Source organism: Caretta caretta, chromosome 8 (assembly GCF_965140235.1).
Source record: "Caretta caretta isolate rCarCar2 chromosome 8, rCarCar1.hap1, whole genome shotgun sequence".
NCBI lineage: Eukaryota > Metazoa > Chordata > Testudines > Cheloniidae > Caretta > Caretta caretta.
This window is the reverse complement of record NC_134213.1, coordinates 76169730-76232459: the sequence shown is the minus strand read 5'-3', so window position 1 is coordinate 76232459 and position 62730 is coordinate 76169730. Positions and strand designations below refer to the sequence as shown.

Below are 62730 nucleotides of genomic sequence, written 5' to 3'. Positions count from 1 at the left end.
TTGATCTCTGGTTCATGTCAGCCTACTTTTGAAACATTCTGTAACTAGAGAATATTTCTTTATGATATGGTACAGGAAAAAGATTTCTCCTGGTGGTATTTTAACAGAGATGAAGAAGTTCTTTCTCATCTTACTATAATAGAATATGAATATTTGGAGTTTACATTTTATAACTTATTTAAGAACTATAGTTTCTAAGAACACCAAGACCATTCTCTTAACCAACATATTTCTAAATATAATATTTTCTAATTAAATATTGACTCTTACTATTATAATAGTTTTAATTTTTAAAGTAGATTGTAATTGTAATTGTAGATTAGATTCAGGGTAGGTACAATGTCTTTCTGTGTACAGAACCTAGCACAACACAAACCAGTCCTGACTGGGACCTTTGGGAACGAACACAATGCAAATAATAAAGAAGAAGAAGAATTATGAAAGAAATATTACATATCCTTGTGGATAAGGGGAAGAGTGCGGAATATTGTAATATTCAACTCCCATGTTTCTACACCAGATATCAGAAGAATCAACTAATTACTTGTGTATAATAATATATTTTACTTACATTGCTGAATTACTACAATCTACCATGATGTGAGCCTCACCTCTAAAGGATCTAGGAAACTGGGACTCAACACTCTCTGGTTACTATGTGCATTTAAGCTGTTTTTCATCCAATTGGAGAGCGAGAAAGTTCTAACTGGGAAAGTGGACATGCTTTATCTGAATGGACATCTGAACATGAGATCTGATTTGCCCCTAGAACCACCTATGTCATAAATCCCATTCAAAAGAGGGGGATGAATCAAATCATTGTATCCTCCAGACATCCTCCACTGGCAGGGCTTCTATGGTGCCACAACTGTAAGCTAAAGCTATTCTGTAGCAAAGCCCAGAGGGAGGGTGGCAGTGTAAAAACTGTCTGCCCTTTCATACAGATGAAGCCTTTACTGGGTCTCCAATACACATGTGGGTGCAATTTGCCCCCTGCTCCCCTGTGGATTGACCTAGCTCATGATGTTATGGAAAACTCTGAATTTGTGAAGTGCTGAAGCCAGAGCCACTGTAACCTAGAGCAGTTCTGAATAAAGCAAAAGAAAATTGCAATATTTGACTCCATAATACAGTGTTCCAAGCTAGCCAACTACTATAGTGTGGCCAGCAAGTTGACTTTTCAGAAATCCTTTTTCAGTTGCAACAAGCTGTTTACATTATAACACAGATAAGAATGAGATTGACTAATAAATGTTACACTTTGAGTACTTTGTCAGCTTTGATGAGTTGCCCTTATCAGCATGCACAAAGTTAAGCAATTCTATTGTACAAATCATGAAAGCACTTGTGCAAAATATTTCCTTCTGCCTTAGCCAAGCCTGTATCAGTGTAATTCTAATGTGTGGTTGTATTTCAGGCCTGAAACCCCTTCTGAAACAAGTGTAACTGAAAACTGAAAATAGTCAGTTTTTGCATCTTACATTTGTTGACGCAGCAATTTGTACAAATGTTTGTTCGGATGTTAGATGGGACACCTGGGCACTGTACAGGTTCCTACCTGTAGACTTCTGCAAATGAATATAGAGAAATACACAAAGAGCTGTGGAATAAACAGCACTGGAACCCATACATTTAAGAAACTGTCTGTCACCAGATGGACAAGTTCCAAGTAAGCAGTGGACTTGTTCTGAACATGTTCTGGGAAAATTCCAGATTAAAAGACAAAGGCAATAACAGAAGCTTAGGGACTTCTCACTAAACAGAAACATTTGAGTTCAAATTCCAGCTATGCTTTTAGCAAAAATGCTGAAGATAGTTTACACACACACTGAACTTATCCTCAAAGTATCACATCTGTGTTTGTGACAGCAAAGAACCTGAAATTTCAACACGTTGCAAAGAAAGAGAGAAACTTCTGTCTTCCTACATTTTTGATAAAAATGGAAGAAGCAGCAAGGAACACAGCTAAAGAATGTGGTACGTTGACACACTACCAAAGAAACTGAGCTGGAAACGAAACACTTTTATAACAAGCTGACTGCTGACAACCCTACAGAAAGTAGGTGACAGCATTTCAAAGTCAAGACATTCTACATACTTGTTGATGTGTTTACAACACAGATGAAAGAGCAGTTTCAAGATTTCACAGAGATGTGCCCGCTGACACCTTTGACGTTGATAAAGTTATGAAAACATTTTCTACTACGAAACCATGAAGAAAAACTTTGTAATTTGCATAGTCCATCCAATACAGCAATTCACTAATCAACTCTTCAACTCCTTCACTCACTGAGCAAAGACTTACATCAGTCTGTATTGCTTAGTTAATAAGGATACTAAATAGAAGACTTTACATAATATTTTCCAAATATATTAAGAGAGATTGTGTGGTCCAGTGGACTGAGTAACCTCTGGAATTCTAATCATGCAGCTATGTAGTCTTGGCCAAATCACATAATTTCTCTGAATTAAATCCTGGCACCACTGAAGACAATGGCAAAACTCCTATTGACTTCAGTGCTGCCAGGATTTCACCATGCATGTCTGTTTCATCATATGTTAAATGGCATAATATTACATTCAATGTGTGCACACATTTCAGGGATATAATAAGACTTAATTAAGTAATGTTTGTACAGCACTTTGAAAACGTAAATGCTATACAAGTACTGATTATTATTATTAAATGCACTATGTAAATAGTACCTCATATTTGAAAACTGCACATCCCAGATGTGAAATGAATATACCATATATGTAAATATATATAATGTTTATATAAATTTGAACACAATGATCAATATGTAACTGATCAGTGCAACTTCTGAATACATGCCAAATTGAAAGACTTCTGGTCTGATATCAGAAAATGTATTCCATTGTTTTACAGGGATATACATTCCAATTGCCTATTGTGGTCATGTTAGCAAAATGTTGGCATTTTTAGAATCATTGTGACTACAGCTAATAAATGTACTCAGTCAATATGTGTCTCAATCCAGCTCCCAAGGAAATCAATAGAATTTGTGCTATTAACACCAATGGGAGCAGGAACTAGTTGTTTGGCAACAAAAATAAACACCCTTTATAGAAATGTGGTTCAAAATAATAAGAAAAATAAATAAGAAAAATTGAAACACCAATTGTCTTTGTTAGATTGAAAGTATTATTTGAAGAACGATCGTTGACATAACTTTTATAGTATGAGTAGTAGGCTTAAACTTCTACAGTTTAGTTGTTTAGTCTGTATATCAGATTTCTTCTTTGTTGCTGCTTAAGTAATAAAATATTCTCTTTATATTTAATGTAAAAGGGCCCAATCATCCATCCTTCACTTAGATAAGCAATCCCACTGAAATCAGTAGGCAGAATTCAGTCCTGCTGCGTGCAGGGATAACTAAATTGATTTGGCCTATGGGTCCAATCATACTCCCACTATGGTCAATAGAATTCTTTCTATTGACTTTGATGAGATTTGGATTAGACCCAGAATGAGAGCCAAAAAGGCCAAAGCAATGTTTTAAAGTGGAAAACATATTTTATTCATGTTCAAACAACTCAAATTTGGACTTTATTTAACTATTAAAAATATTCATCTTTGACATGGAACAAAGTATGAAAAGTTACTGCCCTAAATGAATGTTTCTGTGAATGGTATTAAAAATAGGAAGTTAAAAAAGAAATGTCAGCTCAACCTTAATTACAGCATCACTGCAAGCACTCCTACATAATACCAAAAAAAAAAAAAAGAATTTATTTATTCCATTGATTTGCCCCTGAATTTGTTTATTAGAATTCTTTACTAGTTATTCTCATTCATTTAAATGGTTTTCCACATGCTGATGTAAATCACTTTCTAATTCTATTTCAGTGTCTAGTACAGTGTCTCCATCTCTGCTCCTCTTGAAGTGATGACAAAATCTGTGGATATATAAATCTCCTTAATACATTTTTTCTCTTTATCTCCTGTCACCTTCCCCCCGCCCCCAGCCACCACCCTCTTGCTTTTTTATTGTTCTTTTCCTTCATAGAGTCACAGTTTAAGGCCAGAAGGGACCATTAGATCATATAATCTGACCACCTGTATATCACAGGCCATTACATTTCACCGCGATCCCTATATTGAGCCCAATAACTTGTCCTCTTCTCTCCACCCTCCAAAGAGTGACCTGTAGCCTATATTCTAAGTATGTGAAGAGGCTTCAATAGCAGAGGGATTTAAAACAGAAACATCTCCTTCGACATCAGAAATGGCAACAGCAGGAGAATCAGGGAAAACACAGTGGTTGGATAAATCTCTTCAGAGAAATCATGATGCCAAATTGCTCCTCCTACCCTCTACATGCCTATGGAGTATATTTATTCATTCATGAATGAGGTACAGCCAGAGGCAGATTTACAGTAAAACACAAGGTGCCCTGGCTTGGGGTCCCCCAACGACAGGGGCCCCAGGGCGGGGCAGCTGCGGGGGCAAAAGTTTGGTCCTGTTGGCTCCTGGGGTTCCTGCTGCATGCTCCGCACCCGCCGGCAGCCAAACTCCCTCCTCCCCTACCTCTTCCCCGAAGCACGCCATGTTCCGCCAAACATCCTGCGCTGCCAAACAGCTGTTGGCCGGCACTTAGGTCGCTCCGGGAGGGAGGGGAAGGAGCAGGGCTGCAGCGCACTTGGGGAGGAGGCGGAGAACAGGTGGGGGCGGGGCCTTGAGGAAGGGGGTGGAATCGGGAAGGGCGGAGCAAAGGCAGGGCCCCCCCACTCCCGCTACATGTGAGCTGCTCAGGACAGTGGACTGGGAGCACCTCCACAACCCCAGCCCACACCCCCTGCCTTGACTTCTGCACCTCCCCACATCCCCACCCTGAGCACCAAACTGGAGCTCCTTCACCCCCCCTCCACATTCCCACCTGCACCTCTCACACCAAATGGGAGCTGCCCCAGGTAAGCACTCCACACCCCAACCTCCTGCCCCAACCCTGAACCCCCTCCTGCATCCTAACTCCTGGCCAGACCCAGGACCCCACCCTGCTCCTGCACCACCACCCCCCACACACATCCCCACCTGCGCCACTCAACCAAACGGGAGCTGCCCCAGATAAGTGCTCCATGCCCCAATTTCCTGCCCCAGCCCTGAGCCCCCTCCCACATCCTAACTCCTGGCCAAACCCTGCACCCCAGCCCGCAGCCTGCTCCTGTACACTAACTTCCTCCCAGACCCTGCACCCCCAGCCCTGAGCCCCCTCCCACACACTAAGTCCTGGCCAAACCCTGGACCCCAACTTTTTTTACATTTTTTTTATAAAGCACTCTTATCCAAAGCGCTTTACAATAGTTAGTGAACGGTACAAACAATATTTAGAAAGATCATTAAGTGGTCCGCTGAGACCCTCAGCGATTTTCCAGTGGTCTGTGGAAAAATAAGTTAGACTACAAAAACAATCAAGGTACCTCACTTTATTTTCATTTACTTGCTATTACTTATAGGAGGAGGATGAAGAAAAAAAGAATGAAAAAACGGGGGGTGGGGGGGATGTTCTTTTTCTTGGCTGCGTCTCAAGGAGGGGCCCCAAAAATGAAGCTGAGCACAGGGCCCCACTAACTCTAAATCCACCACTGGGTACAGCATAAAGTTCACAGTACAAGTTGGCTATCAGTGTTGTAGATGGGGTTTTCTGCATTCATTTGTAATAAAAAAGTAAGGCAATGAGCTAGAGAAACTCAGGAAATAAATGTCAAGCCATAAATGCAGTGTTCATGTACTTTTATAGCACTTATTTATGCTTCTCCCAATCTGTGCACCTCCTCTGGAAGCTTTGCTCCTCAGTTTGAGCCTTACGATACCATTTTAAAACAAAGAAGAAAAAGAGGCATGACAATAACTGAAATAAAGTTGTGTGACCTGTCATCACAACTGTGGCCATGATATGCAACAGTGGTCATCAGTTCAGGGAGGTGGAGATTGCCCAGAAAAAGAACAGAAACATCACAAGGAAGATAGGAACTATCAGCATAGCTGCATAGGCTGTCAGGAAGCACAATCCAGAAATGATCATGCCAGACAACTCTGCCCTTCCTGAAACTGTGACAGCACATAGGCCAATACCCATGGAGGATCCTGATTCCAAGACTCATATTGGGTCAGAGGTGTTACATACGTCAAAAGTAGAAAAATATACCATTCCCCATACTGGCTCACTACTGTGAAGTTGGGAAGTGATTAGTACATTTGGTTACATGTTCCAAAAAGGTTTATGGGGAAGCCACAATCATCTTTGATAGAGCATTATATTAGCAGTAATTTACAAAGCAGGGGTTTTTTTGTTTACTTCCTTGGAGGTTGAAGGATTAGCAAACATTGTGGCATCTGACTCTTCCTGACTTACAAAGAGATCATGAGACATGCCCCTGGCAACAAATACAGACACAAAAGCATAGCAGACTATATAGGGGAGACATAGAAATGTAAATATTTTTTCTGCATGTACAGATTTAGAAAGTTGTTCAAAATGAATTTGCAGTGGTTGTTTCTAGGAACAAGGAAATGGCAACACAGCTACAGAAACCAGATGGAAGCATGACATTAATTTAATGCAAATATGTAGCCACCTCCTTTTCCATTAAATAAATAGTCACTGAGATAAACAGCTTGTACAGAATGTCATTGAAATGCAAAGAACTTCAAAGACCCTAGCTAATTTCTTGATGATTGGTTCCTCACTTCTCTGATAATGTAGTGTTGTTTTATAGTTAACTTTCTATGTATGTATGCAGTTTGAAAAGGCATTATAGCTAATAGTTGTATTGCTGTTTTGCCAACAGGCCCAGAGACATCAGGATCCATGGTAGAAGAACTACCAAAGGACCAAGATTAAAAATAAAAGGAGCCTAACAGTGGTAGAGGAACAGAAACATGCCCCCCACAGTGCAGGTTTTTATTGTGGGCCTCTACCCACAGCAGCACCACTTGTAACAGCACCCTCCCGCATAGCACTGCAACCCTAATCCTGGCATGGTGCACAGAGGAAGCTGGTGTAGGAGTTGGGCCTGCAGCTGGGATGGCCCTAGTGTCCCATGGAGCTGAGGTCCGGACAGCCCAACCCTTCATCATGATGAAGATCAGGCAGGCCAAATCTGAGCAGTGCTGTGACGCAGTGCTCCAGGTTGCAAAACCACGTGCTGAAGTTTGTTTGCATCATGATGAAGGGTCAGGTGAGCCAAACCTGAGGGTGCTGTGACCATGTGTGCCAGGTTGGCATGTCCAGTGCAGGGCAACCAGGCTCAGCCCCACAGGCCATAGCAGCTGCTAGAGCCCCTGCTGCAGGGTGAGTCACAAACACAGAAAAAAAGTTATAAGAACATAAGAACGGCCATACTGGGTCAGACCAAAGGCCCATCTTGCCCAGTGTCCTGTCTTCTGACAGTGACCAATGCCACGTGCCCCAGAGGGAATGAACAAAACAGGTAATCATCAAGTGGTCCATCCCTTGTTACCAATTCCCAGCTTCTGGCAAACAATGGCTAATAGTCACAGACAAATGGGGAAATCATACAACCTGTAACTATTTTTCATGATGTGACAAATCTGTAGCCTTAATAATGATACATGCTTTCAAGCCACCCAGAGCCCTCTAAGTTGTGTGGGCCCCTGTGCATTTGCACCAGCTTCACTGGCTATTCTTCCACAAATGGAATCTAAAGTTAAGTTCCAAAGTCCATATTTAGGCACCTCTCAGATTTTCAGAAGTGCTGAGAACCCAACACAGTCCTCATGTACCTAATTGTGAACAGTTGAGCATTTAGCATTTTTGAAAATCAGACAGAGGACTAACTATTGCCATAGGAATCCATCTTAGGATCCTATTTTTGCACATCTTGGGCCAGCTGCCAATGAGGATAGAAATTTGAGTTTCACTTTTGATGACATCTTGCATTAATTTAATGATACTGTCATCTTCCCTCACTCTGAAAAAGACATTATAAATGATGGAGAGGGAAAATGAAAGACAGAACATGGTCCATCCTCCATCCCAATATAAAAAGACTTTTATTGTTTGGGGATTGGGGCAAAGCAGAAGCTGGTGACACACCAGAACTACCATCAGCATACTACATTGAATCATTAGTACTTCTGAAACTGGAGAAAACTGGGTATTGCATAAAACTAAAATTGACTGTTAGAGAGAGAAAGTTTAAATTTACTTCCAATTATAGCTTGTCAGAAAACAGAATTTCCATCCCATGGGAAAGTAAGACATTTCAAAATTAGTTTTTTGAAATAGGAAAGTTGAAATTTCTAAATTACTTGCAGAACAGAAGTTTAAAAAATTGTACTGGAAATATCGAAACATAAAATAATATAAGATACATGCAAATGTTAAATATAACATTTAATATTATATCATTAAGTCAAAATAAAATTAAACAAAACAAGAAAGTCTAAATGAAACATTTTTATCTTATCGAAAGGAAACATTTTGACATCAAAACAAAATGAGGATGTCAAAACAATTCATTTCAAGACTTTTTTTGTCAAAGATGTCACTGAAATCAACACTTTCCCATGAAATGTTTCGAGTATGAAAAACTCCATTTTCCGACAGAAAACTCTTCATCAAAATTTTTTCAACTAGCTTTCCTTCCAGCTGAACAGACTCTTGGAGAGAACAGGGCAGTGAAACAAGACATCTCAAGGGCTGCAATTCCTTTTGTAATTTCAGTTGTGTCTTTGCATTACCTACATTTTTTTAAAGTTTTATTTTTATTAATTGATTTTTTGTCAATATTATTTGTTGCTGCTATAAAAATGAGCAATCCTTTCCATGATGATTTAGGTATATAGATAGTATGTGGCATATATTCGTACAGCCATATATAGCTAAAATTTGCATTAGGTTGTATTTGCACACTATACTGTTAAAATTGTGTCAGGACTCATTATCCATATTTTTGGAAGGCATCACAAGAGCACTGTCCAAGAACCTTTATTGAAATTGGAGGGTATTTTTGTTCAAATCAGATCTGTATCAGGTATTCATCACATCCCTAGTTATAGCTATTTTAAACAACAAAAACCAAAACCATACAAAAAAGAACAAATATCAACATAACAAATGAGAACTAGGCTAGCAGAAAATAGGTACTACATAGGAAGAGAGAAAAAATAAAGTAATATATAATATTACATTCAGCCAGATATTTAATTTAATAATCTACCATCTTTTAACAAAAAGGATGAAACCGTCCGTCCGTCTGTGTGTGTGTGTGTAAAACACAGAATCCAGGAGCTTTCTGTGATTCTGCAGCCACAATCATTAGAACTTCTGAAACTGGAAAAAACTGGGTATTGTATAAAATAGCTTCAGGGAGCGGCTTCTGAACACTAAAATATAGTCTACAGGCAATTTTCTAAAAGAAATCCCCTTTCTATGGTGCTGTCCTCTTTTTTAATATTTTAAGCCAGGTGCCTTAAGTGATATATGTATTACTTTCCTTTCAGTACAAAGTTCTCTCTTTGATGGACTGCTTTTGTTTCAGGGCCCCAACACTGCTGTCTGCTGGGGGCACCATAACCGCTTCACTCTTCCTGCTGGGACTTCAGCAGACCTCAGTCGGGCCTGTTGGAGTTGGGGGTAAGACACAGTTTTCTTTGTATATATTTCTTTGTTCTTTTGTATAGGGGTATGAAACAGTTTTCTTATGAACTGTAATTCTTTGTTCTTTTGTTAGTAGCTCTTTCGAAGTAAAAGTGTGGCACACAAATGGAAAACAGACATTATGTCTTTGTTGCTCTTTGCTGTATCTGTTTAATAATCAGTGAACAGAGGGCCTGATTCTGCTTTCAGTTACACTGGTATAAATCAGGAGTAACTCCACTGAAGTCAATGCAGTTAAACCAATGTAAAATTCATGTAAATGAGAGGTGACTCAAACCCCGTGTTTCTACAGAAGATTTAAGTGGATCATAGTTTCTCCTGTGTGATAGTGGGGAAGAACAGATTGTAACCACCCCGGCCATTATAATGAGTTTTAATGTTTTACAGAATATACTGTAGGTTAAGGAATATTTATTATTATAGTAGTCTATTTATAAAATGGTCTGTGGGTTATTTTTCATCTTGGTCCTGTGTGCCAAATGCAAGGGAAAAACAGCTAGATGTTTAAATCATATATGCTAACTTCCTCTGGACTTAAAGGTAAAAAGCTTTTCACTTATAATATGCTAGGACAGTAACGGGTGTACAGCTTTGCTTATGTGTAGAACCTCCTATACAAGAATGCAGATTTTTAAAAATTATTTAATCACTGTAATGACCAATTTTAAAGAAAATAATGTAGAACCAAAAGTTTAGGAAATACTATAAGAGACAGCTTTCAAGCAAAGTCAAGTTTGCTGCTTACTGATATTACAGGCCTGATTCTCCACCCCATTACACTTTTTTATATCACTGAAGTCAAAATATGGAAAAATAGAAACATTATTTTGAAAACAAACACATGCATTTTAAAATGAGCAGTTAAGGGAAGGTAGTAAATATGGAAATACAGTCATAGTTCACACAATCTCTTGCACAAATAGATTTGTAAAATATCACACTGTCCAAATAACATTGTGCAAAATATCACATTCAATAACAACTTTAACTTGGAGAATAACTTTAACTTGGAGCATGGAATGTATTTAACTGAGCAATGTTGTAGAAGTGGAAATAGGTAAATATGCAGACACAGAAGATTATATATAGAGAGAGAAAAAGAGAGAGAAGATTCAAGGTCAAGGTGGATATAACAGTAACAAATAGTGGAATTACAATTGCCTAGAAATGGTACAACAGAATCTGTATGTATGTGTCAGGTCACGTTGACAGTGATGTTATGTCAAATTGACAAGGTCAGTGAGGTTGCATGGATGTAAATTAAGGCAGAATTTGGTCCATACTATATAATGTATTATATATGTCCTTCCGATTATCAACATAGTTCCATGTCTCTGCTTAGCTTAGATCTATCATATATGCCTCCATTGTCCATAGCCTTGACTTCATCCTTGACCCTGAACTTTCCTTCTCTCCGATATTTCCTGTGATTAGAAATCTACCTACTGGTACCTCAGCTTTGCCCACGTATGCCACAGCCTTGATTCCATGCAGCATAAGTAATGTGATATTTTACACATGGACATTTGTTTAAGAGATGTCTGAACTGTGATTGTATTTGTACTTATTTATTTACCTTCCTTCAACTCCACACTTTCATATTTTAAAATGCCTAGAGATTTTCTGACAATGTTCCTTGATATAAATATGCAACAGCAAACTTTAAGTTAACTAATACTTTTGTTTAATCTGCAGTATACATATAAAAAGTGGCCATATCAACGTCATCTTTAAATAGCCCTACTAGCTCTCTATTTATTTCAGGACCCAGTTCTAAAAGGTCTTCCTTGCTTTTAAAAACCTCCATGGATTTTCTCAATCAATCATTCCTTATAGTCCCGGAGTCTGATTTTCCATTGCCCTGCACCTTTTGTAGTCATCTACAACAGTGAAGAATGGGTTTAAAATGCCACCTTATGAGAGTGTGTTTTACACTCTGCACTGGTGTAAATGACTGCACAAGGTTCAAGATAGTGGAGAAGTAGGCCCCTTGGTTGCTCTGGGGAAAAGCAGCCGTCAGGAAGGCATAAGCCCCACACCCCACGAAATATCCTTGAGCCAGTGGCCCAATGAGCATTTTGGAGTGGGCCAATGGGAAGCAGGGGGCATGTCAGGGTTGACAGGGAACGGCTGAACATTCTTCTGTCCTGGCGCTCCTGCAGTACTCCATAGAGACCCTTGCATTAGGGTCATAATTTAAGGTAGCCCAGGCAGCTTCCCTGACTTGTTTCAGCAACTCCAGCATTAGGGAGGTGCAAGCTGTCTCCCTTATGTCTTTATCCTGGCGCTGAATCTGGCCCTTTGTCTCTCTCTGCTCCTTTGTCTAGCACCCCCCCACCCACCCACCCAACACAGTTTCACCACTGTCGGCGGGGGGGGGGGGGTCCCAGAGTACATTCACCACTAGGATGCCTCTTTGTGGCCACATCTGGGGATTAGCTCCACTCTAGTCTGACATCCCTTTCCCTGCCCAGTGGTCTCTCTTTCTCTGGGACTTGGGGTGTGTTAGGGGCTTTCCCTTCACCCTCTCCCCTGGTTCTTGTCACCTAGACAGAAAGCAGAAGACCGGAAGTCTGAACTGCAGGCAATGCAATGTTTATTGGGGTTAGTTTCAAGCAAGCATATCCACAGCTCTGACGCCACAGAGCCTGTTTCACAGTGTTCCTATTTCCAGCTCTGATGCCGCAGAGCATTTACCCGTGTCCCCCTTCCCTATTCCCACCTCCTCCTTCTTAGCAGGCCCAAATATACCTGTAGTGCACATCTCTAGTCCCACTCCTTACAACTTATTGTCATGTTTCGTTTTGGAGAGGTTGTGAGTCTGAGGTCTTGGTACCACCTCTTTTGTATCCCATGGGAGGGATAAGGAGTAAGGTTGTGTACTGATCAGGTGCAGGCATTTCTTTGGCTTTTAGTGTTTCTTATGCCTCCCCCCATCCCCATTGCCCCTACCCTCTGGCCAGGTCACTATTGTCCTCTCCTTCCAGGGTACCAAAGGCTCACTGGACAACTGTCTACATGCTACCGCCTGCTCTGTGCCACTTCCCCAGTGCCTGGTAAAGGAACCCAGGTCTGCCCACTACTCTGGGTTCCAGTCCATGGACCTATATCTGGCAACTGTGATCTGCTTTCCCTGAGACCCTGTTTCTCTTTCCCTGGACTCCTTCCTACAGCTTCTGGTTCCCCTCTCTCTCAGCTCAAACTCCCTCTTCCCAGGGAATAACTGCAGACTACTTCCTCTGTAGTTCCTTTTCTATTGCCAACTTCCTGGCTTTATACCAGCCCCTTCTGTCCCTTCTCAGCTGTGCCCCATCATCCATCAACATTTCAATCTGCTCTTTGTGTGGGTGAACACTCCATCACAGGGTAAGAACCTTCTCATATGCTGCTCCTGTCATCTGAAATTCCCTTCCTATACAGTAACTCCTCACTTAAAGTCGTCCCGGTTAAAGTTTTTTCATTGTTACATTGCTGATCAATTAGGGAACATGCTCGTTTAAAGTTGTGCAATGCTCCCTTATAACGTTGTTTGGCAGCCGCCTGCTTTGTCCACTGCTTGCAGGAAGTGCAGCCCGTTGCAGCTAGCTGGTGGGGGCTTGGAACCAGGGTGGACCAGCAGCCCCCCTATCAGCTCCTCACTCCCCTAAGTTCCCTGTGCAGCAGCTGCCCAGCAGGCTACCAATTGCCAGCAGTTCAGCCGTCCTTCCCCTCCACCCCCCACCAAGTGCTGCTCCTGCCTTCTGCCTTGGAGCTGCTCCCCGGAGCCTCCTGCTTGCTGTGCAGGGGAGGGGGAAGAGGGGGACTAATGTCAGGATGTCCCCCTCCCCCCTAATCCTGCCCCCCCCCCCGCTTACCCCTTTTCCATATACAGCAGGGAGGAGACACAACAGGGCTCAGGGGAGAGAGCTGGCCGCAGCTGCTGTCTCAACTTCCTGATCTTTTTAAAGGCAATGTACTTAGAATCTGGTGTCAGCATACTTAAAGGGGCAATGCACATCTCTCTCTCTCTCTCCCACACACAGGGTGTGTGTCTCTGTCTGCCATGCTGTCTCCCCTCCCTCCATTGGTGCTGCCTTGTAGAGTGTGAGGCTACATTAACAACAATGTGTTAACCCTTGAGGGCTCAGCCGAATGCTAGTTCATCATTTAGCAGTAAAGCATTCCCTGGGAAATATCCCACCCTCTAACTTCACCACCTCATCCAAGCTTCACAATCATCATTTCTGTGTACAGCATTAAATTGTTTAAAACTTATACTGTGTATACATATATATATATATATATAGTTTTTTGTCTGGTGAAAAAAATTTCCCTGGAACCTAACCCTCCCTTTACATTAATTCTTATGGGGAAACTGGATTCGCTTAACATCATTTCGCTTAAAGTTGCATTGTTCAGGAACATAACTACAACGTTAAGCGAGAAGTTACTGTATCTCCTCATCCCATCTGTTCTCTATCAGCTTTCAAATCTCATGAGAAAATATCTTTTTCTCCCATGCCCTATCCCTCTTACTGTCTCTTACAAAATACAGTAAACACAGAGGGAGAGGGAGGGATGGTTGTAATAGGTCACCATGTAATAAAGGCAGGGGTGAAAGTAAGTCTAGGGACTTACCGGCACGAGGCTGGGCTGGGGCTGGCTCTGGCCCCCGGAAGGGGCGGGTCCTCGGGCGGGGTTGGGGGGGTCACAGCAAGTGCCTCCTTCCCCCTCCCCAGGGTAACAGCAGCAGCTGGGGGCTCTGGCAGTGGTTTAAAGGGCCCTGGGCGGTAGCAGCGGCCAGAGCCCTGGGCCCTTTAAATCGTCCCCGGAGACCCGCCGCCGCTTTCCCAGGACTCCGGCAGCAGGGCTCCAGGGACGGGGCTCCAGCCACCACTAGCGCCCCAGGCCCTTTAAATCATCCCCGGAGCCTGCTGGAGCCCTGGGGAAGCGGCGGCGGGGCTCTGGGGACGATTTATAGGGCCCAGGGCTGGACCGCTGCTACCGCCCAGGGCCCTTTAAACCGCCGCCCCAGCCCCGCCGCCGCTAACCCAGGGCTCCGGCAGCGGGGCTCTGGCAGCAATTTAAAGGGCTGGGGGCTCCAGCCGCTGCTGGGAGCCGCAAGCCCTTTAAATTGCGCCTGGGGACGCCGATCCACCCCGGTACGGTGCACCGGCTCTTGCCGGTACGCTGTACTGGCGCATACTGGCTTACTTTCACCTCTGAATAAAGGTGCCATGGACTAATACTGCCCCTATATGTGTATCAGTTTCACAGCCATAATAACTAGTAAACATATCAGCATCTCTGGTTAAGAAAATATATCTACTTGCCACTAGATGGCATGCTACCCTCATGAACTAAATACAAATAAAGCCCCAGAGCCAGATTTATTCAGCTCTCAGTTACATTGGTTTAATCCATTTCCAATCAGGCAGAACAATAACAGTCCCATCCCCATATAATGTATGCAGTATATTAATTTTCTTTATAATTGTCTTTTTAAAATGAGATGTCTTGGAAATATATTGGACAGAAACATTTAAATTTTCACAGATAATTGCCTGACATTTGTTGCTTTCTTGAACACCTACGGTATTCCTGACCCCAACCTCTATCCTGTCAGTTTACTTACCATGTTTATATTTTATCTATATAATTATAAACAGTTGCAGAACAGTTCACACATTTATATCGTTTGGGCCATATGTTCCTGTGGTTTGCATACCACGGAGTGAAGAAAGCATCCGAATTTATACAAATCCTGCCTGTACAAGCCAAAACTTTCTACTTGGAATGCTGCCATACCAAATCAGAGCACTAAAATGGTTTCCCACAGAGAATATGAAAGAGATCCACAAACTCCAAAAATGGGGTTGTGGTCTGAGTAAATGTGGGAGGAATCAGGCAAAAGCCAATGTACTACATGCTATCCTGGAAAAAAAACAACAATATAAATTACTACAGAAAATAGATAGCAAGTTCCTGTGGCTCAGAGCAGAAATTGGCATCTCAGTGTGGCATATATAATCTTCTAAGTAGATTTCTATTCATAGAGGGACATTAAGAAATTATGGGGATTGAGGGCTCAATATTCACTTCACATTTATAAATGCCCTTCCCATCTACTCTAGATGCTCCTCATGCACCTGAGTAAGCGGGCAGATGTTCCTGTTTGCCAGTGCAGGTAGCAAGGAGCTAAAGCTAGCAGCATTGGGAAGGCAGCATGGAACCAAGAGATGCAGTGTCTCTACTCATGCTCTCCCCTCCTTGCAAAATCATGGCAGCCCCTTTGCAGGCATACTTTGTGGTTGACCTCTGTGGGTTGGCAAGGCAGGTAATGAGAGAAAAAGGATGGTCTGGGGAGGAGCCAACTGTCCACACTAGATACTTGGGGTCAGCGTTTGCAGCCTGATTTCTGGTCTCTCTGCAACAGACTGAGGTTGGAAACCTAACCCCCTTCAGGGCAGATTGGGAAGGAACAAAACTATGCCAGGCAAACATGGAGCTTCTTGCAATCTTTATCCCATCCTGTGGGTTTCCCATGGGAGCAGTGATTGAGCTCAGGGAATCTGAAGTTTGGGGCTCTTTTAATGTTTGTTTTAAGCCATAGACACTGCCTATTACTGCAGTTTTTTACTCCTGACGGGATGGTATGCCATGTATAATTAATGATTTATATAGTGCCTTAAATATAACTTGTGCATCCAATTTTTGTAGTAGATTTCTTCAGATTGTGGCCCTTACTCACATTTTGACTATAAAGGGAAGCATGGCCCTAATTTTATTTATAATGTCACACAGGTCTAAAGACAGAACGTGCCTTATCACAGAAGGAAAGAAGTTACAAAGAAATGCCTTTCGCCTAGCATTGCATTCCTTGTGAATGGTCCACCACACCCTCCAAAGCACAGAGACTGCTTCTCCTAGTACCACTGTGGGCAGGACATAACAGGAAAGAGCCAGGAGCATGCCCCTGCATTAGGGTTGCCAACTTTCTAATTGCACAAAACAGAACACCCTTACCCCACCCCCTACCCTGCCCCTTGTCTGTGACCATGCCCCTGCTCACTCCATCCCCCTCCCTCTCTAGCTCACTCTCCCCTACTCTTACTCACTTTCACCGGTCTGGGGCAGGGAATTGGGGTGCGGGAGGGGGTAAGGGTTCTGGTTAGGGATGTGGGCTCTGGGGTGGGACTGGGAATGAGGGGTTTGGGGTGCAGGAGTGGGCTCTGGGCTGGGGCAGGGGGTTGAGGTGTGAGAGGGGGTGTGGGGTGCGGGCTCCAGGAGTGTGTTTGGGTGCAGGAGGGGGTTCCAGCCTGGGGCAGGGGGTTAGGGTGCAGGAGGGGTTCGAAGTGTGGGCTCCTTGTCGGCTGTGCAACAGGGCTAAGGCAGGCTCCCTGCCTGCCCTGGCTCTGCATGGCTCCCGGACATGGCTGGCATGTCCAACTCCTAGGCGCATGGGTCAGGGGACTATATGCGCTGCCTGCGCTCACAGGCTCCACCCACACAGCTCCCACTGGCTGTGGTTTCCAGCCAATGGGAGCTGGGGAGCTGGTACTCGGGATGGGGCCAGCGCACCTAGGAGTTGGAAATGCCAGCCACTTCCGGGAGCTGCGCAGAGCAAGAGCAGGCAGGGAGCCTGCCTCAGCCCCATTGCACCGCTGACCAGACTTTTAACGGAGTCGCCAGGGTCCCTTTTCAACCAGGCGTTCCGGTCGAAAACCAGACGCCTGGCAAACCTACCCTGCATCCCTCTGCACCAGCACAAGCCCTGCAGAGCTCCAGGAAGGATTGTGTCTCCTGAGATACAATCATTCCCAGAACTCCCTCAAAGGTGATATGGTTCTATAGTCATAACTAGGACAATCTGGTATGGTCTGGCATATAAAAGCTTAAAGTATTGTCCTATACCAATTCAAAATGAGATGCTATCTTTTCTAACCTTAGGTAATAAGGAAATTCCTTTCACTATCGTTTCATATTATCACCAACATATCACAGCAGTGAATCCATTTTTCATTTTAATACCTGCAAAAAAGATGAGGGTAGAGAAATAGAATCAAACAATTCTCCCTCCCAAACACCTCCTAAATGAAAATGCACCACAACTACAAACGGGGGAAAGTTGTCCTCTGAGTGTAATATCAAATGTGCACTCCATTAATAAATACTTTAGATAGCACTTTTCGAGTGTACATTATCCACTGATTTTCATAAATGCAAAAATGTAAATAAACATGTCCAAGTTTAAGAATTATTTCTATAACATCACAATCAAGCAGAACTATTGGCTTAACTGAGATACCATAAAAAAGACATGATTTCAAAAGTGCCTTTATAATTCCTACTCTCTGGAAAAGACGACAAAGTGCTTCAGCGCATATCTCCATTTTTAGGGCCAATGGATAGCTAGTGCTTCCCTGAGAAAAAGCCCTACTGGTGATAGAAGAGTGAACAACATTTTCAACTTTGGCTGCCTAATTAGGCATGAAAACCCATGCTTAGGTACCCAAATTAGCAGCCTGATTTTCTGTTGTGCTCAGTACCTCTGAATATGAAGCAACTTATTTAGGTCCTACATTTTTATATAGGTCCCTAATTTAGACATCAGAGTTTGCAAATTTTGGCCAGAGTGTTTTAGAGAATGAGCAGGGGTACCCATGAGATTAAATATGAAGAAAATGTGCTCACTCATGATTCTGAGGAACAGAAGTACTTCTTTACCTATAAACCATATCACCAGTGTCTCTTTTACCCAAACAAGGCACCATAATTGTCCTAAGAGTTAAAATTTTAATGCATTTGCCAATAGAAATGTCATACCATAATAAATATTCTATAGAATTTAAGATTGCCAATCTGTAGTATGATGCTGTCAGAAGGCATCCTAAAGGTTACTAAGGTTATGGTTGCTCCATTTTGTGTTTTGATCACAGTTTACAAATAGGCCATATAATAGTTACTTACTCTCAGAGTAATGGTAGCAGCATTCTACTTTCGTCAAAGGATTTCAGCTAATAGTCCTCAGATATAAGTTTTGAGAGTCTTTCCAGAAACAAGTTTGCATCACCAAACTTTATTTGTTTTAAAGTTTATTTAATTAAATTTTAGAAGTGAAAATTAGACCAGTAAAATAAGGCTGGTTCTCCAGAAAAGAGTGTGGTGAGTAGACCTATTTTAAAATTAGCATTTAAATTCAAAACAAGAAGTTATACAAGAAAACACAAGAGTCATTGTTTTTGAAGGACTTCATAATTCTAAACATCTGATAATGAACTCTGCATCACCGTACACATATGCAGGACTAAATTCTACTCTGACCAGCATTACTGGTTTGTGTTATTTATAGCACATTTGTGTAGCTAACACTTCCCAGAACATACTCTGCAACAGCAATTCTACCAGCCAGTACAGTATTCCTCAAAATGGGTTCAGGGATATCGCTATAGAGTGCCTTTTGCTGCTCCTCTAAGCAAATGTAGCATGTTCCCCAGCTAGTACTTGCTGCTAACACCAGCACACAATGTCTACTTCAATGTCTTCAGCAAGGCTACTCATTTATTTAAAAAGAAAAGGAGTACTTGTGGCACCTTAGAGACTAACCAATTTATTTGAGCGTAATGCATGCGATGAAGTGAGCTGTAGCTCATGAAAGCTTATGCTCAAATAAATTGGTTAGTCTCTAAAGTGCCACAAGTACTCCTTTTCTTTTTGCGAATACAGACTAACACGGCTGCTACTCTGAAACCTGTCATTTATTTAAAGTTAAGCATGTGCTTCCGTGCTTTGCTGGGTTAGGGCCAGAGTGTTGAGCACCTTGTAGGATCAAGCCTGTATTCATTTAAAAAATCAGAATTTGGTATAAAAACAATCATTTATACAAATCATAATATTTGTATCCTAGACCTGCATTTCTTATTCTATACAGACTGTGAAGTGTGGAGAGGTTAAATACAATTATTTCATCACATACTGTTGTGAATGACGTTTAAATGGTATCTTATTTTTCACGAGCAGTTTGTATAACTTTGTTAATTTTTATAGTCTATTTTCCAAAAGTACCTCTACCAAGGAGAAAGGCATAAAGAAAAGAGTATTTCATCTAGATGATTCACTATTTCCATTACAATCACAGGACATCTAATTATGTACTCCATAAATCTTCATATTTGTTATGAAGCTCAAAACAACAAAAGTCTGATTTATAGTTTCTCTCCCTGGCTACTACCAATTGAGTGGAAAAATACGTATTTATGAAGCTTTATTAATAAATTGTGAATATTTCAAACAATTTCTGCAGTGGAGAAACAGCAGTAGAATATAGTCTTATTTGCATATAAATGAAATGATGCTTTAGTGTCAGAGTGGAGAGTTAAATAATATGAATTTTTACAGTGCAATCTTGACAGTATCATAAATGTTAAGGTAATAAGTTGCAGTTTCCTAAAATCTCATTTTAGCTTTTATTACAAAAGTACGACTGAGGAGCCAAATCCTGCTCCCTGCACATGTGCGAGTATTCCCATTGACAATGAAATTACTCAAGTGAATAAGGTTACCAGATTCAGCCCTATGTCAGATATTGAAGCAAGAGCTAGGTGCTATCCACAAATCTACTAGGGGAACAAAAACAGAAAGTTTGGCAATGAGAAACGTGATAGACGTGTTGGGAAAATCTGTAAAACAAATAACAAAGGAAATTGCAATTCTGTGGTTCAAACAGATGTCTCGAGAAGAGATAAAATACAGTTAGGGAAAAACGGAGAAACACTTAGAGAATGTGCACAAGTGGCCAATTTTTGCCTTTAATTACATGAATATAACCCTATTTGGCTCAAGCACAGTACACTCAGTAAACTTTCTAAGAGCGCTGGAAAATGTTGCAGCAATATTTAAAAGAAGTGTTCAAATTACTGAAGATAGCTTGGTGCCTGCTGGGAAAGCTTTAATTGTGCCTCCTCCAGAGTCTCTCAACAGTTTCCTCCCTCCCCCACACCAGCTGTGTGACTTCACATCAAGTCTTGTCACAGCTTTAGTCTCGTAGCATTGACATCCATAATCATATCACAAAAGATTGCAAGAGTGGAGTCAGAAATAAACCCTGGTTGGTTTTAGCTGGGGGGAGGGGAGAGTTCTGGTCAGTGGCAGCTGACAAGGGGAATGGTTGATACTGGGTGGGGCATGCTGGCTATAGCCTGGGTGATGGCTGGGAAGGTTGTTGCAGTACTGTCTAGGGATGGTGAGGTGGTGGCAGACGCTAGTTCCGTTACATCTCTCCCCTCACCATTTTGCAATAGTCTCTCTTCCAGGGAAGCTCTATGAGGTGTTGAGCAGTTGGCTGAGCAATGTGAACAGTTCAGCTATGGAGTCAGGACAGCTGATTTCTCACCAAGTGGCACTTCCCTGTAACAGAGTGCAGTGCAAGTGAAGTGGAGAGGTGTGAAATGGAAAGTACAGGCAAGGCATGAGAAACTGAACCTGGGTCAGCTGCAGGAGAATTAATAGAATTTAAGGCTGGAATGGGCCATCTGATCACCTAGTCTGTCCTCCTGTATATCACAAGCCATTAAATTTCAACCAGTTACCCCTGCATTAAGCCCAATAACTTGTGTGGGACTAAAGTTTTACTTATGCCTGGTTAAAGTATATCTTCCAGAAAGGCATTCACTCTTGATTTGAAGACATCAAGAAAGGGAAACTCCACCAGTTCCTTTGGTACCTTTGTCCAATGATTAATTGCTCTCACGTTTAAAAATTTGTAACTAATTTATCATTTGAATTTGTCTTGTTTCAGCTTTCAGCCATTGTTATGCCTTTCTTTCCTAGATTAAAGAGCTCTTTAGTACCCAGTATCTTCTTCTCATGAAGGTACTTACACACTATAACCCAGTTATCTCTCAATCTTCTTTTTTGATAAACTGAACAGATTGAGTGCTAAAAGTCTCTCACTGTAGGGCATTTTCTCCAGTCCTTTAACCATTTGCCGCTCCCTCTCCAATTTTTCAACATCTTTTTTTAAAATGTGGACACCCGAACTGTACACAGCATTCCAATATTGACCTGACCATTGCTGTATACAGAGGCAAAATCGGTTACTCTGCTGTTTATACATGCAAGGATTGCATTAGCCCTTTTTGCCACAGCATTGCACTGGGCGCTCATTATGCATTATGACCCATAAATCTTTTTTCGAGTCACTGCTGTCCAGCATACGGTCCCCCATTCTATAGGTACAGCATGCATCCTTGTTCCCAGCTGTATAACTTTGCATTTGGCTATATTAAAACACATTTTATTTGAATGGGCCCAGCGTACCAAGTGATCCAAACTATTCCACATGACTGCCTTACAGCTTCTCCTTGTCTACCTTCAACTCACTCTGCCTGGGTCCTAGTTACTGCTAGGTTTTGGAAATTTTGCTGAGCTAGGATGACTAACCTTCACCATCCACCTGGGGATAGCAACCCCTAGACCGGAAAATGCTGGCCTGCATAGTCATCACCACATCTGGCTATGTGTTATACGAGGGCTGATATAGTATTGCCAGATTTGGTGATTTTATCATGAGTCTTGTGACATTTGGTGTTTTTCTTAAAGATCCCACTCTTACATCTAAGTGATTACTTAAAATCTCAGTTTTCATTTAAATAAAAAAGTAATTTTCTAGCCTTCATGGTTACAGGGAAAAGCATGAAAATGTAATCTAAGTGTAACTTAACGGTGCAAAATCTGAATGCAAATAAAAAGCTCAAAACTTTAATTATTTTGTAAAAGTCTCATGCTTTTTAAGGAAATCTCATGATTTTGGGGGTGGGTCTGACTCATGAGTTTTGAATGCTTTGGGTTGACAATACTGTTGATGAGTGAGGAAACTTGAAGAGATCTCAACATAATCTTAAAGAGGGGCAACACTTACCACAGAACAATATTTCAAAACCAAAAAGGGGAATTAAGACCAAGTGGTATCTTACTTGTTACATTTGAGTTTCAGGCTGATAAAGACTGAACAATGTTTCTTACTGGACTGGAAGTGCTGTGCATTTTCATAGACATGAAACTTTAATTTTGCACAGACTGCCAGGGCAAGGACAACCTACACAAGAACAATTTTAACTTATGGGCAGGAGTTCTTGGCAATACAGAGGGATGACAGACTCTTGTACCTGTAAGTGTCAGATAAATGTGTCAATTATCTTTCAAGGAAAATCTATTCAGAAGATTTTAGGTTTGAGTAGAGTAAGGAGGCTTCACCAGTTAAACTAGCAGATTATTAGTCCCCAGGCATGGTCCATTGTCAGTGCTGATTCTTTTAGACCTGTCAGCAGCCACAAGACATTGTTAACCCACCTGCAGACTCTGCAGTGGTGTGGAAATGGCCCAACCTGATGATCACTTTAGATAAGCTATTACCAGCAGGACAGTGGGGTGGGAGGAGGTATTGTTTCATATTCTCTGTGTGTATATAAAGTCTGCTGCAGTTTCCACGGTATGCATCCGATGAAGTGAGCTGTAGCTCACGAAAGCTCATGCTCAAATAAATTGGTTAGTCTCTAAGGTGCCACAAGTACTCCTTTTCTTTTTGCGAATACAGACTAACACGGCTGTTACTCTGAAACCAATCACTTTTCAGTAGCTTCATTCTTTCCTCTTGGAGAGATCCCAGAGGTTGTTTTCAGGAATTGCTCACCTGCCTCAAGGGTTCTTTTAAGCAAGGTTCCATATGGTTCCGGCTTGTCACCTTTCATGTTCATCATGTACATGAAGCCACCCTGAATGGTTGCAATTTATTTTTTTCCTAGTCCCCAGCTAAGATAGACAGATAGAATTGAGGGAGCTGGCTGAAGCTCAGTGGTTAAAGTGGATTGAAACAGAAGATGGAGCTCTTACTGTACCAGATAAAGAGAAGGGGAGCTCTGGGGGCCTGTTAGGATATTTCTACACAGCAACTAGACACCCGGGGCTGGCCCATGCCAGCTGACTTGGACTCACGGGGCTTGGGCTAGCAGGGCTGTTTCATTGCTGTGTGTAGCTGTCTGGGCTCGGGCTGGAGCCCAGGATCTGTGACCATGCGAGATGTGACGGTCCCAGAGCTCAGGCTGCAGCCTGAGCCCAGAAGTCTACACAGCAATTAAATAGCCCTGCAGTCTGAGCCCCGTGAGCCTGAGACAGCTGGCACAGGCCAGCCATGAGTTTTTCTTTGCTGTGTGGACATACCCTTTCCTATCCCACCCTGCACGGGGACGGAGCTTCCCTCTAGTTTTAGCATAGGAGAGAGAGCTGCGCTTCTCTCTGCTTCCCCTCTCTAACTCCTGGGTTCCATCCAGATAAGTCAGAGGTAAAGCTGGAGTTTGGGCAGGCATTGAGAAGATGGGGTGCGAGTGGTCTAGAGTATCTATATCTATCTAACTATATGGAAGATAAAGAAATAAATGAATACAACTGAGTCACTTATTATAAGTATTGCAAAAGAGGTGAGTTTTCAGGAAGTATTCAAAATGACTAGAGGTGCTGGTTAAGTAGAGGGAGTTCCACACATAGGAGACAGCAAGCAAAAAGGTACCAAAATATTTGCTAGAGAAAGAGATGAAGGGGACATCAAGTCTCACAGTGTTGGCAGAGCAAAAGAAGTTGGTGGTAACACCATAAGAGACAATGTCAGATACATAGAGAGATGGGTCTTGGAGGTGGGTACAAGAAGTTTATATTTGATGTAATGGAGAGATTTTAAGAGGGAGAGTGACAAGGGTGAGATCAGTGAGCAAGGGAGATAGTTTCAGCAGCTGAATTCAGGAGGCACCCAGAGGAGATGATGTGAGTGTCAGGGATGATAGAGTGGAATGTGTTAGAGTAATCAAAATGGAAGATGATCAGTGCATGAAGTAGAGTTTTAGGTGTTTGGACAGAGTGGAATGGTAAGATCTTTAAGATAGGGTGGAAAAAGAAACAGTAACATGTGGATGCAGCCTTAGAGGGGAAGGTAGAGTGAGGGAGGAATTCAAGATGACTCTCAGGTTATGAGACTGAGTGGCAAGGAAAAAGATAACCTTAATGTCAATGACAGAAAAAAATGGAGAGTAGAGAGGATTTATGAGAGAAAATAAGGATCTTAATTTTGGCCATGGTAATTTAAATTGTTGGCAAGCCATCCAGGAAGGGATATCAGAGATAAAGGCTGAGAGTCTGGATTGGACAGAAGGAGACAGGTCTGGAGTAGAGTGGTAGATTTGCAAATTATCAGATAGTGACAATAAGGAAGTATTTTTTGACAAATATTACTTTTAAAAAATAAACTATTGTGTGACACTAGACCCCTCAGAAACAAATGTAGGTGGATTCTTTTAATAAGCAACATGATCCTAAATTAAAGCACATAAACATTGGGACAAAACCTAGTTTCACTCACACCTGTTCAACACCACTAACTTCTATGGGTTACATGGGTTAACAAGAACAGAATCTGGCCTGTGAATTTTCCTCATGTCATTCCTCATTTTATTAATTTGTCCTATAATCTGCTCTTGAATACTTTCATCCTTAGTTCAGACTGCGATTTAATGCTTCTTACTCTACTTTTTACATTGATCTCTGGCTGCTGTAATGGCCCTTTGGGGCTGCTGGCAGCTTGTGCAGGTTAAAGCAGCGGGTCCAAAACTAGGGAGTTCAAAAGTGGTTTAAAGCCACCTTTACATCCTCTCACCCCTCAACCTGCATAGGGACTATCTATGGAGAAAAATACTATTCAACCATAATAAAGATGGTAAAATTTGGCCCTGAGTTAGCATCTTCCTTCTTAATTTCAGTGTAAACTTAATATAATAGCCATGCTACAGGGTTCCCTTCAGAACGCTGAAAGCTTTAATCTTTGCATAAATTTAACAATGGATAAAGTTAACATTCTCAATATGGAATGTTTAATAAACAGAATCTTATATTTCACTTTTGGGGAATAGGAGATTTAGGTACACAACTTCTGGAGAGCTAGTTCTCAGCAAGACCAATGTTTTTGATTCCAAGTATGGGGGAAAAAAGACTATGGTGGAAACATGTATGAATAAAAAACATCTAAGGGACATGTTCTTCTCATTTAAGGCTTGTCTACATGGGGAATTCACAGGGAAGTTAGTTTGAAATAGCTAGGATGTGAATTTAAAGCACAATAGCTATGCCCCATGTGGACACTCTTATTCTGTACAGAGAGGTAGCTGTGTTAGTCTGTATCCAGAAAAACAATGAGGTGTCTGGTGGCACCTTAAAGACTAACAGATTTATTTGGGCATAAGCTTTCATGGGTAAAAAAACCACTTCTTCGATGCATGGAGTGAAAATTACAGATACAGGCATAAATATATATTGGCACATGAAGAGAAGGGAGTTACCTTAAAAATGGAGAACCAATGTCGAAGGTCATTTCAGTCAGGGTGGATGTGGTCCACTCCCAATAATTGATGAGGAAGTGTCAATACCAAGAGAGGAAAAATTGCTTTTGTAGTGAACCAGCCACTCCCAGTCCCTATTCAAGCCCAAACTGATGGTGTTAAGTTTGCAAATGAATTATAGTTCTGCAGTTTCTCTTTGAAGTCTGTTTTTGAAGTTTTTTTTGTTGAAGAATGGCTACTTTAAAATCTGTTATTGAATGTCCAGGGAGATTGAAGTGTTCTCCTACTGGCTTTTGTATGTTACCATTCCTGATGTCTGATTTGTGTTCATTTATCCTTTTACGCAGAGACTGTCCGGTTTGGCCAATGGACATGGCAGAGGGGCATTGCTGGCACATGATGGCATATATCACATTAGTAGATGTGCAGGTGAATGAGCCTGTGTGGTGTGCCTGTTGTGGCTGGTTCCTATGATGGTGTTGCTAGAGTAGATATGGTGACAGAAAAGGCAACAGGATTTGTTACAGGGATTGGTTCCTGGGTTAGTGTTTCTGTGGTGTGGTGTGTAGTTGCTCATGAGTATTTGCTTCAGGTTGGGGGTCTGCCTATAAGCAAGGATTGGCCTGTGAGAATGGGGGGATCATTTTTCAGAATAGGTTGTAGATCTTATTCTGCACCAAGAGCCCTTTTATGGTTTAAATTAATCCACTTCCAAAGGGTGCGGAATAAAAGTATCCACACAGGGAGTTAGTGCGGAATAGCTATTCAGTAACACTAATCAGCTATTCCACACTGAGCTTCTTCCTTGAGCCCTTACAAGAATGCAATCAGTTGACTTCAGGGGATTACAGAAAGTGTAAATGAATGCAGAAGTTGACCCAAAGAGAACAGTTAAAAAAGTTGAGGAACATTTTCACTTCAGCATGTAGTATTTAGGTAATCAATAATGTCCAGTTTATTTAGTAACCCAATCAGTGCAGAAACAGTTTAACACCATATCGTACGTTGTAACTCCACAATAAAAACTGTGCTCAGTATTATTGTATCATGCGCTGCTGATAGTAGTTTCTACCAAGAAAGCTGAGGGTACCTCATCTCCTTTCTAAGGTACAACAGCATTCCTATAGGGGCTCTGCTTCTGAAATGATAACCTAAGCCAGGACATACAGTCCCAAGCGAGTCGAGTCACACACAAGCTGTGGTTTCCAGAGCCACTCACAACACCTCCCTCCCCGGCACAACGTGGGACGCATCTGCCACCCGGTTAATAGCTAGAAGAGAACTCCCCGTCCCCAAAGGTCTCGAGCTCAGAGCTGGCCACACCCCTCCTCCCCTCACCCTGCTCGTTGGCCAATAGAAGCACTGTTTTCTTGGAAGGGTTGCTATTGGTGAATTCTCCTACCGCTTCTAACAAACGCTAGGATTGGCCGCCGTGGGGGTTGTCCGCAAAAGGCGGCATCAGGCAAAAACCCCACTCTTGGCGCCCTGGGACCCGCTGCCGCCGCTGCTCTGCCTGTGAGTGGAAGAGATTCCACCCCCCCCCCGACACACATCCACTCCGGGGCGGCCCCCACGTACCCCGGCCGGCTTCCCGCGACGGGCTGTCGCTGAATGGCCTGCCCCATCGCCGGGGCTGAGCGCGGTTTGGGGCCGGGGGACGCCTCCTCCCTCAGGGCAGCTTTCCCGCCCAGCGCCCGGCGCGGCCTGCCCCGACTGGCCCGGGCTGGCTCGCCGGCCCGTGGCGGGAGGGGAAGCGTCTGTTCGGGGCTGCCCGTGCGTTTCTAGCCCCTGTCGGCCGGTGTCGGGAGGCGGGCCGGCCTGCTGTGTGGCTCCTGGGCTTTGGCCCTAAGGGGCCCACCCAGGCGCTGGAGACGGGCGCTCTCAGTCCGTTCTTGGCCCGTGGGGCTGGCCCTGAGCTCGGTTTTAAAGTACTGACCTGCTTGGCTCCCGCCTCCCCGTGCCAAGGGCCCGGCCCTGCTCGTTGAGGAGCTGGAGCTCCGACCTTTGGGCAGTTCCCGTGCCCACCTCTGCACGGGAGTTTGGGGGGGACCGCCGGAAGGAGAGAGGGCAGCGTGCGGACTGTCACCTGCTTTGCGCAGGGTGTCGGGGATGGAGGCTGAATTTCGGGGGAGCCATCGCTGCTGTAATTTGCAATCCGCGCCTCCTGCATACACACAGCACAGACTCTCTGCCCTGCCTTGTTCTCTCAAGAGTCTCTTCGCTCTTTCTTGGGCCCAAACTCACTAATTTCAGAGTGGTGGTAGCTGTGTTAGTCTGTATCAGCAAACAGAGCTAGGAGTACGTGTGGCACCTTAGAGACTAACAGATTTATTTGGGCATAAATAAATTTGTTAGTCTCTAAGGTGCCACAAAAACTCACAAATGTGTAACTTGTACCCTTCTTCCACATAACCATGAACTTGGGTTCTCCTCTGCTTTGGCCCCATGACCTACAGAAAGAAGCATTTTGATGGTCATTTTCTTTGGGCAATATCTGTTTAGTAGCAGAAGCCTTTTGAATACCAGTTTTGGCAAACTAACCTTACTTGATTATGTTTAGAACAACAAAGAAATATTAAGAAATGTCAGTCTAAACAGCCTCTTCCCCTTTTATTAATATATTCAACAAATCTTAGAAAACATGACTATGTTTTATTTCTTCAGAAAAAAGTAGAATACTAAATTATCTGTATATCCGTTGGACAGCATTTCTGCTCACTCGTCTGAGAAATAGTTTGCACATCATGTACAAACTAAATGACAAAGTTTAAAGTAGCTTATGCTCAGTTTTTAATATTTATGCATTCAGGCTGCAGTTTAAATGCAGTGGAAAGCATGTATTTGACCAGGAGTCTTGCTACAAGAGAGCTATCTTGTAACGTTAACCTTCTTTGACAACTCTCAGATGTTTTTCTTCTGTCTAGAAGTACAGACACACTGTTCCTCAAATGCTGAGTATGAAGATATGATTTCTATGCTTTGAACTGTAAGAGAAGGCTTATTTGCTTAGCAGTAGAAAATGTGGAATTATATCAACTTAAAGCATTAGCAGAATTGTGCAAAAACTCCCAGAATTGTACCTGCAGATCTTGTTTGTGATATGCCAAGCACTAAAAAGATGATATCCTATTTATTGTAGTTTGGTGTAGGGCAAAGCAGTATCAAGGGAATTTTGTGACATGTCAGTGCTGGTGTTTGCAGTGATTATTCCTCAGTTCTGTGTCAGAGATGAGTTGACCCTTCCAAAGTGGTTACTGATTCTCTAAGGATTCTCTCTGTTCCCACATATTTTCTTAGAATGTGATCATGTAATTAAAGAACTATATCATAATACATATGCACAACAGCACCCAATCAAGGTAGCACCCACGATCTTAATTTAGGTATTTCCTAACTTTTGAGTGCTTGATTTTGCAATCTCTGTAATGTTATTTAAATGTAAATATGTGTAATTTCCTAGGGTGTTAAATAAGGAAATTACCTCTTGAGCTAATGGAGTAACTGATAGGCGTGGTAGTAGGTTGTCCTCTATATGGAGCAGTGCTAGACGAGGATGGAAAAAACTTTGCCATTTCATTTCACAGATATTTGTTGACGGCAAAGGAATGATGGCACTCAGGAATCCTGCATTCCATTCCAGGCTCTGGAGGGCAGTGTACTCTAGTGAGCACTGGGCCCAGACTCTTCTGCACATTTCCTCCAAACATGATCCCTTCTGCCCCATCTCCTTCAGCCTCTGCCTGTCCCAGACTTGTCTGTGCCCCATCCATAACTCCTCATATCAGTCCCATTCTCCTTACTTAGTCATAGTCTCCAATCCTCAGACTTCTCATTCCAGTCTCCTTACCCAAAAAAGTTGCAGTCTCATCCCCCACCCCACCAACTCTTTCTCCTTGTGTGTCTCTTTCCAGTCCCATCCCCCCCAACAGCTCCTTGTCCCCAGTTTTCTTGCCCCACCAGTTTCAGTTCCTCCTACTCCTGACACCTCATCTGATCTGCCCCCTCCCCTCTAATGTTCCCTATCCCTACTGGCTCTCAGTCCCAAGACTCATCTAATCTCAGCTTCTCCCCCGACTTTGTTGCATCCCCCCACACCTTGTCCCAGTTCTTCTGTCTCCTCATCATATCTGTCACCCCTCCTCCTGTCCTACATGTTCCCAGTCCCCTTAAACCTGCCCCAACTTCCCCTCCTCCCCTGCTTTGTCCCAATCTACTCCCCACACCCCGGTCTAGCTGTTATTTCATTTGCATTCAAATCATGTATCTTCCTCATCCAGTGGGGAGGGATGTCATCCAGAGCTGAGGGTGGGGATCCTCTTCCTTCTCTCAGTTCAAGTGCTCCAAGGCATGGCCTGCAGCAGCCAAGAGCTGCAATTGCAGAGAAAGTCATGCTCAGCACTGGGCTGGAACTTGTCTGGTGTAGATGAATGCTTCAGGGAAGTTAGGTGCTAAAATCTAAGATGTCTTTACTGACCATGTGCAACTGTAATTTTTTAAAAATGCTTATACCATGGCCAAATTTGGGCAGACTTTCACTGAGACCGCAAAAGGCACATCCCTGATACAAAGGCCACTCCCTGCCAGATTTCAAGTCCTGCTCTAAAGCATGGGGACACTAGAAATTTTTAAAGAAAAAAAAATCACCAAAAATTTTTAACATTGAGAAAATAATGTATTTTTTCCCCTAGCGTTGCTCTTAGAGATGGCTGAACTGCATTGGCTGGTATTTTCCAGAAAACTTCAGTCTTAGGCAAACGCCTGGCATGGAAAATTTCAGCCTAAACAGCTAAAATTTGGCAAAGATATAAACAACTGAAAACAGGGTCTTGTAACAGGAAGCATCTGACAACTTTAATAATAAGTGGGTCTGGTAGCACTGTTTGGAATATTAGTAACAATGTTTGTTTTCCTGTATCCAAGAGTCTGTGTTCGTCTTGTTTTGCTTCAGCAAGTAGGCCTACCAATTTCTCAGGGTCTGTCTATGATGCCCACAATGCAGCACTGTGATGTGGGCAGTGTAGTCACTCTATCTCCCGGGGAGAGCTCTCCCAACAATAAAAAATAACTACCCCAAATGGGGGGCAACAGCTTTATCGGCTCCCGGCAATAAAGCTCTATACTGGTGCTTTTCAGTGCTAAAACTTTTGTCACTCAAGGGTGTGTTTTTTCCACACCCCTGAACGACTAAAGTTTTAGTGCTGAAAGTGGCAGTGTAGACACCGCCTCAGTTGTGTATCCTAATATGCCACAGAGTTTCACAGTCTCCCCAAAATCTAGAAGGAGCTATATTAAAACAGTTTGTTTCATTTTTGGGGATGGAGAATTTTGATTTTTATATCACTCATTTTCTTTTGTATTTTTGCTGTTACATTCTGTAACAGGATTTTTGTTGATGAACGTGTTACTTGCTCCCCCTCTGTTTGCCAGAAGCTGGGAACGAGCAACAGGGAATGGATAACTTGTTGATTACCTGTTCTGTTCATTCCCTCTGGGGCACCTGACATTGGTCACTGTCAGAAGATAGGATACTGGGCTAGATGGACCTTTGGTCTGACCCATTATGGCTGTTCTTACTGTAGATCCTGGAGTACATATGGATTATGGTGTGTTAGTGTTTTTCTTCCCTCTAAGGAAGGATTTGGGAGAAGGGTAATGGTATCTGTTAGTGAAGAAACAGTCTGGGGATGGAAGGGAATGATTTGCGTATTAATGTTCAGCTTCCCCTGTGGCTACTGATGAGGATTTGATTTGTTAGTCTCCCGCTCTGAGGATGTGCAAGGGATTTCACTATCAGTGGGTTGTAAGGGACTTCCTAAACTTAATGTCCTCTCCCTAAATCTTGTTAGGTGGGGAGGGAGAATGGGAGCAAGCAGGCCTAAGGCATTCTCTCTGATCATATTAGTAATTGTCCTCATAGACCTTGTATTTTACTTTGATAGTTTTGTGATGGAAGCATCCTTGAACACTTATCAAGATGAACAACCTCCTCTGCAGGCTGAAAATTTCTATAGGAAACATGAAAAGAACAGCAAGTTGTCAGGTATGTATTTTAGGCTGTTGATTGAAATTTTTTTGCTGCCATGTTTCTCTTCCCCTTCACTTTAGAGACTACTACTGTATATATGTATTGTTGGATAAGATCCTGTTACACAAAGAATACATGTAACAAGATTCGAGAGGAAAAGCTTTAACAAAAAAGTTCAATGTTCAGGGGCTTTGAATTGACATTTCCAGGCTTGTTTCTGCCCATTATGTAGCTGCAGTATTCCAATAGGATTGGTGAATTGTAAAAGAATAGTACTATGAAATTTATTACTCTTATGATATAATCTAAAATTATGTCCTGAGCTAGCTACTTTACTTGGTGAATATAAAGTATGTCAAGTATCAGACGTGTAGCAGTGTTTGTTTTGTGGATATAGACTGAGTCTGGTGGCATGTTCAGGCATTTATTTGAGCATCCCACAAAAGCTTATGCTCAAATAAATATTTATGAAGACTTCCATATTGATAGCCCTTGAGATCAAAGTAATCTTGCCAAAGACCAGAGCCACAGTGCTACTTCTCTATTGTGCCTCAGGATGGGTCTCAGCGTTGTCCTTCAGAGGTGAGAAAATAGCTTTAACCCTCCAAGTTATTTCCTATAAATTGGCTGCCCACCTCTAATGATGATGACCTCGGGTCACTATTGTCTTGGGCAGGATTTGAACACATGAACTAGAAGTAATAGACATTGTCAATCCCCTGCACAGTCATGTAGTTTGCATCCCTTTGCAATGATGGGGAAGTTCCATCCCACCCCCAGGAGAGGACAGGGGGTGTTTGCACCCATTGGGGCAGCCATAATTTATTGCCAAGGCTCTGCAGGATCCCCAACAGCAGAGACTGTTGAATTAGTGCATTCTCTGAGCATTCTGCCCACATTGCCTCCTTGACTAATGCCACCCACTTTGGGATCTGTGCCATCTAGCTGCAGGTCCTCTGGTGAAGTGAACTGTGTCTGGACAGACTTCTGCCAGTGGAAGCTGGTGCAGACTCTGGATGAAATCAAGCCAGTTGAGTGGATTCTCTGTCTAGCATTTGTTTAGAAGGACATTGGCACCAAATGAAGGGCTGCATTGGGACCATTAGGCGGGTAGCACAAAGTAAACCAAAGCTGGAGACTGCAGTGAGGGTACAGGGCTACTGATTTTAGAGACTTTAAAGATATGTTGTCACCTGAGACAAACTTATTTTATTTAAGGCATGGCCCTCCAGTCTGTGCTGTCTAAGAATGCTTTGACAGAGTTGAGGCTTTTTCTCTAAGCTATGGACTTTTCTGAAGCAATCCTGTGACCAAAGAGGCTTCCTATAAGAAATTACCCCCAATACTTCTTTTAGTAAAGATCTGAAAGATAGAAGATTCTTTACCAGCCCAGCAAGATGCAGGACTCAATTTTTTTTAGACTTTTTTCAGCTGGAGCAAGATGAGCAACCTTGTACTAAAAGCTGTTTTATTTCAATAGAACTTACCCTATCAGTTACAGAGACAACTGAGGGGGCATATGATAGGTCTATAAAATCATGAATGGTGTGGAGGAAGTGAATGAGTGTTATTTAGCCCTTCATATAAACAGAAGAACCAGGTGTTACCCAATGTAATTAATAGGCAGCAGGTTTAAAACAAACTTTAGGAAGTACTTCCTCATACAATGCACAGTCACCTTTGGATCTCGTGGCCAGGGCTGTTGTGAAAGCCAAAGATATAACAGAGTTCAAAGAAGACTTAAGTGCATGGAAGATAGGTTCATCAATGGCTATTAGCTAGAGATGGTCAGGTATGCAACCCTGTGCTCTGGGTTTCTCTAAACCTCCGACTGCCGGAAGCTGGGACTGGATGATGGATCACTCGCTACTTGTCCTGCTGAGTCCATTCCCTCTGAAGCATCTGGCACTAGCCACTGTCGGAAGACAGGCTACTGGGCTAGAAGGACCATTGGTCTGACCCAGGATGGCCATTCATACGTTATGTTTTCAGAAGTCAGAAATATCTGAGTCCTCCTCCTGTGCTCACTTGCGAAGCTCAACCTTATTGTTACTGGCCTTCTGATAAATAAAATCTGTATAGGACCTTCTTCAGAACACAGTAATGTAACTGTCATTGGGTGATGTAAGAATGTTCTTTATGTACTCTGCAGTCTTTACCGTTCTGTCTTGAATGGCATTTATAGGGTCTCATCTCTTATCTTTGGCAGATTAGATACAAAAAAAACCACAATAGTGTTTAAAAACCCTGATTTTTGTATTTAAATACAGGTTTATTTTAAATTAGAGTTGAAATAGACAACCTATGCTAGCCCTTAAGTTGCTTATTTATCAATCATTTAAATTAAGTACAAAAAATATTAAAGCAGTGCATATTTGCTGCCAAGTTTTAAAGAAGGTCAAAGCACTGAACTGCTGGAAGTCACTGGCTAAGCACCTGGAACTAGAGGTTGTGGAAGTGCTAAACCCGCTTTTGACAGCAGTAGCCTCCTCTGCAGGTGCAGAAAGAATATTTTCTTCATTTCAATTTATTCAAATAGTTCAGGTCAATGACTAATTTATTCAATAGTTCCTTTGTTTAATAAAGCAATTAGTTTTAAATGCAAAAACATATGTTGATACTTTGTCTCTAGCACATTTAGTTTTTATAATAACAAAGTGCTGTTCTGTGCATTTAATCAAATTTGACAATTTTCTTTCAAATATGGCATGACACAAATCAAGTAAAATAAAACAAATGCATCACACACTGTTTTCCTATGTAATAACAATTTAAAAATTAAGAATCTGAATAGATGTATGTTAAGCTATATAATTGCTTAAATAAATGTGGTTTAACTTCCTGGTAGCAAAAATGAGCAGCAAAGTTAGGAGATGGGTATGTTTAGTTGCAAATCAACATGTTTTAATAGTTACCAACCAATGAGAATCAACTTTTTTTAGGAAAATAACTGAAAAGTACAAATGCAGAATGATTAAAATAATCATTTTAAATCCAGGTTCTGTGATTGCTGATTAGAATCAGTGATTTAAAGCAAACATCCTTTAAAATGGACAGTATCACATGAAAGTCTCTTCTATATTTCTCATTGTATTCACCTGGGAAACTGTACAAATATGGACATTATTTTGAAGACTGTTCCACTCATATGGTATTGAGAATTGTTCATTTGTCATTGCTGGCCAAAGTGATCTGATTGGCATTTGATATTTTTTCTTAATCCTCCAAACACCATCTTAAACATTTGTTTTGTGTTAAAGTGAGGTGGTGGGGTGAGGTGGGAGGGAAGTATTGAGGTAAATGGTTATAGCTTTTCATCATTTGTAACCAAAAACAGTCATTGGGCAAATGGTGGATTTCCATTTTAACTAAAAGCTAGGAAAGCCCACATACATTGAGAAAACATCCACATGTATTTGCTTTCTATTAAGCATCTGAAAATATTTGTGTGTTGTCAGCACTTTTTAAAATCAAACTTCTAAAGACTTCCCAAGATTAACACAATTAAGCTTTCATTTTGTGAAAATGACAAAAATATGATTTTATTACTGTACAAATAAAGCAAAAAATACTTAGTGAGAAAACAAATGTGTTGTAATTCTTACATTTAATATACTGTATAACCACTTAATAAAAGGTTTTGCTTGTTACTGTCACTTTCCACCACAGGTGCAGATATGTGCTATTAATATTTGAAGCGTTGACTTATGTCGTTGATGTAGCAGAGTGTAAATTTCTGAATTCTTCATTTTGTTAGTCAAAGCAAAAACTTTGACATGAACATTAAGATCTTGCCGGGGGTTATTCCTCATCAGTTCTAAAATAATATACCTAGCTTACAGAGTCCCCAGTTTGCCATGCCTCATAGGATTCAGGAGTGGCCAGGATGCTGAGCTACTTTGCTTAACTCAGCATCTTGTGCTATTAGGTGCTCTCTACTCTGAGTACTCCTGGGGGAATTCTGCACCAAAAAACTTAAAATTCTGTGCACAATATTTTAAAATTCTGCATATTTTATTTGTCAAAAGAGCACAATATAATCACTCTGGTTTCAATTATTTCGATAGTTTATTTAAACTACAATACAATGGATGGAGAATGGGAGTGGAGAGCACTGGAGGAAATCCCTAAAGCCCCATGCCTAATAGTAATGTTGCTAGGTTTGACCCTTTATTTCTAGTTATTAGTCAACAAATACATGCAGCCATATGTTCAGCTACATCATAGGCAACTGAAGAGCAAGCGAGGGCTGGGGAATCAAGTTCACAATTTATATTGACTACTGACCATCTCCAGAAAAGTTAGTAGCAAACAGTTTATGGAGCACACTTGTATAGGAAATTTTTTCAGTCCAAAAATTTAGACCAGTTTTAACCACAAAAGCACCATAAGCATTTATAAGGCCATACTGTCCTTTACACCCCTCTGGCAATGTGAAGGAGCCTTAAAACTTTTACACCTGCCTGAGGAGACAGAGCCTGCCTCATGCCTACCTCCTCAGAAACACCCTGAAACTCTGCCCCTCCACACCAAGTGTGCTGCAATAGTGAGTGAGGGATAGAGGGTGTCTTTTGCTTGCATGACTGCCCAGCTCCCCCCTACTGCTGGTGATTTACGTCTCTGTCGGCTGCTCTGGGCACCTGAGCCAACTTTCCTGTGCTGCCAGGAAGGGGCGCATAACCGCTCTTGCAGCTTCCCTTTGCTTTCCCGTCAGAAGTAATTTTTCTGTGGGGAAGCAAAGAAATCAGTGGTAGACATGAATTCTGTGCATGCGCAGTGACAGAATTTCCCCAGGAGTATACTCTACACTTAGTCACTGAAACACTTCAAAACAAGTATTATAGGGTGAAAATGATAGTCTTTTTCTTCTAAAAAAGATCTGCTGCACTTTTGCCTGCCCAGTACCAACCAATGGCAGTGACTTAAATGTTAGGAGTTCGGGGTTTTTTTTTTAAAGTTTTTTTAAAAAAAAAACTATCATGAATTTTATTTTTGCAGTGTGGATACAAGCTTGGAAAGGCTGGATGGGTAACCACTGTTAATGAGGATATTTTAAAAGAGGGGAAAGACTTGGCAGTGGGAGAAAGATGAGGAAGAATGATGAGGTGAAATACATAGTGTGGGCGCAGTAGCCTTCAGCAGTTTAATATGTATAGTTTTTTGTAATTAACTTTCAACTAAAAATTTTAAAACTCTAATGGGGACTTCTGACATCTGTTTTCAGGTTCTTGAAAGCAGGGAAAGGATTCAAGAGTCACATTTCAGTCTTCTGTTGATGTTGCAGCAGTGAAATTTGTTCACTTGGGCTAATGTGTGGGTTTGGGAATACATATACATACAGAGTACATGCCTATTGTAATCTTTCTGGTATTATGACTTTATAAATTGATTTTCATTGTTCATGATATTTGTTACATCAGTGCTTACTATGCTTCTTTGTATAATATATAATCCTAGTTTAAACGTTTTGCTATTATATGTGTTAATTTGGGAATGATTTTCCCTCTCCCTTTTTAGAATGTATAATACATATGAGTTTAGCTCCTATGAAATACTACATTATTTATTATTATGTGAAAACAATACAAACCATTCTTGAAAACATCTATTGCAGGAACATTTTACCCTTGCTGCAGTAATTAGCCACAAACTCCATAAAAGTATAGGCCAATGACTTTGGTTCTCATGACTTTGAAATATCAGGCTAGGTGTCTAAATATGGACTTAAGAGTCAAACACTAGTGTTACATAAGTTGATAAAGGGTGACACTATTTGAGCCCCACCATTGTAAAATATTTCAACTTTAAATGCAACTTGCCTTGTGTATATTTTCATATGCTCTGTGTTCTAAGGCTTTATAGTATTTTGGCAGTAGCATAATGGTTTATTGTTGCATGACAGTAGTTAGAACATCTAATAAAACAGCATAAATTAGAATTTCTCTAAATTTCAAAAGAAGTGTGTTTTAGAAGCCATTCATGAGTCCTCTAATAAATACTTTTCTAAAGTAACACAGGCCCATCCTTTGAGTGAAATTCCTTAGTTTTCCAATAAGAATGCAGTATCCTTTCTATGCCATCTAGTGATTGTAGTATAAAATGCAACAATTTAAATATAATCAGCGAGGGTTTTTTGAATATTTTTAACAGACCTCCAATGATAACACAAGTTTGTCTTCCTAATACTTTCCTTTTTAAACCCTTTTGTCTTTTATTCTTTGAAGTTTACCTCTTACATATCCATTTCTCAGCAGCCAGTGTAGATATGTCTTCTATGAAATGGTGACATTACTAACTCCATGTGTATGTTAGTCTCTGAACAATAATCAGAGATCCGATTCATTTTTAGGGTTTGCCACGCCATGCTGAGTGGCAACAACTTATGAGTTTTAAAACAAAACATTGTAGCAGCATATAAATTATAGAGCATGATAGATGGGGCAATACTGTTTGCATTCAGTTAGCAGTTATGTCAGGAGTGGCAGAGTTTAATGCCCCTCTCAATTGGGTTTTCCCATGAAGGTGGATCAGAGACACCAAATTTAATCAATAGAGGTATGGACCAAAAAAAATAAATAAAGCAAAAGGTGGATATTCATGTATCATGAGTCTCAAGCCAAAAAAGTTAAACTCTTTGCAGATTACCTCTTAAACCAAGAGTGGGCAAACTTTTTGGCCAGAGGGCCACATCAGGGTGCGAAACTGTATGGAGGGCTGGGTAGGGAAGGCTGTGCCCCCCAAACAGCCTGGCCCCTGCCCCCTATTTGCCCCCTTCCACTTTCCACCCCCCTGACTGACCCCCTCAGAACCTCTGACCCATCCAACCCCACCCCTTGTCCCCTGACTGCCCCGGGACTCACCCCCTATCCAACCCCCCCTGCTCCCTGTCCCGACCCCTATCCACACCCTTACAGGTTCCCTGGGACTCCCACCCCCTATCCAACCCCCCCTGCTCCCTGTCCCCAGACTGCCCTCCCCCAATCCACACCCCTGCCCCCTGACAGGCCCCCTGGGACTCCCACACCCTATCCAACCCACAGTTTTCCCTGACCCCTGACTGCCCCAGAACCTCCACCCCATCCAACTGCCCCCGTCCCCTGACTGCCCCCCGGAACTCCCGCTGCCGCCCCCTTACCATGCTGCTCAGAGCGGCAGGAGCTCGCAGCCCCGCTGCCCGGACGGAGCCAGCTGCACTGCCTGCAGGGCGGTGTAGCTGTGGGGAAGGGGGACAGCGCGGGAGGGGCTGGGGGCTAGCCTCCCCGGCCAGGAGCTCGAGAGGTGGGCAGGACGGTCCCATGGGCCGGATGTGGCCCACGGGCCATAGTTTGCCCACCTCTGTCTTAAACTGTACATTCTTTGACCATTTACAGTACAATATTTTTATGTGAGTGCCTCAGGTGCCTTGCACCATGCTAATTGGAATAGTCTTTACTACTCTTTTGCAGTCTTGGGCACTAAACCTGCAAGCGTGCTCACATTTAACTTTACGCACATGAGTATTATCCAAATCTACCTGCGTATGTCTTTGTAGGACGAGAGCCTTGGTTTGTTTTATACTACTTTTTATGTAATTTCGCCCTCATTTATATGAATTAAAGTCTAATATATATCCTGAAATTTAACTAGTAAACTAAGACCAAGCAAAATATTTTCTGTTTTCCTTTATTTCCTCAACAGGAGTAAAAAAAGATATTGAAAAACTTTATGAAGCAGTGCCACAGCTTGTAAAGGTGTTCAAAATTAAGGAAAAAATTGGAGAAGGTAAATGTATATTTATTTGCTTGAATTTTCATGTACCTGAGAAATACACATTTTAAGAGTATAAAACTATATAATGAAGTCCAATATTGGCAAATTCTAGTATGAGAGCCATTTTATGGATTGCTTTTTAATATTGTTAGAAATAAATGGGCGTTCTAATATTTAGTTGCAAGTACAAATGCTGGTAGATAAGTTTTTCCAAAGAGATTTTCCTGCCAGATTCTTGAAACCTGTTACCCAGTGGTTCTCAAACTTTTGTATTGGTGACCCCTTTCACATTTTTATGTATTTAAACACCATGATAAATGCTGGAGGCAAAGCACAGGGTTTGGGGTGGAGGCTGACAGCTTGTGACCAGCCATGTAATAACCTACTAACCCCCTGAGTGGTCCCAACCCCCAGTTTGAGAACCCCTGCTCTTACCAAAGTAGACTGGTCTAAATCAAAACAAGATGTTTAAATCACATACACTTTAAACTGCCATAGGTTGCTGCAGCTCTTGGAGTAGATCTAGCCAAGCATGTCTACGCAAGATTTAATCCACCTATATTTGTCTGTAAAGTGTACATTCTAAATGTACAATTATACTCTGGTGAGACATTTCACTACCAGCAAAGTAGTCTCTGCTTTTCCAATATTAAACCCTATGGGTGGGGCTAAGAGAGGAGAATGGATGATTATTGCCAAGATATTTTTAATATATGGGCTCAAACTAGGCACACAGTAAAATTTTCAAAATTTGACAATGGGACATAGGCTGCAATTCTGTGATCATGCATATGCTTTACTATGAGTAATCCCATTGAAATCAATGGGATTGCTCAGGGCAATAAAATTAAGCATATGTATAAATATTTGCAGAATGGGAGCCTACACATTTTTGAAAATTTTACCCACACGATCTTTGAAAGTTTTTCACTATTGATGTTTTGACTTCTCTTCAAAAGTCTAGAAAGTAGAGGTTTAATTTTTTTAAACAGCTATTTGATTGTAATACTTGTGATAGCTTGCTAAATGTTTAAAAACTTAGTAGCTTTACCGACTAAATTTAAAAGAAAGCTACATATTTAGTTCGGAACAGCAATCTGAAAATTCAAGAGCATGGAATGCTTCTTGTCATGAACAAACAATAAAGTGTCATTAAATAAGGTTCTCATTTACAACTAGTGTTTCTAACCCTGTTGATCGAAATGAATATGTTGCTAAAAAGTGACATTTGTGACACTGGCAATACCGAAAGCTTATGTGTAAAGATGTGTTTCTACTTGCACTAACTTAGGGTGTGGGGTCATATCCTCCCTTCAGTTTCTCTCCCCAACAAGGCAAAGGTCTTGCTACTTATTAATAGTTATTGATATTATTCCTTTATCTCAAGTGGAGGGTTCTGTGTTTTTGTTGCTGATAGTATTGAGGTTGATTCTTGCTGGCAACTGTGATCTGTATATGCAACCATAGACTTGTTATGCTTGCATACTGGTCAAACATTTGTGGTTGTAATTACTTTAAATTATATTTTATGGTCTATTAATAAGAAATGTTACTTATTTTGTACTTCCCAATTTCTGGACACTAATGGCTAATTTTCTTAAAAATTTGTTTATTGATAACCCTGAAGTACTTAAGTGGCTTTCTGTACTAAAACCACTTTTTAAAGGTTTTCCTCATGCTTTAGCCTTGACTTGAAAAACTATTGTTTTGTGTCACAAACTTAACTTGACTCAAATAGATTCTCTTTCACCACAAGTGCAGCAGTCAGACCAGTAACATGAAATACTTTAACGCAGCTAATCCAAAGAAGTTAAACATAGGCTTCATACTTTCTTACAGGTACTTTTAGTTCAGTTTATTTGGCCACAGCCCAGCAACAAGCAGGATGTGAGGAAAAAATGGCTTTGAAACACCTAATTCCAACTAGTCATCCTCTACGAATTGCTGCTGAACTTCAGTGCCTTACAATAGCAGGGTAGGTTAAACAAGACACTTTTTTAAGCAAAAGGAATTAAAGATGTCATAACTGAATTTAAATGTCATTTAAAACTAAGTTGTATGTCTAGTTACTTTTTAGTTTTGGTACTACTTGCATTTTGCTGGAGTTTTGACCACAAGAAAAATAAAAAAAAAAAAAATAATCAGTAACTCTTTATAGCAAGGGCATACCATAAATGGATCATGTTCGCTATAATGCTCATGTTGCTTTATTTGCAGCTAACTTTGTATTTGCTAGTAAAAAGTTCTAGGAGTTACACAGTATACGTATGCTATCAAACATGGTTTAGGTAGGAAATAGCTGTGATCTCTAGTACATCTGAAAGTACTGGCCAATGGCACTGAATTCTCTTCACTGGTTTAGGAATGGAGGTGCTTTGATGATATTTGCTGCTTCCAAGGCGGATGGTTGGAATAGCTCTTTCCTGAGATTAAGCCAGTTGCTCTCAAAGGGCTCAATCCTGGATCATGCAAATCCATGGGAGCAGACTCAAGCCCTAAAAGTGGGCCATGACACACCAATGGTCTGGAGAGCCCTTCATTGCAAATTGAAGAATGAAACACTTTGAGAAAAGTAATGAGGGGATTGTGTTCAGAGTACATGCTGATAGGTTGCTGGCAGTGTGGAATTTGTGTATTAATAGAAAAAGCATTGCTGAAGTTTTCTGTGGGAGCCAGGTGAAATAACCTATTTTCTGTTTGTTGTTTCAAGATAGTACTTTGTTTTTCCTTTAGGGGGCAGGATAACGTTATGGGAGTTAGATATTGCTTTAGAAAAAATGATCATGTAGTTATCGTTATGCCATATCTGGAACATGAATCCTTTTTGGTGAGTCCCACCCTTCTTTTTATATAAGCAGTAAAATACTTAATTATAAAGAGTTGCAAAATTACAACATTCAAATAATCTTTCAGGACATTTTGAACTCTCTCTCTTTTGAAGAAGTACGAGAATACATGTTTAATCTGTTTAAAGCATTGAGGCGCATTCATCACTTTGGTATTGTTCACCGTGATGTCAAGCCCAGTAACTTCCTGTACAACAGGCAGCTGAAAGAGTAAGTCTACACATGACTTTTATGATGATCTCATTTAGGAACGTGTGCCTTGACAGAACATAGTAAATTAAGTTTCTGGGTTTTTCCTTCCAGCTATACAATATGTGCTTAAGCAGTAGAACTAAATATATATATAAAAAAATTCTTATTTAGAGTTTAGGGACTTGGTCAGGGTGGGAAAGAAGAAATAATATAGTAAGCATGAAAAAATTTTGGATCACAAAATGGCAAATACTTTTAAAAAAATTAATTTAAACTCAATGAGTAAAATAAATAAAATTGTTGCATGTTCAATAAGATTAAACTGAATAAAATCACTGTTTACTTTAACATAGTTAATACTGACCTTTATTTGTGTACTGCATAGGTTTTCAAAGAATGCATGTGTTAACCTGTTTGTGTCTTGCAGCACACCTCAAGTGTGCATAGCAAGAAAGTTGATGTTTTCTTTTTGTCTTCCACTATGTAGCTTTTCTACAGATTAGCTATTCCTAAAACTAGGTCAGGTTGTATTAATTATCTTTTGTCTGCAAGTAACTAAATTAAAGGTAGCTAGTGTGATACTGTCCACCTTTTGCAAGGAGTTATTAGTTGCCTTCCTGTCAGTGAGTAGCTATATCCTCATGGCTTGGTAAATATTTCACTACAGTCCATACAAGAATAAGGTAAAACTTTATAGGGAAAACTGTCTTCCACAGAATTTGTAGACGTGTAGATTGGTGCAAGTAATTTTCTTAACTCTCAGAACATGAATTTCTACCATATTGCTTGTTTACTCTGCTAGAATCATTTTAGAAAAGCATTCTATTATTTCTGAAGAGTGTTTTAGGAGATCTGATGAGTCAACTGTTGCATGCATGAAACAAAATAGTGACTCAGAATGACTTTCCCATGGCAAGTAATAAGCATTTATGTATGTATGTGCCACCAGCTTTTGTGGAACCAAAAAGTCTTCAATTAAAAAAAAGTTGTAGTTCTCAATGTAATGGGGTCAGCACCCACCTCTCACAAGCACCTGCTTTGGTTGGGGGTGTCCACAGTCTTTAAACCAGTCTACCCCTGGTATGGGGCCATATCTCTAGGGCCTCCTCCCCGGAGACAGTCTTCCTGCAACTGCCCCAGGCTCAGTCCCTGCAGCCAGCCAAAAGTGCCTTCACTGCTCCCCTGGTCCCAGCTAGCAGACTCTCTTTGGCTCAGTCCTAGCAGCCAGCCAGGAGCCTCTCGCTCCCCCAGTTCCTGCCCCTATGTAGCTGTCCATTGTGCTGCAGTTCCCTCAGTCAGCCAGGCTTGCAGTCCTTTCTTCTCCAGCTCTAAGCAGCAACTGCCCTGTCTCTGTAGATCCTTTTAATAGTGCCCTCCTGGGCCTTGATTGATTGCTTCCCCCCTGCAGCCACTCCAGACTGCTTGGAAGACCTCTCCACTGCTCCTTTCCTGGGATAAGTGTGGCAGGACCCTGAGGCCTCCAGCAGGGGACCTCTGCACATAGTCCACCCCATCACACTCATCATTGCCAAGAAAAAAAAAACTTTCCGATGTGAATCAAGTGTAAACTCATGCAGTCGTATCTTCTGAAGTCTGCAGCCAGCTCCAATGGTGCTGCTGAGAGGTTGCCAGACTTCAGCATTGTGAAAACTTATAGGTCTTGTCTGTTTTCACTGTTACTATTGGGATCCCTTTGGACAGCAGTGAAATTGATAAGAATCAAGTAAGATTCACTCAGCTGTTGTCCGAGGTAGTTCTGTACAATAGTGGAGGCAGGCACTGGAGTTATTGACTAGGGAAATGGATTCTAAAGGTGAGACTGATGGGTGGGGTTGTAAACCCCTCTGGTAGCAGCCAGAAAGCTGAAGGATCAAGTAGCAAAGACTCCACACAGATCTTCTGAAGGCTGGGGAAAGGTTAATGTAGCAAAGACCCACCCAGTCTTAGAGAATGAGATGTGGGGAATAGAGAGACTGTTCAGTCTCCTTTCCAGCATCCAGTGTGGGATAGATGATGGCTTTAAATGTATCAGATATGTACTAGCTAGAAGCTGGTATGGAAAATGAGTCCCCAAGCAGCACCCTGGTAGAAATTCCAGCACCATCCCATTTTTTAGGAGCTTGGTACAGGCACAAGGTGGGGATTGACTTCTTGTTTGGACATAGCTCCAGACTTAGGAAAGATAGTGGACATTACTGGCTAAGGGCACTTAGGTTTAGTCCTCTGGCTATTAAATAGCAAGTAACATTTTCAAGCCCAGAGCATGTGTGTGTGAGAGTGTGTATGAAATTTCAGTGGGAAAAATGACAAAATATAGGGAGAAGGTAAAGGTAAGATAAGGGATGGGGGGGGGGATTTGACACTGAAAACAACTCAGGGAAACAATACAAGTGAAAGTATCTATAACAATATAGTAAGCAAGGCTTATTGATTAGTATTCAGTGTTTATTCACTGGTGTTTGTCAAACTGTATTGGATAATTTTTTTATATTTGACCAGCCCTAAGAATGAGATAGAAAATTGATTATTACGGTTACAGCATATAACTGTTCTTTAAATTGCAGTGGATATGGTGGAACAACTATTTCACTTGGCTAATATGTTTAAATAATCTAGGTAAGAGGGGTCAGCTAAATTTTCAAACCCTGTGTGTTGAATGCCAATGTATACCTTAGCTTCTGTTCTAAGGAACTGTTTTTTTGTTTGTTTTGTTTTAAGTATAGTATAATTTTCTTAAATTGTCTTTTTAAATTTGTGTCTTTTAGGTATGCCCTAGTAGATTTTGGTTTGGCACAAGGAACCCCTGATACGAAAATAGAACTACTGAGAGTTGTCCAATCTGAAAGCCAACAGGAAAGTTGCTCACAAAATAAGCCTCACCTAACCTTGGGAAACAGGGTTTCTGTCAATGGTACAGCATCTAGACAGATAGCTCAGCAGTCAGCCTCAAAAACATCTGATAAATGGTGCTGCTCACAAATGCAGAACAAACAAGGAAAAGGAAAGGTTCTGAGTCTTTTTCACTAATATTGCTGCAGGAGTTTATTTAATGTATTACTTCATCCAACAGGGGGAGATGTAATACTAAAACAATTTGTCAGTGTCCAATTCCAAATCTTACTGTGTGTGCACTTATGCAACATGTTGGAAAAGTTTTGTTAGAGTTAAACTGTTTGTGAAAATGGAACTAGTTTCTGAATAACTACGTTGGCCTGGAACATTACTTCACATTCAATGTCTACTATATCTAAAAATGAAAATAGTGGATTCTTATGTAATGTTGCATGCTGTGTAAAATGCAGTAATGTTTGGTGAGCCCCTGAATCTCCTTATGTAAAAAAGAGTTAACATTTTAGCAATACATACCATGGCTTCCCTCCCCACAGAAAGTTTCTCATCTCCATTTTAATTACACATCAAAATACAACTGCTGTACATGTATATTTCAGGGTGTATTGGCATATTTCTGGAGTGCGATTTTTTTTTTGTAAGCATGTTTATGGGTTTGTCTAGACTGTTTTCTTCATACACAGTAAGCTGGTGCCTGAAAGTGACTTGTATGCAGCTGTTTTTGCCTTATGTCACATCACACTTTTAAATACTGTCAGATTACAGCTGACAGTGTTACAGATTGAATTCTTATTGTCCTTTTTTGCTATTGTAGGAGGGGTCTGTGCACCATTCTGTCCAGCGCTCTGTCTTTGGAGAGAGAAATTTTAATATCCATAGCTCCACATACCAGGAGAGCCCTACAATAAAAGTAAGCAATACTGCTCACCAGGAACACAATCAATTATACATTTAAATAGTTGAACTTATTTGTGTTTCAGTACTAGATATCCCTAACTACTATTTGTGATTTGTTGTGGCACAAAAAGTTATTGAACAGAATTGGCATTTTAGCAAAGTCTTACATTTACTAAAGACTTAAGTGATTTTTTTCCAAGCTGTTTGAGTGACAGTTACTGTTATGGTCTAGTTGTTGCCCCACCTGATTTTGTTTATATAGTAATTAATCTTTTTCTATCTGTGTAGTTTAGAAATTATTCCAAAAACTTGCTTTTGTATTCTGCAGTTGATAAGGCTACAGAGAAAACAGACTACGTTTGTAATAAACATTTTTACTACACTGTTTATAATCTGGACATGATGTCTAGTGAAAAACTAGACATTAGCAAGAAAAACCCTAACTATGAACTAAAGCAGAGGGTTTGGCTAACAGTGATATTTTAACTGGGCAGTTTAGGCTTTGAAATAATGTTGCCAAATACTAGCATCTAACTCCACGTCTTAGTGTTTTTCGATTCCCATTTTTACAGCAAGTCTCTTTATTAAAGAGAAAAAGACAAAACCCTAGCCAATAACTAAATTACATTATACTGGTAAACACAATGTTACTGTAATTTCAAAGTACTTATGAATATATTGTGGATATGAATTAGTAGTAGTCACTGAAAAATGTCTAATTTTCCAGGAAAACCACCACTATACAAATCTTAAATCCCTTGGTACTTTTATTAGCCATTGAGATATCAGTAAATAGGACTGGTGGTCTCCTCTTTTAAAACTGGTAACATGTTTTTGTTAGTTCTTTCAAACACTTTAATGGAAGGGGAAGAGTGAAGCAAAATGGAAGTAGCGTTTAAATGTTTGAAACATGTAGAAAAGAGGTGGGCAAACTACGGCCTGGGGGGGCCACATCTGGCCCGCGGGACCATCCTGCCTGGCCCCAGAGCTCCTGGCCCAGGAGGCTCACCCCTGGCCCCTCCCCCACTGTTCCCTCTCCCATGCAGCTACACCACCACATGGGCAGAGTGGCAGGAGCTCGCAGCCTCACTGATAAGGGGGTAGGGTAAGAGGTTCCAGGGGGCAGTCAGCAGACAGGGAACAGGGGGCAGAGGTTCTGGGGCCATCAGGGGGTGTGGAACAGGGGCGTGGGGGCGGTTTGGATAGGGGTGGGGGTTCTGAGTGGGACAGTCAGGGGGCAGGAAGTGGGAGGGGACAAATAGGGGGCGAGAGCCAGGCTGTTTAGGGGGGCACAGCCTTTCCTACCCAGCCTGCCATACAGTTTCACACCCCAATGTGGCCCTCAGGCCAAAAAGTTTACCCACCCCTGATTTAGAACATATAACATCTGTATTACAGCTCATAAAGCAATCAAAGGTGATGGATGTTGCATCTAGAAAATTAGCAACAAAGAAGAAGATTATTTCTACAAAAGCAGTGAACAATGGTGTAGCCAAGAAAGCCGCCAACAGTTGCCCAGCTATCTTGACCTGTGACTGTTATGCAACAGATAGAGTTTGCAGTGTTTGCCTTTCAAGGTAATTTGCTTTGATGATTTTGTAAAATCAACTTCAGTAAATCTAAGCTTCTAACATTGCTTGACATCACAGGACAATTGATTTAGTAAGTGAAAGATAGCATTAGACCTATGCAAGTTATAAGCATTAGAACACAATGTGTATTCTAACCTGACAAAGGTCATGGATTTCATATAGTACTAACTAACTTTCTCATTGCAGATAAATGCAATTATTTGTAGTTAAAATAGTTTGACATTGAAAGAGTTTTCTCCATTGGATGTTAGTTGTAAAGACAGTTTCTTTAAGGTGTGGGGGGCTTTTTAATTTCAGTAAGGTAAAATAGCTTAACAATTCTCTTCATTAAAATCCTGAAATGGGTTTGTGACAGGCCTTATTTACACCTAGATGGGTTTCCCGATAGATATAGATATCTACACACCCACACACAGAGATATATGCATCTAGATACATATATAGTAGTGGTTCCCAAACTTTAAACAACCTATGAACCCCTTTCACTAAAATGTCAAGTCTCATGAACCCCCTCCTAAAAATGAATATTTCCAGGGATTCTCTCCTTTACCAGGTATAAATTATAAAAGCATTGATCTTGGAAATATAAAATGTGTTTTTATGACATGCTTATCACACACTATTATTAATTATTGATCATTAATTATTGCAGTATTACTACAGTATGAAAACAGCAACACTCTTCCAAGATCTCACTTTCATAGCTTGTATCATTATGAATTAGCCTGTTATAAGACAAGGCTCCTATGTTTCATCAAGGAGTATCAGACATGAAACAGCATGAAGGAATTTAAGAAGCCAACTCAAAGAGTTCCTCCTACACAAGCATTCAGATCTTAAGCAGTCCAGGCAAACAACGCACGTTACAACAAATCTTAAACTTGTTCTTCATAATTTTTAAAACTATACTAGCTGCCTATTTAATTTTAAAAACAGCAAAAAACATCCACCTCCCTTTCCATTTCTTACAAGGAGTCTTGAAGTTTATCACACTGAGGAGATTTAGATATGCTTGCTTTGATCTGCTTAGCTTTTGGAAGTCCAGGAGCTCTGGGCTGCTGGCTCCATGCTATTGCTAGGGACAGCTCTGTCCATCATTAGGGAATTTTTTCCTGAGAATCTCCTGTAACATTTTTGCAAACCCCCAGGGGTTCATGAACCCCAGTTTGGGAACCACTGATATACAGAGAGCACTCTCTCTATCTCTACACACACCCCTACAGCAGTTACCCTTCCCAATGGAGAAACAGTTTGTAAGGAAAGCGTAGATCACTATAGCAGGGAAGGAATGCTTATAAATGGATGATATCAAGAAGGCTGAAGTGTTTGATGCCTATTTTGCTCCAGTCTTTGCTAAAAAGGGTTAACAAAGAGGACACAGGAAATTATGGGCCAGTCAGCCTAACTTGGATACCTGGAAAGATACTGGAAGAAATTATTAAACAGTCAATTTATAGACACCTAGAGGATAACAGGGTTATAAGGAATAGCCAAGATGGATTTGTCAAGAACAAATCCTGTCAAGCCAAACTAATTTCCTTCTTTGAGTGGGTTACTGGCTGGGGGGGGGCACGGGCAGGGGCAGGAAATGTGATACCTTGATTTTCGTAAGGCTTTTGATCCCAAATGGCATTCTCACAAGCAAGCTAGGGAAATGTGGTCTAGATGAAATAACTGCACAACTGGTTATCAGAATAGTTATCAATGGATTGGTGTTATACTGGGAGGGTGTATCTAGTGGGGTCAGTCCTGGGTCTGGTACTAGTCAATATTTTCATTGATGACTTGGATAATGGAGTGGAGAGTCCACTTATAAAATTTGTGGATGACACCAAATTTAGAGGTATTGCAAGCACTTGGGAGGACAGGATTAGATGCAAAACAACCTTGATAAACTGGAGAATTAGTCTGAAATCAACAAGATGACATTCAATAGAGGCAAGTGCAGAGTACTTCACTTAGGAAGGAGAAATCAAATGCACAACTACAAAATAGGGAATAATTGGCTAGGTGGTACTGCTGCTGGATCTGGGGGTTATCTGCTGAAAAGGATCTGGGGGTTATAGTAGATCAAAAATTGCAGATGAGCCAACAATGTGATACAGTTGTGAAAAAGGCTAATATCATTCTGGGATGTTTTAAAGAGTGTTTGAGAGTCATGGGAGGTAATTGTCCACTCTACTTTATACCTCAGCTGGAGAACTGTGTCCAATTCTGGACACATTTTAAGAAAGATGTGGATGAATTGGAGAGAGTCCAGAGGAACAAAAATAAGATTTAGAAAATCTGACCTATGAGGAAAGGTTAAAAGGTCTTGAGGAAAAAAAATGAATTGGGGATCTGATAAGTCTTCAAATATGGTAAGGTCTGTTATAAAGAGGCCTGTGACAAGTTGTTCTTCATGTCTATCAGTGTAGGACAAGAAGGAAGTAATGGGCTTAATCTGAAGCAAGGGAGATTTAGTTTAGATATTAGGAAACCCTTTCTAACTCTTAAAGGTAGTAAAGCTCCAGAATAGGCTTCCAAGGGAGGTTGTGTAATCCCCATAATTGGAGGTTTTTAACAACACCTTGGACAAACACCTATCAGGGATAGTCTGAGTTTACTTGATCCTGCCTCAGTGCTTGATGACTTCTTGAGGGCCCTTCCAGTTCTACAATTCTATGATTATACCAGCAAGAGAGTTTCGGCAGTATAGATTAAACCGGTTCCCCAAACGCAATAAGCTAAACCAGGAAGATTTTTTTTCTTGCAAGAACTGCGTCTGCACTAAGGCTTTGCTGGAATAGCTATGTCTGTTAGCACTATGACTTTTCACATCCCTAACAGACATAGCTATGCCAGCAAAACTTAAGTGTAGGCCAGATCATATGGTTTGACTCTTCCAGGGACATTTATTTAAAAAGGAACTGAAATGCTGTTAAAAAAAACCCAAAAACCTTAAAGTATAGAATTATTTAACTTCTTTGTTTATGAAAACTTTACATCTTAAAACCAAAGATTTGAAAAATTTAGGCACTACTTAGCTAAGCAGTCAAGACTTGAATTCAGGGTTCCATATTTCTCTTGCAAGAATCTGTCATGTCTTCCATTTATTGTAGATATTTCTAGGCACCTACAAGAACTCTGAGTAGTCTTCAAATGCTGTGCAAAGGAAATAAAGAACCATGAACTCAGATCTTGGCAAGTAAATAAGAGGACACTTTTTTGTTAAACAAATTTAACTTGTATCTGGAAACTTACACTATGTGAATGGTTTCAAAAATAGCAATACCACATCTGAAATTGTCACTTCATTTGAAATTTCAATAAGTTCTAGTATTTATAAGGCATTTTGGTGCCCTTTAACATACTGTTTTCTGCACATTTGGTTGTTCATCGCTAAAAGGAAAACTGTAAATTTGTCTTGAAGCTTAAGATCAGGAGGGAAGTTAGGTTTTACCTTTTTTTCCCTCTAGACATGTGTAAGTAAGTTGTAAGGACATTTATCATGTACATGCCTTAATAGTCAGACTGGCCAAACAATTTGGCATTGCAGTTCAAATCCATCCCATATGTGGAGTTAACTTCCATTCAGATGAGCCATTCCTCCATCAGGGATGTGGGTTATTTCAACAATTCTTTGCATTAATGAGAAAGTTCTGTTTACTGGGTGTGGTTTCCAAAATACTATATGATCCCTTACTTGCTGGTCTAAATGATTGTCAAAATACAGTCACATCAATCTTGTTAGTCAGATGTGCCTTTTTACTGAGTATGGAGCATGGGGGGTTGAAGTTACTAATTCAGAAAACAAACCTAACCCCTGCAGGCCAGACAGATCGTGACACTCAAAGTTTAAGATGAACTAACTAAATGTTTATATGTGCTTTAACTTCACACCCCTGTGCGGATGCTTTCATTCAAAAGTAAAGTGGCTTTAAGCCATGTGCTTTAACTAAAAGCGTGAAGTTAATTCATCTTTGCTTTTCTGAGTGTCCCCGTGTAAGCCAGCCCTTAATAGAAATCATGCTGCAGCTGAATGGAACTGAAAACATCATGATGGAAGCATGCAATTTATTTGTGTACTATTCTCTCACCCTAAATATTGTGTGTATTCAACACAATATTGCCAGTTTAAAATGTTAATACTGGAACATACCACAATGTTGACATGTCTCATGGAAGCATATGTTAGAAATGGTTTTAAAAGTCTATTGTAACTAGAAACATTATGAATTATGTTTCCTATTACACTTTAAATGCGCTTTTCTTTTTTATTACAAGACGTCAGCAAGTTGCACCTAGGGCAGGTACACCAGGATTCAGAGCACCAGAGGTGTTAACTAAGTGCCCTACTCAGACTACAGGTAGTATTCATCAGACTGAAATTAGTGACTCTTCTATACTTGGGTCTTCCCCATTTGTGCATATTACTTTCTCTGATTCTATTAACTCCTTTTCTGTTTACATGTGGAATTCATTTTATTGGCCTTTCTAACATTGTTCAAGCATTTCGTTTTTTGTTGTAGTTTTTTTATTAAAATGTTCATTACTCAGGCTGAAGAACAAGTTAGGAATGTTTTTAAAATGTTTGAAACTTGAATACATCTTAATTCATTTAAGGCAGAGAGCCATATGTGGCAGTTCAGTAGAGTTTGTGTTTTTAAAAAGACAGAACTTTCAGCTTTTTCCAACTTTTTGGCTTTGTATCAGTTTAAATGTTCTGAAGTGCCCCCCCCCCTTTATACTTCAGATGCTTTTAAAGAGAGATTCAATCAAACAATGTGCTTTCAGAGCAAGTATAATTAACACAGTATGTCTGCACACATTCTTAAAAGACCACAGGAAAAGCTGATATTGACTACTTGATCTGTGCAGGCATCCAGAAATCAATGGATGTGAGATGAACAGACTTAATATATATATATATATATATTTGAGTAATCAAGATTGCTTCTGAACAGGTTCCTCCAATCCCCCAAACTCTTACTCCTGGATAGAAAAGTCAGGGTTCAGACTTCATAAAGTTTTCCTTTTTTCTTATTGAGATGTATACTTGTACTAGATTGCCGGCACACACCCCTTTTCGAGTTAAAAAAAATCTGAAGATAAAGACCGCTATAGTCTAATAGTTTAAAGGGAAAACGATGGTTAGTCTGTCAGCCACATAGCTGATGTAAATACTGTGGAAAGGAATGTGTTTATGTGAAAAGTGAGACTAATAAAAAGCAGTCAGTGGAGTAGTTGGAAGTTATGATACATAAGAAAAGAAAAAATGCAAACACTCAAATCATGGATTAAATCATTGAGAGAAATGAATTTTAAGGTTGAAGCATGGGACTGGAAGATATGCAGCCTAATCCTAGTTCTCCCAGACTTATTTTTGTGGCCTAAGTCACTTAGGGCAGGATCCACAAAGATATTACGTGTTGCACACCTAACCCCTGTGTGCCCTGCTGCCTAGTGGAATCCTCAGCCATATGTTAGTAAACAAGATGAGGAGAGTTTGGCAGTTAAGGGAAGCATCATCAGAAGCTAGCAAACTGAGTAAGGAGCCACCTAAGCTAACTCAGAATAAAAAACAGAGGTCAGGGGTGGGCCTTAGGCCCAGATCTTCAGTGGTATTTAGGCACCTAACTCCCATTGATCTGGGCCTTAAGTGCCTGACTGAGAGGCCCAGAGGTAGGCACCTCCCTCCACCTGGTATTCTCACCAATGAACCTTCTCCTGGAGTTAGGTGCCTAAGCCAGGTGAGCTACTTAGGTATCCAATGCCCTATCAGCTGAAACCCAGGCGATTCATGCACCCCCCCCCCCCACCCAAAAAAATAATAAAACATCTTCTGAAATATCAAATGGCCTGGAAGTTAAGACACTCATTTGGGTTGTGGGTTCAAGTTCCTGCTTCAAGTCAGGCAGTGCAGGGATTTGAACCAACGTCCCAGGGGAGTGCCCTAAGCAAACAGACGCATGCCAGCCTAACCTATTGGGACGGTTCCACTTTGTATTAAATAATTAAATATTCATTGAGACAGGGACTTGAACCTGGATCTCCTGCATGCAATGTGAATGCCCTAGCCATTTGGTTATAGTCAGTATTGCTCTCTGAATATTTATACGTACAAAGAGCAGAGTTTCAACAGGTGAGACCCCCACACCTGTATACCCAATTGTCTAGTGGTTAGGGCACTCACCTGGGATGAGGGAAAGCTGGGTTCAAGTTCCTGCTTAAAGTCAGGTCCTTCTCATCCCAGGTGAGTGTTTTAAGCAAACAGACATGCATGTGCCAACCTGCAGGGGAATGCCTACTTTGAGAATGCTGTTTCATGGCTTGGTTTGAGCGAGGGCTTGGATTAGTTTGTTCATTCAGTGGTGGCATCAGCACTTAACTCTGCAAATGCTGACCTGTGGAAATGTAGTCATCTACAGGATTAGGCAACAACGGAGTGGCAGTTTTGCGAATGTTAGAGGCACCTAAATCATGGACATAGATGCCTAAAGAGGCAGTTAGGCACTTAAATACCTTTGTAGATCTAACCTTTAATATCTATGGCTCTGCTTCCCCATCCATAAAGTGAGGGTAATATTTAACTACCCCATAAAGGCCTGATGCTAACTTCATCAATGATTAGAACTTTGAGATCCTCCAGAAGTGCAAAGTACCACTTTGCATCTGTATGCCCATAATTCCATCTGTTTAGCTATTTCTTCATTAAAGAGTTTAACCACTAGTTTGATAATTTCAGGTAATTTAGCACTTTACATATTCAGATCACCCTTGAGGCTGTGTTTGTAAGTGAAATAATTAAATTCAGATCTATATAATTCATTCTACAAACCACAAACTTTTTTTGGAAAAAAGTTAAAAGCTGTTATTTTTCCTCTCGGAAGCACACACAACTGTTCAACCCCTCTTTTCTTTTCCCTACCATCCCTCAAATAAATGACAGACAATTATTTTCATAACTCTAATGCTGAAAGTTTCCATCATGTTTGGGCAACTTTCCCCAATGCACTATTTGTACTCTTCATAAAACTGTGAAAATGATTAACAACTCTCAACTACTACATTTAAGATGGTTACTTTGTCAGGTGATTTCAGGTTAGAGGTAAAGTCTTCAGTATGATAAATCCATTTGGAATTGCTAAATAATAATCAACTGTTACAGAAAATTACTTACTTCAGATATTTAATTATTTGGAATTAGTGCTGGCTGTATATTTTAAACCTTCCTTTTCCCTAGGCAAATTTTTAGATAATCTCTAGAGCATGTATTATTATTAAAACACTTAAAGTTAATGGCTATTGGCAAGCATTGTAATCCACCAGCCTAATTTTTCCCCCCCCACCAAAAAAGCTTAGTACTGGCTAGAGCTATATCTGCATATTGTGATTGCATGCTTAAAACTAGCATCAGATTAAGGCCTTGATCCTGCAAACACTGAAGTAAATTCTAACTAGACTTAGAGTGGTTCCATAAAAGTCATAGAAGACAATTCATATGGGTAAAGGTATGCATTTGCTTAAGTGCTTACAGGATTGGGGACTAAGGGCTTGTCTTCACTACTGTTAGGGTTAATCAACCTAAGTTATGCTATTCAGCTACATGAATAATGTAGTTGGATCACTGTAGCTTAGGTTGACTTACCCCGGTGTCTTTACTGTGCTGTGTTGACAGACACTCTCCGGTCACCTTCCCTTACTTTTCTCAGAGAGGTGGATCAGAGTTGACCAGAGAGCACTCTGTGGTCGATTTAGCGGGTCTCCACTAGACCCACTAAATCAACCACTGCTGCATTGATTGCAGCAATAGTAAAGACCAGCCCTAAAACTGTACTTAACTTCACCTTTAACCATGTAGATTACATGTCAACAAAATCAATAGGTAATTCATTACATTATTTCTTTTGAAACTTTGCTGGTCACGTGGGTTTTTTTAGACTCCAGATGATAAAGTTGTGGGTTCTTTTTTACTAAAAGCTTGCTTTCGCTTGCAGCAATTGACATGTGGTCGGCAGGAATCATATTCCTTTCTTTGCTCAGTGGACGGTATCCATTTTACAAAGCAAGTGATGATTTAACTGCTTTGGCACAAATCATGACTATTCGTGGATCCAGAGAAACTATTCAGGCTGCTAAAACATTTGGTATGCAAGTTTTTAATTACGGAAAAAAATATCTTTCTATTGTTTATAATTTGCATTTATATAGTGCTGTTCATCCTAAAGAATTCTCAAACTGCTTACAAACTATATATTGCTCTTCACTGAAATGTGGCAATTTCGGGAATGGCATACAGCAACTACGTAATGACTCCTATAGGAATTTGGTTAGAACATTTGAGCTAACATCCTTATTCCTGCAGAAAGTGCCCTGGAGTTTTAAATCAATGTGGCTGAAAATACGGATATTGTAACTATGAGCTTGTTTAAAAGAAAAAGCCATTAGAAATAGTTGGGATTAAAAAAATTCCAGTGGAAACAGGGGGGTTTTTATACAAGTAAACATTTCCGTTCATTGTTTACAACTCAAGCATTGCATCATTTAATATCTGAAAGTGAAACTGACAACATTGTCATTCTCCAAACTGGGAGATGCAAATTATGGAAAACAGCATAAATAAAGAAAGGTGAATTGGGTTTTTAATGTTTCTTTATTTCTACTAATTGAAGGTAGTGGTTTTAAAATAGACAAATTGGTTAAAATATCTTAAAGTTGGTGTGTCTGACCAGAAGTAGTTAGAACTTTACTTTTAACTATTTGATGCATGTTGGGATCAAACAAACAGAAAAAGCTTTTCAAAGCCACACAATGGGTCAGTTTCTGAGCCGCATCTTTCAGGAAGTGCATGATGTGATGTGTTGCTACTGGTGGCTTTGCCATCTGTCCTGCCTCAGTTTAAGTAAGAGCACCACCTACAACTCCAGAATACCACTCTGATTTCTTTTTTTTAAATGGGGCCAGTAGCTGTGTAGCCTGCTGTAAAATGGCAACACAAAAACCTCATGACTACCAAGTCTATAAGTATTAAACATAGGAAAATTGCAAAAGCTAACAAAAAGTACAGTAAAATGTTTAATGTTCCTAGTTTCTCTCAAGTTATATGAAAAGGTAGTTATGTCACTTCACAAATAACTTATCCAAAAACAAGTATGAGAGTTCTTTATAGTTCTTTTCTTCAAATGTAGTTAGCATAGTAGGTTATCCAAAATACAGAGTATGCAGTACGTTATGGAAACACTGCCAGTGAGTCTGTGACTGACCTGGGTTTTGCAATTAAAGCAGGGATTTACCCACTTTATGTATGAGGAATACTGCATATACTCCCCAAAATTACAGCGCTTACTCTTGAATACAGAATGAATTGAGAATTTTCCACTAAATTGGCTTAATTACTTTGTTACAATTAATTAAGAAGTCTCCCCCCCCTCCCCCCGATCTTAATACTGGAATAATGGATACTTCAAACTACCCTTATAGTTAAACTCACTGAAATCTTCTGTATAAGCTACATTTCATGACTTTTTGTAGTATTAAAGGTAACTTTCCCATTTTACTTCTTAAGCTGGGGATAAGAATAATGTATTAAATAATTTCATGTAGAACTGCCCTCTTTCAAAATGGTGACCAGCTCTCATTGTTCTCAGTGGGGCCATGGCCACAGAATGCTGGACTCAGCTTGCTGGAAACCATGGGAGATGATCATTTTTTTTAAAGGGGGAATTTTTGAAAGAAGGCACCTGAATGAAGGACAGCTATGGCCTTTGAGATGTCTCAAACCCTGAAATTTGCAATTGTATACGTGTACTAAAACAGTGCTTAGTAAACACAGTATTTTCCTCATAGGCAAATCAGTATTGTGTACTAAAGAAGTCCCAGCACAGGATTTAAGAACACTCTGTGAAAGACTGAGAGGAACAAATAGCAGCTGTGCTAAATCAACCAGTGATATGCACACCAACTCTTTATATGAGCCTGCTTTGGCAATTGAGTCAGACAAAAAAGTAGAGTTTGCTTCCCAGCCACTTGGGGAAAAAATCCAGCATCTGAAGAACAACTGTCATGAAGGTGACAATGGCTTGGAAATTAAGATAACAGAAAAGGCAACTGATTTGAAAGGATGGGACAGAGTTCCTGATGAAGCTTATGATCTACTTGATAAGCTACTAGATCTAAACCCAGCTACAAGAATAACTGCAAAAGAGGCTTTGCTGCATCATTTTTTTAAAGATATCAGACAGTGAGAAGACACCTGATTCCATTATTTCCTTGATCTTTGCTTCACATGAAAATATTATACAGTATTAGTTTGAGTTTATTTATCTTCATGGCATGTAGTGATCTGCTTTTCTTGTACTGTGTGGAACTGGTTTCTGAAAAAATTACTAGAAATATGTTTCTGGTGGAGGAAGGTTGGCATCATGGATTGGAAGTAGAATATGGAGCATTTCACCTTTTTAAAAATCACAATTTCAAGTCCATTTCTTGTTACTAGTGATGGAAACATCTTCTGATGGCTGTTCAGTGGCCTATGTGAAGTGAATTTATGGTTGTAGTCCAACTGTAGAATTCAAAGTGTTTGCATTACCAAAACCCTTCCTTGCTAACACTTAGATACCAAATATTGAACAAACATGACAGGTGACATATTTTCATCTCCCTACTTTATTGCTGAAGCTCATTGGTGAGGTGTGGGAAATTGCTGTCTGTGCTGTACCTGTTCTAGGAGGAAAAGAAGGACTTAGTCTAAGACTGTCAATAATAAGTTTCATGAGCACTAAGTTGACCTATTTGTTTTTAAATCTTCTAATAAAATTTAAAGCTAATCTTTCCTATAAAATATAATACACAAATGTTTGTTGTGTGTGACTTTTGGTTAACATATGACATTTAGTATTCTGTGCACATGCATACATCCCTTTCTTTTCTCCTTGTGATCCACTTACTTTCCAGCTTGTTGTCCTTTTTGTATTGGACAGCCCAGGTACATTGCCACTGGCCACAGATAGTCTATCCAAGTCATCCCCGGAGAATATTTAAAAAAAAAAAGTAAACTGCTAATCTAGGTGTCAGGTATTGTTTTGACTGTGTAACCTCCGTAAGGGCAAGTGTTCCAAGATGTATACCTTCCCCACCCTGCTTGGGCAGTGGGGATTAGCATAATTGCTCTTATTGTGCACAACCTGTACTTTCTCAACTAAAGTAACATGGGTAACTGTCAATGCACACCTCACTGATTAGCTCATGTGGCATGTATGCATATCAGTATAAGTGTTTTGGAAACTTGCATTTTTCACAAATTATCCATTAAATAAAAGTTTTGCTTTTATAACTTGGGAAGATTGTTTAGTGGTAATAGTTTAAAACTGCCAAAATATTGGTAAGGAAAGGACATCCTGAGGGATGTCTCTGTGCAGAAAATTATAAAAGAAACATCAGCATTTTAATGTTTTCCTGCGTAAATCCCTCAGTGATGGAAAACAGTTCAACGGGCTTCATCATATAGGGCTGCTATATTCAGGGGTTTGTTAGCATTTAAGTCTTGAGCAAGTTTTTCAGAGTGAAAAGGAGTGACTACTTTGCCTGTAAAGTGCTCCAGGCTGAAAATTGCCCTAAAGTATCTCAGCCTAAAAGCAAGTCTAACTTCAAATTGGCTAAACCACAATTTTACTTATTTCTTTGTAAATGTTACCTTGTTTTAAAGTTGGACTGATTTTAGATATATTAACTCAGTGTTTAATTTGATAAGTGAGATAGGCAGTAGATGTTTTATAACTCATCTCCTTTCTCAATATTACTCCGTATACAGAACAGTAGTTGAAAGATTTTTTTTTTAAATGCAGTTATAAATGAATCAAGGTGGAGGCAAAAATTAATCCATGATGCTGCATTTGTGGAATGATTAAACACGGACGCCAGGTTTAGAGGAGTGAATCACTAATGCCATTTACTAGGTGTGCACTTGCATAACTATCAAACTCACAAGGAGGTAAATGGGGAAATATTTATGGTATGCTTCTCTTACTTTCCATTGATCATTGGGGATCCAGGCTTTGCTAAGTTGATCAAAGGCTGGGGTGAAAGTGGACAGTTTTGTGAGAGAAGACTGAACAAGTTATGTGCAATTCCTGTATACTAGCAGATAGAGCTGTCGGCATCAAGAGTTGTCAACAATGGGTCTGTCATCTGGTACTGAGAAGGGTTTAGCCTGTTATGGGGGCAGGGAGAGAACAAAATTTTCCGGACCTTTAAGACATCAATCTTAACCATGCTTTGTGGAATTGTATTGAAAAGTTTTGTCCCATTTATGGTAAAAGGAACTTAATAGAGTAGGGGTGACCCTACTGTTGACAACCATTATTAAATGGGTTTTCCAGCTCCCACTGCCTCAAAGGCAGTTTAAGGACCTGATTTCTTACTGATCCAAGCCATATTTCTAGCCTTGCTTTAGTACTAGTAATAGCAGCACTGTTGTACCATCTTGGGCTGCAGTCATGGAGCAGGGCTGTACTGCTATTCACTGTACAAACACCTACTACTATTGAAAAAAATCATAGTGAGGAAATATCCTCTGGTCTCCTCTCTGAACACATCCAGGCTTATGGAAAGGTTTTGTGGAGAAGAGGAAAAGGTTTCCATTACATAGTATAAATCTAAATACCCTCCACCTGACATGTCTACAGCTTATCTTCTCTGTGGCTACAAAGTTATGTAAGTTGAGCAAGAACTATTTCCCAAAGTGATGCAACTTTAGCACTCTGCATTGCATTTTGGTTATATCACAGTTGTGGATATACAGGGTTTTCCTCATGAACACATAAGTTTGTTATAAATTAAGGGTCTGGCTCTGCAAAACCTTATAACTAGGCATAGTTCTGACTATCATGAGTTGGCCCACTGAAGATACAGTAATACCAGGCATAATACTAAGTGCTTGCAGGATTGGGGCCTAAGCAACAACTGTCCTGTGACTTCTGAAGAAATGTGGGGGTTGTATTTAAAATGGTTAGAGTGAAACTATAAAATTAATAGATGTCACAGATCTTGCAATATTTTCATTATGCAAAGTGAAGTTGGTCTATTTTCAGCAGTTTGGAAAAAAAAAAAAGCTATTCATGCTTTCTACTGAAAGTTTAGTACAATGTCTTTCCATATAAATTTCTTGAAATACTAATGGAATTGCCACTATAAAAGGTTATGAGTAATGCTCTTTGAAAAGGTTACTGCTCTAGCATTTTTATGAAACTTTCCCATATAAGGTGGTGATTATGATAGTGTAAATGCCCTAACGAGGGCTGAAGATGAAAAGCAATTATTTCAACATAGTCAAACTTATAAAGATCTTGAATTGAATAAGAATTACTAAATGATGGTAATCTCACACCATTTCTGGCATCAGCTGTTAGAGAAAAATGTCTGCAGATGTCAGAATATTGATTGCAGAAAATCTTGAAACCCACAAAACCCTGGAGCCCAGGCTTTAGTAATTTCTGCTGTTTATGTAATTTCAGTACAGCACATCGCTGAGAAGTTATTTATCTAAAGGAACTGTGGCCAAATTTGGCAGGCAGTGCTGTCTGCCAGTGTGTATTGTTTCCTCCTACATTCACATGTGCTGTCTGTGGTCTTTCTAGAATACAAGCTGACACCAAGCAAAAATATGTCAACTGCTTAGGTTTTTGGGGTTTTTTTGGTTACTTTCTGCTTATTAGTAATAGTATGGCACACCTTTCAGTACTGGGTGGTGGAAATACTATCCATTGTATTGGTTGAATAACCAAAATGGGGAGTAATTTATTAAATTATTAATGTGTTATGTCAAATTGTTAGGTTTTGAGAAAAGTTCCACAAGAGACTGCGCTAAGTTCATTGTTCAATATATTCACTAACAAACTAGACAAGGAGTTGCAATTTGTTACTCTAGGTTAGCCAGTGATTTGAAACTTGGAGGATAAAGTGAAAAATATATATATGTATAAAAGATTTATAGCACTTTTAAGTTCTAGCTAAGACCTATCAAAGTACCTTGTAAAGGGAAGGAAAAAAAGAATTGACGAAATTCAGTAAGGATAAATGCAAGGTTGTTCATGTAGTGAAGAAAAAACTTAAGGCTTAGGTAGAGGATAGGGAGATTTGGAGAAATGATTTGCCACCAGTATTTTAATGACTGCCATGCATCTTTCTCTCCTACCCCCAAGTGTAGTCCTTATTAACCCCCACCCTTGCACCATAGATGAACTCCCAAGATTCCTCTTCAGCACATCACTGATTTGGGTGATCGATAACTGAACCAGAGGCTGCAAAGGAATATTGTTGCAATAAAAGCCATTCTATACTGAGCTCTCTCAATAGAAGTACTAAAAGAGCAAGAGGGTAATTGCTGCTGCAGCATATGTTGCGAGGCCATAGCTGGAATACTGACTTTTAGACACCATACTATGAATAGGATTATTAATAAATTGCACAGAAACCAAAGGAGGTCAGCAAAAATGATTGACTTGGGAAGCATGACATATGCCCAGAGACTGGAAGAAATGAATATACAGAACCCTGAGAAAAGAAGGTTGTGGGCAGATATAACTATCTGAAAAT

At 40.6% G+C, this 62730-nt stretch overlaps 1 protein-coding gene across 4 annotated transcripts; it reads left to right on the top strand.

Moving 5' to 3' along the window:
• The first annotated feature begins 9570 nt into the window (after positions 1 to 9570).
• Positions 9571 to 59470, top strand: CDC7 (cell division cycle 7). 4 transcript variants are annotated; one of them, XM_075131641.1, is made up of 12 exons: positions 9571 to 9623; positions 31945 to 32045; positions 39708 to 39791; positions 41619 to 41754; positions 42513 to 42606; positions 42693 to 42835; positions 45583 to 45823; positions 46482 to 46577; positions 47963 to 48141; positions 52423 to 52505; positions 56136 to 56285; positions 57985 to 59470. In XM_075131641.1, exons 2-12 carry the CDS (start codon positions 31952 to 31954, stop codon positions 58380 to 58382), a joined length of 1698 nt encoding a protein of 565 aa, XP_074987742.1. In that variant the 5' UTR covers positions 9571 to 9623; positions 31945 to 31951; the 3' UTR covers positions 58383 to 59470. The 4 variants fall into 4 exon arrangements, with proteins under 4 accessions (XP_074987742.1, XP_074987744.1, XP_048717946.2 ...); XM_075131643.1 differs by lacking the exon at positions 9571 to 9623 and adding an exon at positions 27438 to 27520 and having other exon boundaries at positions 45583 to 45672; positions 46484 to 46577; XM_048861989.2 differs by lacking the exon at positions 9571 to 9623 and adding an exon at positions 27438 to 27520.
• The last annotated feature ends 3260 nt before the right edge of the window (positions 59471 to 62730 follow it).

Bases quoted from the DNA above. Each gene is read 5' to 3' on its own strand.
- CDC7 (XM_075131641.1), top strand. From the start codon at position 31,952: ATGGAAGCATCCTTGAACACTTATCAAGATGAACAACCTCCTCTGCAG. The intron at 42,836-45,582 runs GTAAGTCTACAC...TGTGTCTTTTAG, and splicing joins TACAACAGGCAGCTGAAAGA to GTATGCCCTAGTAGATTTTG. The intron at 52,506-56,135 runs GTAGTATTCATC...TTTCGCTTGCAG, and splicing joins GTGCCCTACTCAGACTACAG to CAATTGACATGTGGTCGGCA.